A 72,089-nucleotide genomic window follows, 5' to 3' on the forward strand; every position below is an offset into this window, starting at 1 on the left:
ACGGGTTGAGAGGGGTAGAGAGAGAGAGGAGAGGGTGAAAGAGAGAGAGGAATAGGGAGAGAGAGAGAGAGAGAGAGAGAGAGGGAGAGAGAGGGGGAGAGAGAGGGAGGGAGGGAGAGAAAGAGAGGGGCAGGAGAGAGGGGAAGGGAGAGAGAGAGAGAAGAGGAGAGAGAGAAGGGAGTATAGAGAGGGGAGAGCGGGAGATGGGAGAGAGACAGTGGAAGAGAGGGAGGAGAGAGAGAGGGGGGAGAGAGTGAGGGGAGAGATAGAGAGAGGGGGGAGAGGGAGTGAGAGAGAGGGGGGAGAGGGAGACAGAGAGAGAGGGGAGAGAGAGAGGGGGAGGGAAAGAGAGAAAGAGAAAGAGGGGAGGGGGAAAGAGAGGGGGGGAAAGAGAGAGGGAAGGGGGAGAGAGAGGGGGAGAGAGAGGGGGAGAGAGCATGAGATAAAGGGGGAGAAAGAGGGGGAGGAGAAAGAGAGAGAGGGGCGGGAGAGAGGGGAAGGGAGAGAGAGAGGGAGAGAGAGAGAGGGAGAGAGAGGGGGGAGTAGAGAGAGGTGAGGAGGGAGATGGGATGGGGAGAGAGAGAGGGGGGAGAGGGAGGAGAGAGAGAGAGGGGATAGATAGAGAGAGATAGGGAGAGGGGGAGAGAGAGAGAGAAGGAGAGAGAGAGAGAGAGAGGGGAGAGAGGGGGAGAGAGAGAGAAAGAGAAAGAGGGGAGGGGGAGAAAGAGAGAGGGAAGGGGGAGAGAGAGGGGGAGAGAGCATGAGATAAAGGGGGAAGAAAGAGGGGGAGGAGAAAGAGAGAGAGGGGTGGGAGAGAGGGGAAGGGAGATAGAGAGGGAGAGAGAGGGAGAGAGAGGGGGGAGTAGAGAGAGGTGAGGGGGGAGATGGGAAGGGGAGAGAGAGAGGGGGGAGAGGGAGGAGAGAGAGAGGGGATAGATAGAGAGAGATAGGGAGAGGGGGAGAGAGAGAGAGAGAGAGGGGAGAGTGAGGGGGGAGAGAAAGGGAGAGGGGAGGGGGAGAGAGGGGGAGAGGGATTGAGAGAGAAAGAGAGAGAGAAAGGGGGAGGGGTCAAGAGAGAGAGGGGGGAGAGAGTGAGAGAGAAAGGAGGGGAAGAAGGGGAGGAGAGAGAGAGGGGGGAGAGAGAGAGGGGAGAGATAGAGAGAGGGGGGAGAGGGAGTGAGAGAGAGAGGGGAGAGGGAGACAGAGAGAGAGGGGAGAGAGAGGGGGGAGAGAGAGAGAAAGAGGGGAGGGGGAGAAAGAGAGAGGGAAGGGGGAGAGAGAGGGGGAGAGAGCATGAGATAAAGGGGGGAGAAAGATTCCCACTCCCCCCCCCGATCCGCTGCAGCTCTGTGTAGTGGTGGCCCCCTTGTTACCCTTTGGGCGGGTGTCACCCGGGTGCGGTCTACACCCCCACACTCCCATAGCGACACCACTGCTTCTTTGTCCTGTATGCTCAGTGTAGTTCTCAGTATCTGTTCTTATTCTGTATGTATGGACTCTGCACAGTACTACTTCTCTTGTCCTGTATGCCGGGTGTAATTCTCAATATCTGTTCTTATTCTGTATGTATGGACTCTGCACAGTACCACTTCTCTTGTCCTGTATGTCGGGTGTAATTCTCAGTATCTGTTCTTATTCTGTATGTATGGAGATTTTTATTTGTAAAAACCAAACAAGATACATAATAACAAACTAACTGACTTAAAATAACATAAATACAACAATTACTGACATGTTGTTTAGGTCAAAAACTTAGCAGTTAAAAAAGGGCATTAATAGGAAACAAATGTCACAATAAGACTCCTTTCCATAAGTCTATACTTCTCCAACATTTCCTAATTTCCAAACCCTTAATCCATCGTAACTCGGATAACACTAAACCTGCAATTTTACTGGAGATAAACTGTTCATTATGCATGGCAACTTTAGTCCTTGCATGCCATTGATAGTACTTGACTACGGTAATGATGATGTACATTGTCCCTCTATCTACACCGTGTATTGTTGGGGGAACACCATAAAGCCTGTCTGAGCAACTTAGGTTTTCCAACCTTTGGATCCCAACTCCAGCAGCTACTTCCTTCCAGACTTCACGGCTTCCCCAACAATCCACCAAGAAATGCTCCATGGACTCCTCCTGATTACAGCCCAAAGGGCAGATCCTTTCAGATGCGGCCAGACCTTTCATGTTCCCCCTCACATACATCTTCCCATGGAGAGACAGCCAGGCAATGTCATGAAACTTTGAGGGTAATCTGGGGCTATTCAACAACTTTAAGCTTTCCTCCATAACACCTGTAGTGCAGTCTCTGAGTACAAGTGGAGAACAGAAAAAGGTCCTACAGATCCTCCGGTATAACAATTTCCTTGGACTTTTTTCAAGGTAGGATTTCTCAATCCCCCACCTCCTCAGAGACTTCAGAGCTGAGTCCAGATATGGTGGGAGATAACCCTGAGTACATCTCTTCCTTTTGAGAGAACCGCCCCGCATCCAGGACTCTGCACGAGGCAATATCCAGGCCCTAACACTATTTACCCACGGAGGGCCAACATCGGAGTCCAAACACCCAAAATTAACTTTAAGAAACAGAGAATCAAAAAACACCTTAGGATTTATCATATTCAACCCACCCTCTTTGTTCAGCAGGTAAGTAACCCCTCTTTTTATTGGATTCAGTCTATTACCCCAGAAGAGCTGAAAAAACAGACTGAAGAGCCTTACAGAGAAAGATTCTGGCAACGGAAAAACCATAGAGACATATAGAAAGATAGGAATTAAGTACGTCTTCAACATTTTGACCCTTTCTCTGTAGGTCAACTTGCAATTCTTCCATCGCTGAACCCTTGCATTACCAGCATCCAATTTCTCCTCCCAATTTAGCCTGGCATTATCTTCCCTTCCAAACTTAACCCCTAAGATCTTAAGACAACTTGAAGCTTTTGCAAACTGGGGCAGATCAAAATCTGGATCACCCTGCAGTGTCCAGAGAGCTTCAGTCTTCTCAAAGTTGACAAGAGACCCAGAGGCCTCAGAGTAAGTTCCAATGGAAGCTGCTAGCAACTGGGCCTCATGGGAGGTGGACACCACTACAGTGACATCATCCGCATAAGCGAATACGGATAGGGCCGAGGCATGGGGCACAGGTACCCCCCGAAAATCACACTCCTGCAGTGATCTCAAAAAAGGATCAATGGCAAAAACATATAAGAGGGGACTCAAGGGGCAACCCTGCCTCACCCCAGCCTCAACCCCAAAAGTACCGCCCTGCCACCCATTGATAAGTGGAAAACTCTCAGCTTTCCAGTATAAAGTTCTCAGCCAATCAACAAATAACCTTGGGATACCATATTTTAACAAAGTCGCCCACAGATACCCATGGTCAACCCTGTCAAAAGCTTTAGCTTGGTCTATACTCACCATATACTTCCCATGCCTAAGAACCTTACACCTCTCAAAAGCTTCCCTCAGGGAAATGAGAGCACCATAAATATTCCGCCCTTTTACCGTGCCATACTGACAGTCTGTCAATAGTGCTGGAGAAAAACACTTCAACCTAGAAAATAATATTTTTGCCAGAATCTTCCGGTCTACATTTAAAAGGGCTATAGGCCTCCAATTCTTGATGTCATTAGGTTCTCTACCCTTGAACAGCAGAACTAAGGATGATACTCTCATGGATGGAGGCATCAGGCGTTTCTCCAAACAACTTTTAAACACATCCACAAGAATCGGAGCCAGGAGCTCTTTAAATTTCTTATAAAATTCAGCTGTAATGCCATCAGGTCCTGGTGCCTTCTTTTGACGTAATTTATCAATAGCTTCCCTAACTTCCTCCACCGTTATGTCTGCTGTCAAAGGAGAAAAATCCAAATTATCAACAACAGGACCTGGAACCGCCTCCAAGAACTGTGCCATCTTCTTCTTATCCAAACCCTTCTCCCGAAATAAGTCAGCATAGTATGATCTTACCACTCCCAGAATACCCTCCTGAGACTCCTGCAAAATCCCCTGGGAATCCTTCAGGCCCATCATTAACTTCCTAGTCACCTTGTCCCTACAATTTTCAAAGGGATCAGGTGTCCCTGGGGATCCATAATCCCGTTCAAATACCAGGGAGTTGTATCTGCTATATTGATATTGACTTAGCTCAGATTTTACTTGATCAATCTTCCTCCCTGCCTCCAACCCGCCAGAATAAAGCGACTCCAGCTCTTTCCTCAGCCTGAGATAATAGCTATATCTACTTTTCCCCATTTTAGCAGACAACTTCCTCAAGAGAGAAGAGATGTCCTTTTTAACATCCTCCCACCAATCCGCAGTACAGTCATAGAAGTCTAGTCTCTCATCATGGTGTTGCAAGAGGTTCTGTACTTGTTGCTGGACAGATACATCTTCTAAAAGATTAGAGTTTAGCCTCCATAGCCCCCTGCCCATATCAGGATGCTTACAGGTTCCCAGACAAAAGTAAAGGGCCACATGATCTGAGTAAGGTACCAGCTTCTCACTCATATTGGTCACCAATTCTGTAGGACTTACCAGTGCCATATCTAGTCTGCTTTTGATATTACCGCGAAAGAAGGTGAAGCCTGGCTTCCTGCCATTTTGTGCAAAAATATCACTTAAACCGGTTTGCAAAATAATACGATTAAGAACTTTGGAGTCACTACCCACCACCCTACCAGAAGAACGGTCACTTGATGTCCTAGTGACATTAAAGTCTCCTACCATAACCACAGGGACTGATGTAAAAAGATATGATTTCACATCATTAAATAACCCAATTCTTCCTGCTATTGTTTGAGGCCCATATATGTTAATTAATCGGAGTCTCCTGCCGTGAATTGTTACCTCCAATATAAGACATCTTCCCATTGACACCTCAGTGAGTCTATGCACCGTCACATCCTTAGTATTGAAAAGGATGGCAACACCTGCATAAGACTCCACAGCCAAAGACCAAAATGAGGGTCCTGTGTGCCACTCCCTCTCTGCCTCCCGCATTAGTCCAACAGATGTTAGATGTGTCTCTTGTAAAAAATAGACATCAGCATCCAGGTACCTGAGGTGTTCAAAAACGGCATGCCTTGTCCTCCTGTTTTTAATGCTGTTCACATTGCTGGAGACAATGTTTAGAGAAAAACCTGCCATCACAGCAAAGAGGAGAAAAAATAAGACCCCCATTATAAGTCAGAATCGGAGTCACTCTGCTGACTACCAGTTTCCATATCAGATTCTGCGGATCCAGGATCAGGGGGCGGACGCCTTTTAGTGGGCGGGTCATCCTCTGAGCCAGTCGCATACTCTTTTCCCACCCTTTTTAATTCCTGCTCCAGTTCCTGGGCCTCCAGTGAATAGGAACCCACATCCGAATCCGATAACGCTTCATACCTATTGGTGGAAAGTGCCGTACCCACTTCTGGTGCCCCTTTCACTTTTTTAGCTGACTTCTGCACTAATATCCAGTCACTTTCGGGTTTACGGGTAGACTTATCTTTTTTATTCCTCCTCTTCTGACCAGTGATCTTCACAGAGACAGGAACTGGAACAGAAGAAGAGTGTGGGGCCGGCTGCTCCTCAGCCTGCTGAACACTGTCCGCCCGCCCGGGAGTAGTCTCCTGGACCTCCGGGACCACCTCCTCCCTAGTCAATACAGCCCCATTCATTAAAGCTTCCTCCTCTAGTTGTTCTGCTGCAGCCAACAATTCATTGTCTGCAGATTCCCCATCCTTATTATGGAAGGCCTCCGGGCAATCCCTATGGAAATGGCCAAGCCCACCACACAGATTGCACTTAACCTTCTCACAGGTAGAACTGATGTGGCCAACCTCCCCACAAAGATTACACTTCAGGATCGTACAAACATTCGCCACATGGCCAGATTTACCACATTTATAACATAACCTGGGCTGACCTGCATAGAAGCAAACTCCTCTCTCCCGCCCAATGAAAAAAGAGTTTGGCAGGTGATGGGTAACATTGTTACTTTGCCTCAACTTAACAAGAACCCTCCAACCACCCGTCCAGATCCCATCACTGTCTTTAGTTTTTGTCAACTCAGAAACCATTTCACAATGTCTTCTGAGCCAGATGACAACATCCTGGGGGGGCACAGACTCATTCCAGAACATGATGGTAACATTTGCTGTGTCAGGTTTGGAGATGGGAATAAAGATGAAATTCCTCCAACCCTCTTTGTCCCGCAAACCACTGAAACTGGCCCAGAACCTGTCTAAGTCAGACATGAGCTTAAAGCTGACATCATAACCTTATCTGTCAGGGAGATTGATGACTGCCAGTATGTCTGCAGGAGCAAACCCCATCTGATGACACAGCAACTCCCTTACTACAAACCTCCTATCAGGGAGCTCCTCTCTGGAACCCCTATGCTTCAATCTGACCACATTCCTTCTCTTAAAGGCCTGACCAGTATAATTGTTACTGGTGGAAAAAGAAGGGGCCCCACGGCTCCAGGCATTCCGAGGAGGGACATGACCAGATGGACCAGCATTCCCTTGTGGAGCAGGTGGTGGATCTACCAAAGGGGGGAAATCCTGAGAGTTATTCTGAACTGACTCCTCCATCGTTACATTCTCAGAGCCCTCAGACTGCTGATGACCCCATTCAGATATACCAGCATTGATAACATCAGGATTATTCACCACATCAATATTAGTGACATCATCACTGCACCTCATATCATCATTACTAGTTACCCCAGTGTTACTCCCACCATGAACACCAGTCACCCCAGCATGGCTCCCCACATGAACACCAGTCCCCCCAGCATGGCTCCCCCCAGCATGGCTCCCACCATGAACACCAGTCCCCCCAGCATGGCTCCCACCAGGAGTACTAGTGGCAGCAGCACTGTTCTCACAATCCATGTGCTGGGAGTCCACCATGTCACTCCTCTGAGTCTCCTGTACTGTAAATGTCTGCTGGGTTATACTGATGTTCCCACCACCCTCCAGAGCTGGAAGTCCAGCAGGAGGATCTACTCCAAACTCACTGTCCTCCAGAGGCTGCACAGTCTTCCCTTCAGGAGACACGTGTGGTGGCTGCGTGCGTTGGACCGGATCCCCAGAGTCTGACTCTGTAGAAGACTCAATCCTTCCACTCAATCCCGCCTCAAATCGATCACGATTGTGGTACACCTCCGCCACTGGTCCCAGTTCTTCCAGAACAGCATCAATGTCCTTTGACACGCCGGCCAGTTCAATGCCCAGGGAGTTCAGTTTGCTGTCATATAAAATTTCCTTCTTGGGGTTGGCAGCTTTAAGTCTATAAACAGAGTCAATCTGCTTCTGGATCTTAGTCTTGGCTTTCCTCAGGGACTCCATTCTTTTTACCAGGAAAGGAATTTTGTCAGCCAGGTGCAGCGCAGGTTCAGACTTTAACACTTTCTGCTTCGCGGCTGCAGGACGCTTGAAATCCTGATCCACCTTCCCATTACCAGTGCTGGTCTGAGGGTCTCTGCTGGGTGTAGATGGTTTCACTGGGGCAGATTGTGGAAAATTATTACCACCCTCCTCTTTATTCTGCTGCAACTTAGAGCGCGATGAACGTCTCTGGCTGCTGCCCACCATTACACACTGTTGTAAGTTCTCTTTAATGGTTTTCTGTTCTAAGGAGGTTCTGGTGTATTTGCGAGGAGTACTGGGAGAAACCGATGTCTCTGCTCCACTCTGAGCTCTATGAGCTGCACTCTGCTGAGCTTGCTGTGGTTGTAATGGCTGACTGGATTGGATCACACTTCCAGAACTTGGACTGTACTGGGTGGTATTAGTATGTTCCTGGACTGAATGAGCCCCACTCTGCGGGGTTTGCATTGACTGTAATGACTGGCTGGATTGAGTTGCACTTCCAGTGTTTGGATTGTGCTGAGCAATAACAGGTCTCTGAACAGACTGAGCTGCACTGTGCTGGGCTTGCAATGGCTGGCTGGATTGGATCACGCTTCCAGAACTTGGACTGTACTGGGTGGTATTAGTAAGTTGCTGGACTGAATGAGCCCCACTCTGAGGGGTTCTTTGAGTTGCACTTCCAGTGTTTGGACTGTGCTGAGCGATAATAACATGTCTCTGAACAGACTGAGCTGCACTGTGCTGGGCTTGCTGGGCCTGCAATGGCTGGCTGGACTGAGAACTCTTTTGCTGAATAACATCTCCAGACTTCCTTTTATCAGTATTATCGGTACTTTTCATACAAACATTTCCATGTCTACTTACAGTCTCTGCAGATTGCTTCCCATTCCCAGAACTCTGTCCTCCTGCTTCACCACCAACCACAGCTTCACCTGACAGTCCTTGTGTAGGCCGGAAAGCCTGGGACTCTCCTGAGAGAGATCCCCGCCCAGGGGAGCCCAACCCTGGGCTTGTACCAGACATCAGAGGAGCTCAGCACCACACAGACTTCAGCTGCTCCACAAGCAGCCACACCCTCTGCACAGTACTACTTCTCTTGTCCTGTATGTCGGGTGTAATTCTCAGTATCTATTCTTATTCTGTATGTATGGACTCTGCACAGTACCACTTCTCTTGTCCTGTATGTCGGGTGTAATTCTCAATATCTGTTCTTATTCTGTATGTATGGACTCTGCACAGTACCACTTCTCTTGTCCTGTATGTCGGGTGTAATTCTCAGTATCTGTTCTTATTCTGTATGTATGGGCTCTGCACAGTACTACTTCTCTTGTCCTGTATGTCGGGTGTAATTCTCAGTATCTGTTCTTATTCTGTATGTATGGGCTCTGCACAGTACCACTTCTCTTGTCCTGTATGTCGGGTGTAATTCTCAGTATCTGTTCTTATTCTGTATGTATGGACTCTGCACAGTACCACTTCTCTTGTCCTATATACTGGATGTCATTCTCAGTATCTGTTCTTATTCTGTGTGTGAGCACATAGGTGCAATGTGTTAAATTATGTAAAAACCATATTATGGCCACTAGATGGCGCTCCATCTACATAGGTCTTTATAGCAAAAGATAGGATGTAACAATTCTCGAGAAAGTGAAAGGGAATTAGAAATGAAAGTAACCATTTGTTATTGTTCTCTAGAATTGCTGCATTGGAGGTTATTTATGAAAAGCAAATCCACTTTGCACTACATGTGCACTTTCAAGTGCAATCGCTGTAGATCTGAGGGGGACACCCAAGCGGGTGCAGGGGGAGAGAGAAGGGAGCAGGGAGAGAGAAAAAGGGGGCAACCTAAGAGAAGGAGGCAGAGTCTAGTCAGTGCTCACTCACTTGGATGGTTCCCGGGGGCTCACTGGTTTCAATGTGGCTGTTGACTTGTTTCATCTTTCTGCCTCCATATCCCCTTTACAGACGGAGCACACAGACAGGCATCATTGTAACAAGAGATACAATGGGGCTGTGACGGCTGGTTTTTAAAATTTTTGGGGGGACGCAAACAAACTGAAAAAAAAACCATCAAGCGCAGCCACTTTGCCCATCAAACGCAGCCGCTATACTCATATATTGCCACCACTGTGCCATCAAACGCAGCTACTGTACCCATCAATTGCTGCCAGTGTGCTCCATAAATTGCTGCCAGTGTGCCCCATCAATTGCTGCCAGTGTGCCCCATCAATTGCTGCCAGTGTGCCCATCAATTGCAGCCACTGTGCCCATCAATTGCTGTCAGTGTGCCCATCAATTGCCGCTAGTGTGCTCCCCCCCGCCCGGCACTTACCTGTCTCGGCGCTGTCCTCCACGCTCCGAGTCCTCATGTCTTCTCCCATCCTTTTCCCGTCCTCTGCTATGAATCAAATAGTCCAATCACAGTACCTGTCGCTTCAGCCAATCAGGTGACAGGGTAACCAGACCCAAGCATCCTGATCGGCTGGATGGATCAGTGTTAGGGAAGCGATGTATTCACTTCCCTAACACAACACTAAGTAAACAGCGAACGCACAGCATTGCGCCCGCTGTTTACCAATTTGGAAGCCTATTGGAGCCTGTGGCTCTAATCAGGCGCTTCCAAAAAATACGCTGCTGTAATTCAGATGCCGGTGCTCAACAAGGGGCCAGACACCTGAATAGGGGGTGGAACCGGCGACAATAGATAGATTCACGCAATGCATGAATCTATCTATTGGTGATAGACAGGTGCAGGAGAGAGGGGGGCGGCACTCCTGTGCCCTTTATGGACACACCACCACTGCAATGGGGGTTATTTATGAAAGGAAAATCCACTTTGCACTACTAGATCTGAGGGGAAGATCTGAAATGAGGGGAAGCTCTGCTGATTTTATCATCCAATCATGTGCAAGCTCAAATGCTATTTTTTATTTTCCTTGGATGTCCCCCTCAGATCTACAGCGATTGCACTTGAAAGTGCACATGTAGTGCAAAGTGGATTTGCTTTTCATAAATAACCTCCAATGCAGCAATTCTAGAGAACAATAACAAATGGTTACTTTCATTTCTAATTCCCTTTCACTTTCTCGAGAATTGTTACATCCTATCTTTTGCTATAAAGACCTATGTAGATGGAGCGCCATCTAGTGGCCATAATATGGTTTTTACATAATTTAACACATTGCACCTATGTGCTCACACACAGAATAAGAACAGATACTGAGAATGACATCCAGTATATAGGACAAGAGAAGTGGTACTGTGCAGAGCCCATACATACAGAATAAGAACAGATACTGAGAATTACACCCGACATACAGGACAAGAGAAGTAGTACTGTGCAGAGCCCATACATACAGAATAAGAACAGATACTGAGAATTACACCCGACATACAGGACAAGAGAAGTGGTACTGTGCAGAGTCCATACATACAGAATAAGAACAGATATTGAGAATTACACCCGACATACAGGACAAGAGAAGTGGTACTGTGCAGAGTCCATACATACAGAATAAGAATAGATACTGAGAATTACACCCGACATACAGGACAAGAGAAGTGGTACTGTGCAGAGTCCATACATACAGAATAAGAACAGATACTGAGAATTACACCCGACATACAGGACAAGAGAAGTGGTACTGTGCAGAGTCCATACATACAGAATAAGAACAGATATTGAGAATTACACCCGGCATACAGGACAAGAGAAGTAGTACTGTGCAGAGTCCATACATACAGAATAAGAACAGATACTGAGAACTACACTGAGCATACAGGACAAAGAAGCAGTGGTGTCGCTATGGGAGTGTGGGGGTGTAGACCGCACCCGGGTGACACCCGCCCAAAGGGTAACAAGGGGGCCACCACTACACAGAGCTGCAGCGGATCGGGGGGGGGGGAGTGGGAATCCCCCCCCGAGAATGCGGGTGAGTGAGTGGGTGGGCTGCTCCGTGGATGAGAGAGCGGGCGGCTCCGCGGGTGAGAGAGCAGGCGGCTCTGTGGGCGGGCTGGGCTGTCAGGCGGCTCGGTTGGTGAGAGAGTGGGCGAGCAGATGGGCGGCTCGTGGGTGAGCGGACAGCTGGCCAATCAGGGAACCAGTTGGCGAGGGAGCAGAGAGATAACATCATCTCTCACCACCCGGCGCCCACCCTGCATCCTTGCAGTGCAGTTTTGCCCTCACTGACATCATCTCTCTGCTGCCTCACTTGCAAGAGACCACCTTAGCAGGAAAGTGACACAGCAAATGACAATCCGCAATGTGTGGCAGGTGATGTGGAAAATGACAATCTGCAACATGTGGCAGGTGACATGGCAAATGACAATCCGCAATGTGTGGCAGGTGACTTGGCAAGTGACAATCTGCATCTGGGGACAGGCGACGTGGCAAGTGACAATCTGCAACGTGTGGCAGGTGACAATCTGCATCTGGTGACAGGCAACGTGGCAAGTGACAATCCGCATCTGGTGACAGGCGACGTGGCAAGTGACAATTCACAACCTGTGGCAGGTGACATGGCAAGTGACAATCCGCATCTAGTAACAGGCGACGTGGCAAGTGACAATTCGCATCTAGTGACAGGCGACGTGGCAAGTGACAATCCACATCTAGTGACAGGCGACGTGGCAAGTGACAATCCGCATCTGGTGACAGGCGATGTGGCAAGTGACAATTCACAATGTGTGGCAGGTGACATGGCAAGTGACAATCCGCATCTAGTGACAGGCGACGTGGCAAGTGACAATCCACATCTGGTGACAGGCGGCGTGGCAATTGACAATCCACATCTAGTGACAGGCGATGTGGCAAGTGACAATTCGCATCTAGTGACAGGCGACGTGGCAAGTGACAATCCGCATCTGGTGACAGGTGACTTGGCAAGTGATAATCCGCATCTGGTGACAGGTGACGTGGCAAGTGACAATCCGCATCTAGTGACAGGCGACGTGGCAAGTGACAATCCGCATCTGGTGATAGGCGACGTGGCAAGTGACAATCCACATCTGGTGGCAGGTGACGTGGCAAGTGACAATCCGCATCTGGTAACAGGCGACGTGGCAAGTGACAATCCGCATCTGGTGACAGGCAACGTGGCAAGTTACAGGTTCCGGGCTCCCAATGATTCTGCATTATGGTGAGTTGAACTATTTCTTTTTATATAGCAATGTGATAATAGAAATAATGCACTTCAATCACCCTGACACCATACCAATCATGGTGCCGGGATGATTGAAGCGCCAACACCAGCCATTTCCCTGATAAATTGCCCCCCAAAAAATGTATTTTATGGCAGTGCCCCTCCCGAGAGGAGACTCTGTATCCGCCCCTGAGCGGAGCGGTGCGAGTGTGCCCAGTGCGTTTCTGCATCCAGCCAGCACAAGTCTTTCAGTCACTCCCCTGTGAGGTGGAGTGATCTCCGCCTGATAGGAGCTTCCCGGCTGGCATGATGTCATGATTCAGAGGCTGGGAGCACGGGATTGAACAGAAAAAAATAGTGCTGCTCATACGACCTGCGAGTAGCCAGAACCCATGTGCACTGCAAGTGAGTGAGCAGAGCGGCTTATAACTAGGGATGAGCCGAACACCCCCCTGTTCGGTTCGCACCAGAACATGCGAACAGGAAAAAAGTTCGCTCGAACACCGTTAAAGTCTATGGGACACGAACATGAATAATCAAAAGTGCTAATTTTAAAGGCTAATATGCAAGTTATTGTCATAAAAAGTGTTTGGGGACCCGGGTCCTGCCCCAGGGGACATGGATCAATGCAAAAAAAAGTTTTAAAAACGGCCGTTTTTTCAGGAGCAGTGATTTTAATAATGCTTAAAGCCAAACAATAAAAGTGTAATATCCCTTTAAATTTCATACCTGGGGGGTGTCTATAGTATGCCTGTAAAGGGGCGCATGTTTCCTGTGTTTAGAGCAATCTGACAGCAAAATGACATTTCGAAGGAAAAAACATTTAAAACTACCCGCAGCTATTGCATTGCCGACAATACACATAGAAGTTCATTGATAAAAACGGCATGGGAATTCCCCACAGGGAAACCCCAAACCAAAATTTAAAAAAAAAAATGATGTGGGAGTCCCCCTAAATTCCATACAAGGCCCTTTAGGTCTGGTATGGATATTAAGGGGAACCCCGGCCAAAATTAAAAAAAAAAATGACGTTGGTTCCCCATAAATTTCATACCAGACCCTTCAGGTCTGGTATGGATTTTAAGGGGAACCCCACGCCAAAAAAAAAAAAAAAACGGCGTGGGGTCCCCCCAAAAATCCATACCAGACCCTTATCCGAGCACGCAACCTGGCAGGCTGCAGGAAAAGAGGGGGGGACGAGAGTGCGGCCCCCCCCCTCCTGAACCGTACCAGGCCACATGCCCTCAACATTGGGAGGGTGCTTTGGGGTAGCCCCCCAAAACACCTTGTCCCCATGTTGATGAGGACAAGGGCCTCATCCCCACAACCCTGGCCGGTGGTTGTGGGGGTCTGTGGGCAGGGGGCTTATCGGAATCTGGAAGCCACCTTTTACAAGGGGACCCCCAGATCCCAGCCCCCCCCCCGTGTGAAATGGTAAGGGGGTACTTACCCCTACCATTTCACTAAAAAACTGTCAAAAATGTTAAAAATGACAAGAGACAGTTTTTGACAATTCCTTTATTTAAATGCTTCTTCTTTCGTCCTTTATCTTCTTCTGGTTCTTCTGGCTCTTCTGGTTCTTCCTCCGGCGTTCTCGTCCAGCATCTCCTCCGCGGCGTCTTCTATCTTCTTCTCCTCGGGCCGCTCCGCACCCATGGCATGGGGGGGAGGCTCCCGCTCTTCTCTTCATCTTCTTCTTCATCCTCTTCTCTTCTTTCTTCTTCTCTTCTTCATTTTCTTCTCCGGGCCGCTCCGCGTCCATGCTGCCATGGAGGGAGGCTCCCGCTGTGTGACGGCGTCTCTTCGTCTGATGGCTCTTAAATAACGGGGGGCGGGGCCACCCGGTGACCCCGCCCCCTCTGACGCACGGGACATGACGGGACTTCCCTGTGGCATTCCCCGTGACGTCACAGGGAAGTCCCGTCAAGTCACCGTGCGTCAGAGGGGGGCGGGGTCACCGGGTGGCCCCGCCCCCCGTTATTTAAGAGCCGTCAGACGAAGAGACGCCGTCACACAGCGGGAGCCTCCCTCCATGGCAGCATGGACGTGGAGCGGCCCGGAGAAGAAAATGAAGAAGAAAAGAAGAGAAGAGGATGAAGAAGAAGATGAAGAGAAGAGCGGGAGCTTCCCCTCATGCCATGGGTGCGGAGCGGCCCGAGGAGAAGAAGATAGAAGACGCCGCAGAGGAGATGATGGACGAGAACGCCGGAGGAAGAACCAGAAGAACCAGAAGAAGATGAAGGAAGAAAGAAGAAGCATTTAAATAAAGGAATTGTCAAAAACTGTCTCTTGTCATTTTTAACATTTTTGACAGTTTTTTAGTGAAATGGTAGGGGTAAGTACCCCCTTACCATTTCACACAGGGGGGGGGCCGGGATCTGGGGGTCCCCTTGTTAAAGGGGGCTTCCAGATTCCGATAAGCCCCCCGCCCTCAGACCCCCACAACCACCGGCCAGGGTTGTGGGGATGAGGCCCTTGTCCTCATCAACATGGGGACAAGGTGTTTTGGGGGGCTACCCCAAAGCACCCTCCCAATGTTGAGAGCATGTGGCCTGGTACGGTTCAGGAGGGGGGGGCCGCACTCTCGTCCCCCCCTCTTTTCCTGCGGCCTGCCAGGTTGCGTGCTCGGATAAGGGTCTGGTATGGATTTTTGGGGGGACCCCACGCCATTTTTTTTTTTTTTGGCGCGGGATTCCCCTTAAAATCCATACCAGACCTGAAGGGTCTGGTATGGAAATTAGGGGAAACCCCACGTCATTTTTTTTTTAAATTTTGGCCTGGGTTCCCCTTAATATCCATACCAGACCTGAAGGGCCTGGTATGGAATTTAGGGGGTCTCCCACGTCATTTTTTTTTTTTAAATTTTGGTTCGGGGTTGCCCTGTGGGGAATTCCCATGCCGTTTTTATCAATGAACTTCTATGTGTATTGTCGGCAATGCAATAGCCGCGGGTAGTTTTAAATGGCTTTTTTTCCTTCGAAATGTCATTTTGCTGTCAGACTGTTCTAAACACAGGAAACATGCGCCCCTTTACAGGCATACTATAGACACCCCCCAGGTACGAAATTTAAAGGGATATTACACTTTTATTGTTTGACTTTAAGCATTATTATAATCACTGCTCCTGAAAAAACGGCTGTTTTTAAAACTTTTTTTTGCATTGATCCATGTCCCCTGGGGCAGGACCCAGGTCCCCAAACACTTTTTATGACAATAACTTGCATATAAGCCTTTAAAATTAGCACTTTTGATTTCTCCCATAGACTTTTAAAGGGTGTTCCGCGGCATTCGAATTTGCCGCGAACACCCCAAATTGTTCGCTGTTCGGCAAACTTGCGAACAGCCAATGTTCGAGTCGAACATGAGTTCGACTCGAACTCGAAGCTCATCCCTACTTATAACCTTACCTAAGGTTCTGTAATATGCAGCATGGAAGGGGTTGATGTACTGACACTGGTCACTGATGCAATACTGACCAGTGGCAATTCATTAACCCCTTTGTGCTGCATTAATGGCAGTGGCACCATCAGTGTTCATCTTGGCAGCAAATTTCGATTTAGTTTTAGTCTCATTTTAGTCTTCTGCAAATGTTTTAGTTTTAGTCGTATTTAGTCGACTAAATCTCCAGTACATTTTAGTCGACTAAAATCTAATGGGTGTAATTCAATTGTAATGCATTAGTTAACATTTCTCTAGAATTTCCAAACTCATTATATACTGCTGGAGGGAAAAATCGAATATGTTATTATTTATGGTATTGAGATATGAACATGCACTACAGACCAGTGTTAATTTTGAAGTCCAATTTTAATTCAGTTTTAGTCTAAAGCCTTGTACACACGACCGGACTTCAAACAAACTTTTACGTGGATTTCTGTCCAAGGGGCGTTGGACGTGAACTTGGTATGTATACACACGGCAGAACTTTTTCAGCCAACTTTCACCAAATCACGTGGTTTTTCAGCTCTTTACCGCCACCCTTTAGTCAACTTCTGTATTGTTTGATCTTTTGCATTGGTTCTGAGAATGCGTGTTTGTACTTTGGACTAAAGTCCGATGGATTTGTGTACACACACTTGGACTAGCTGACGTAGGACTTTTGTTGCAGGAAAGTTTGTCTGTTCGCACAGCCAACATTTGTCCGATGAAAACCGAAAAAGTTTGTCCGATGGAGCGTACACACGGTCGGATGTTGCCTTAAAACAGGTCATTTGCATGTTTGTTGTCAAAAAGTCCTATCGTGTGTATGGGCCTTAAGTCTTTTGACTAAAATGCCATTTTAGTTTTATTCCCATTTTAGTCTTTTGACTAAAATGCCATTTTAGTTTTAGTCGTATTTTAGACATCTCAATTGTTTTATTAGTTGACTAAAATAGTATTCATTTAGTCGACTAAAATGTTTTAGTCATTTTAGTCGACTACATTAACACTGGGCACCATCAGTGTTAATGAACCCCTTTATGCTGCAGCATGAAGGGGTTTATAAACACTGATAGTGATGGGCTTGATGTTCGAATCGAACATAAGTTCGAGTTGAACATCGGCTGTTCGTTTGTTCATAGAACAAACTAACATATGGGGCACTCGCGGGCGCCGACGAGCGCCCCATAATGCACTGCAAGATTGCAGTGCATTAAAAGCTGCTGATTGGCCAAAGCATGCACCTGACCTGTATGCTTTGGCCAATCACAGCACACTGTGCTGTGAGAGCCATCATTGGCCAAAATCTGGGTGCCTTTGGCCAGTCATGGCTCAGTCAATGCCCCACACTATATAAGGCTGCTTACATGGTGGCCGTGTATAGTGTACATCAAAAGAGAAGTAGGGTTTTTTTGTTTTTTTCCCCCATATATACTTGCCTAGGTAGATGCAGTATGGGTCCGATGCTGCATCTGTCCCACACCGCCTCTGCACTGAGAACCGAGCCATCGAATACCACCGATGCCTCGATTCTCACTCCTCCCCGAGCGGAGAGCGGCTGACTGTCAATCAGCATCCCTCCACTCTGCCCCCCCCCCACTCACTGGAGCACTGAACTGTGGTGGGCGGAGAGCAGCTCACTGAGAGGCTGAAATGGGTGTCAGTCCAGGTACCTGGTGGATCCAAACTTCATTGTCGGGATGACGCGGTGCCTAGACTAATGACAGTGACATTAGCAAAGAGCGGACTTCAGACCGCTCTCTGCTGAAAATGGTCACAGGAGTGCAAAATGAATTGCACTCCTGTGACCAATATGAGAAATCCAGCCAAACAAACTCAGGATGGACTTCTCCTTTAACCACTTCCCATCCAGGCCAATTCTGGCACTTCGCTCCTACATGTAAAAATCCTCATTTTTTTGCTAGAAAATTACATAGAACCCCCAAACATTATGTATGTTTTTTTTAGCAGAGACCCTAGAGAATACAATGGCGGTCGTTGCAACTTTTAATTTGCACGGTTTTTGCGCAGCAATTTTTCGAAAAAAATTTCCAATTTTTTGGGAAAAAAAACTATTTCATGCTTTAAAAAAAAAAAAATTAAAGTTAGCCAATTTTTTTGCATATTGTGAAAGATGAAGTTGCGTGAGTAAATAGATACCTAACATGTTACGCTTCAAAATTGCACATGCTCGTGGAATGACGCCAAACTTCAGCAGTTAAAAATCCTCATGGGCGACGCTTTAAAATTTTTTACTGGTTACATGTTTTGAGTTACAGAGGAGGTCTAGGGCTAGAATTGTTGCTCTCGCTCTAACGTTCTTGGCGATACCTCATATGTGTGGTCTGAACACCGTTTAAATACGTGGGTGGGATTTACGTATGTGTTTGCTTCTGCGTGCGAGCACACAGGGACATGGGCACTTAAAAAAAAAAAAAAAATTATTGTTAATTCTTTTTTTAACTGTAATGTAAACATCCCTTGATGTCAGAGGGGGCGGGGTCACCCGTTACCTAACGGGTGACCCCGCCCCTTCTGAAAACATGGGGAAAACCATAGGGAAGTCCCCGTGAAGTCCCCGTGCGTCAGAGGGGGGCGGGGTCACCGGGTGGCCCCACCCTCAGTTATATAAGAACTGTCAGAAGTGTCACACAGCGGGAACCTCCCATGGATGTGGATCATCTGAAAAACAAAGCGGGGAAGAAGAAGCCGGAGGAAGATGTGGATGAGAATACCGAAAGAAGAAGCAGAGGATCGGAAGAAGAAAAGGAAGAAGCGGGGGAAGAACAAGATGGAGGAAGAAAACCGAATAAAGACCATAAGAAGATGGAAGAAGAAGCGGGGAGAGAAGAAGACATTAATAAAGGAATTGTCAAAAACCGTCTCTTGTCTTTTTTAACATTTTTGACACTTTTTGTGAAATGGTAGGGGTACATTTGTACCCCATTACCATTTCACACGGGGGGGGGGATCTGGGGGTCTCCTTGTTAAAGGGGGCTTCCAGATTTCGATAAGCCTCCCGCCCGCATACCTTGCCCGGGGGTTGTGGGGATGAGGCCCTTGTCCCCATCAACATGGGGATATCCTCCCCATGTTAAGGGCATGTGGCCTGGTACGGTTCAAGAGGGGGGGTGCTCTCTCGTCCCCCCCTCTTTTCCTGCAGCCTGCCAGATTGCGTGCTCAGACAAGGGTCCGGTATGGATTTTTAGGGGGACCCATACGCCATTTTTTTTTTTAATTTTGGCGCGGGGTTCCCCTTAAAATCCTTACCAGACCTGAAGGGTCTGGTATGGATTTTGAGGGGGACCTCCACGCCATTTTTTAAAAAAAAATTTGGCATGGGGTTCCCCTTTATATCCATATCAGATCTGAAGGACCTGGCATGGAATTTGGGGGGACCCCCACACATTTTTTTTTTTTATTTTGGTTCGGGGTTCCCCTTAATATTCATACCAGACCCAAAGGGCCTGGTAATGCACTGTGAACCCAGGGCGTTTTTTTCAATGACTTTTATGAGTATTGCAGAGACCCGACAATTCATTATAGCTGCCGGCGCTACCGCTACTACTTTTAAATGACTTTCTTTTCCTAGAAATGTCATTTTGCTTTCGGACTGTTGAAAAACACGGGAAACATGCGCCTCTTAACAGGCATACTATAGACACCCCCCAGGTACGAAATTTAAAGGAATATTTCACTTTTATTGTTTCACTTTAAGCATTATTAAAATCACTGCTCCCGAAAAAATGTCCGTTTTTAAAACTTTTTTTGCATTGATCCATGTCCCCTGGGGCAGGACCCAGGTCCCCAAACACTTTTTATGACAATAACTTACATATTAACCCTTAAAATGAGCACTTTTGATTTCTCCCATAGACTTTTGAAGGGTGTTCCGCAGCTTTCGAATTTGCAGCGAACACTCCAAATTGTTTGCTATTCGGCGAACGGGCGAACAGCCAATGTTTGAGTCGAACTCATGTTCGACCTAATCGAACAGCCCATCCCTACTCCTCACCCACAGACCCCGACAACCACAGCCCAGGGTTGTCAGGAAGAGGCCCTTGTCCCGAATGCACCCTCCCCATGTTGAGGGCATGTGGCCTGGTATGGTTCAGGAGGGGGAGGCGCTCGCTCGCCCCCCATTTTCCCTGACCTGCCAGGCTACATGCTCGGATAAGGGTCTGGTATGGATTTTGAGGGGGGAACCCCCCATGCAGTTTTTTTTGCATTTTGGGGTAAGGTTCCCCTTAAAATCCATATCAGACCTGAAGGGCCTGGTATGGACCTTTTTTAAATTTTTTTTTAAACCTGTATTGCTGAGAGCCAGCAATACATTACAGCCTCAAGCAAGTTTTCATGACATGTTTTCCTTTAGAAATGTCATTATTGCTGCGGCATGTTCTATGCATTGCACAGATGTGCCACTTTACAGGGGACCCCTACAGGCACAATATTTAAATGAATATTTAATTTTTATTGTTTCACTTTAAGCATCATTAAAATCACTGCTCCTGAAAAAAACTGATTGTTTTAAAAACTTTTTTTTGCATTGATACATGTCCCCCAGGGCAGGACCCAGGTCCCCAAACACTTTTTATGGCAACAACTTGCATAAAAAGCCTTTAAAATTAGGACTTTTGATTTTTCATGTTCATGTACCATAGACTTTAATAGGGTTTGCATGTTCGCTAGAACTTTTTGCTTGGTCGAGATGTTCTGGTGTGAACCGAACTGGGAGGTGTATGCCCCATCCCTAAACACACTGACATTAGTGCCACTAATGCAGCACAAAGGGCAAAAGAAGTGGCACTTTGCAGAGTCCATACATACAAAATAAGAATAGGTACTAAAAATTGATCTTTAGCAGCCTTGGCTGGGTGTTGGAGGTTTTGCAGTAGAGAAGGGTGTAGATCTGTGGTGGGTTTTCTCAGTGGGACTGTCAGATGATTTGTTCCTTATTACACAATGTGAGAAGATGTGACCCCCCCCCCCCCCCAACACTCACATATAACACATCCAGACTCCTCCAGTCCTTCAGTGTCAGTGTGCTCATCACTGAGATCACATCAGAGAACCTCCAGAGGACATCCAGAACCTTCACTCTGGGTAAGTCCTTCTGTCCTCCTATTCACACCTATTAGTGACCATTAGGGATGAGTTTCGGGTTTAGTTCTGCCATGAGTTGAGGTTCAAGGTTTGTTTTCTCGGCAGAGCAATGCTCTAATTCAGCCAATCACATTTCTTGTAACCTAATGCACTGCAAAGGACACAGAACTATGGCTGGTAGGCTCATACGGACCAATAACGGGGGTTCTGTTATGTACCAGCCCCCCACTATAAAAGGGAGCACAGAGCCACCATAGTGTCCTTGTATTGGAAGCTGTTACAGGGAAAGAATAGGCAAAGCTGACAAACTGCATAGGGACAGATTAGGGGCTGTTAGGAAACTGTACTTTAATTCTGATTGCTAGCTCTTTGGGCAACCAACCCCTTTACTGCCCTTTATATCCCATACTATTATAGGCTTTTTGTCATTTATTTTTTATTTTTTATTTTTTGAGGTCAGCGGTTACTATTAGCTGCTGTATCATCCATAGCAATTTTCTTTTAAAATGGTCTTTTGTCTCTGAATGTGGTATTTTTGGTGTTTTATTATTTGATTTTTTAAAAAAAATTGATGTTAGTAGGATCTTTTTTTTTTTAAATTGTTCATTTATGCTGCAAGATTTCCCGTATTAAACAGGCTTTTGTTTCTCGGGTGTCGTTTTGGGGTTTTCATCTCTATTGGGTATTTTTGGATTTTATTGTATGTCATTTTCAAATTTGTATTGTTTTTACACATACCATTACATAAATGATTGCCTGATGATTAGTATTATTGTCATTATTATATCAATGGGGTTGATTTACTAAAACTGGTGCACTCAGAATCTGGTTCTGCTGTGCACGGTAGCCATTTAGCTTGTTCCTGCCACTGACACCAACAATGAGGCATAATTCCTGCCACTGACACCAACAATGGGGCATAATTCCTGCCACCGACACCAACAATGGGGCTTTGATAAACCTTTGATAAACTTGGAAAATTGGCTTTGATAAAAATTGGAAATTGAAAATTGGCTTTGATAAACTTGGAAAAAAGGCTTTGATAAACCTGGAAAATTGGTTAATTTGCAGAGCTGCACCAGATTTTGCACTCTCCAGTTTTATTAAATACCCCCCAGTTTATCATTAATACATCTCTATATTCTCACACATAGACATGACACAAAAGGGTAGACAAACAAGGTATTTCTCATATGGACTTGTGTTTCATATTTTTATAGTGTAAATCCCCCCTTTGTTGTATCTCCAAACTTTCTAAAGAAAGGGCCAGTTTACTGTCCTTCAGACTTTAGACGGACTGGACTGTGACCAGTGGGAGTAAACAATGCCCAATCTTTGGTATTAGGGGGAGAACTTGTTTGTCTCACTGGGTGGAATAGTGCCCTATTTTTGTTGCCAGTGGAAGGAACTATGTCTCATTGTTGGTGTCAGTGGCAAGATTGGTGACCCATTGTTTGTGTCAGTGGCAGGAATTATGCCCAATTGTTGGTGTCAGTGGCAGGAATTATGCCCCATTGTTGGTGTCGGTGTCAGGAATTATGCCCCATTGTTGGCGTCAGCGGCAGGAATTATGCCCCATTGTTGGTGTCGGTGGCGGGAATTATGCCCCATTGTTGGTGTCAATGGCAGGAATTATGCCCTATTGTTGGTGTCAGTGGCAGCAATTATGCCTCATTGTTGGTGTCAGTGGCAGGAATTATGCCCCATTGTTGGTGTCAATGGCAGGAATTATGCCCTATTGTTGGTGTCAGTGGCAGCAATTATGCCTCATTGTTGGTGTCAGTGGCAGGAATTATGCCCCATTGTTGGTGTCAGTGGCAGGAATTATGCCCCATTGTTGGTGTCAGTGGCAGTAATTATGCCCCATTGTTGGTGTCAGTGGCAGGAATTATGCCCCATTGTTGGTGTCAATGGCAGGAATTATGCCCCATTGTTGGTGTCAGTGGCAGGAATTATGCCCCATTGTTGGTGTCAGTGGCAGGAATTATGCCCCATTGTTGGTGTCAATGGCAGGAATTATGCCCCATTGTTGGTGTCAGTGGCAGGAATTATGCCCCATTGTTGGTGTCAGTGGCAGGAATTATGCCCCATTGTTGGTGTCAGTGGCAGGAATTATGCCCAATTGTTGGTGTCGGTGGCAGGAATTATGCCTCATTGTTGGTGTCAGTGGCAGGAATTATGCCCCATTGTTGGTATCGGTGGCAGGAATTATGCCTCATTGTTGGTGTCGGTGGCAGGAATTATGCCCCATTGTTGGTGTCGGTGGCAGGAATTATGCCCCATTGTTGGTGTCGGTGGCAGTAATTATGCCCTATTGTTGGTGTCGGTGGCAGTAATTATGCCCCATTGTTGGTGTCTGTGGCAGGAATTATGCCCCATTGTTGGTTAAGAGATTATTAAGAGATTCCCAGTTATTAAGAGATTTCCAGCATGGAGGTCTGATAAATAAAATAATATTCAAAAATAAAAATCATTGTTGGTACAACAAATGTACCAATCACAACATATTGCAATGTAATAAGCCTCCTTGCTACTGAAAAGTAATAATTACCTAGGACGATTGCACACCAAGGATTGGCAACAACCATATGGTGAGCAGACATAATATTATTTAGAAGGTAAAAAACACCTGGGGGATAATAATAGAACATATTCAAGAGCTTGTTGCATTGAAAAATGAAGAGGACGAAACATGCCAGAAATATCAATTCAAAGCTTTACCCTGTAACAAAATGCCAAAAAGGGCGACTTATATCCATTTATGTGGGAAAGGGCTGATATGAGGTGAAAAAGCCCTTATAGGAGATACAATGTTTAGGGGTATTCCCAAAACCCAGAAGCCATTCTGTTACATTTAATTATTTTACTGAACAAGGCAGTTTTGGTAAGTTCCTCCAGAAATGTTGTAGTTGCCTATATTCCCATGATTCCAAGCTAAACATGCCCCACTTTGCTTTCAGTTCCTGTGAGGAATACATCTCACTGTCCTTTAATATGTCCTTTAATCTCAAATGATTTTCTGTAGTCCATTTAACCCCTACGCGCCTAAGGGTAACACAAATCTAGATGCCTAAGCCCAGTTTTGTGACTTTGGCATGTGTTAGTAAAACCGTACATATCTTCACAACTACTTTGTGCATCCAGGTGGATTATACCACTTTTTTTTTTTTTTTCAGGACACATTGGGCTTTTATTTGGCGGTAAATGGTAATGGATTGTTTTTTTTTATTATTATTTTAAAGTAAATCTGGCCCAAAATAGAAAAAAAATCATTTAATTTAAATTTAGCTGTATATTTCTTGGTACTACCATAACCTACCACGAAAGAACAACCCAAAATAAATTCTTCTGTTCCTGACAATTATAGCGATACCACATATGTGTATCTTAGTTGTTATTTGTACCCGTAGTACAGCCCAGAAACAATAGTGCACATTTTGCTTTTTTATCCTACCTAAAACACACTGACACTAACGGACACTGATATTAATTTAAAAAAAGAATTCTGCCCCCCCCCAAAAAATACTTACCTTTGGCCCTGACCTTGACCCAAACACTAATATTGGCACTGACCTGGATCAAACCTTGAGCCAGGTATTTTTTGTATTTTATTATTATTATTATTATTATTATTATTATTATTATTTAATTCATTTATTTTCCTAACACGTACTTTTTTTTCTGTGCAAGGACAGAGAGAGATACAATCCAATCTGTGTTTGAGTTACTATTGGAAGTACAATGAATGTGCCCTTTATTTTGTATGATATTTTGTATGTTGATTTGTTCGGATGACACAAAAAAAATGCTAAATAATAATGTATAGTAAATCATAAAGAGCATTATCAATAGGGAATCTTAGTTTGGTCTTGTTTTTAACTCTTTTCTGCAGGGTTTAAATTCCACGCAACTGAATATGTGGCTCATCTTGATTTCACTTAGCTTTGCCACTTCTGCCTCCTGCCAAACTCACCCCCCACCCACCTATTCCTGCCGACCTGCCAAGAAACCAGAATGCAATGAACTTGATTTTGTCCCAGGGCACAATCTTCTTGGTCAAGGTTTTGATATTGTGACCATGAAGCAGACCAGGGCTCACCTGCTAAATCTCCAGATGTTTTCTACAGAGGACAAAAACTGCACTGTCTGTCACAACCCATATATGGACATGGCTTGGCAAAAGCTGCCCCTTGCAATGGTGGACTGGAGGCCCCAGACATTGTGCTCTAAAAAGATCAACAGTGAGCTCTCCCAATCTTCTATGTCGCTGGCTGAGGAATCTGCATCTGATGTGAAGAATGACTGGAAAGCTGGTCTAGAGCTCGGCCCTAACGAGGTGACTGCCAACCTGGTAATGGCTGGTTCTCAGTCAGAAGAGGCACAGTTTGGTAAGAGTAAAACCAGCACAGACCGTTACAGCTTCATCAAGCACCATCTGAGTTGTGTCCATTACAGGTACATCTTCAACTGTAATATATTATAGTTAAAAAAACAGAAAAGTCAAAAGTTACTCCATTGACTACTTTGAAAGACCTAGTCACTGGCTGCAAAATTTCTTTGCTTCCAATAAAACAGATTTTGCTAATTTGATCAGTACAGCAATGAGTTACCTAGTCAGTCACTCAACAGTCCCAGTATTACCTATTAAACAGTTTGCCTCTAGAGTACATTTTTTCACTTTTTGCACACATGTAAAAGTCTTAAACTCTCATGCCGCGTGCACACGATTGGAATTTCGGCCAGCAAAAGACCGATGAGAGCTTTTGGTCGGAAAATGCGACTGTGTGTATGCTCCATCGGACTTTTGCCGGCCGAATTCCATCCAGCAAAAGATTGAGAGCAGCTTCTCTATTTTTCAGTCGGAAAAAGTTCCTATCCGAAATCCCGTTCGTCTGTACACATTCCGACGCGCAAAATTCCTACACATTGCTCGGAAACAATTTGACGCATGCTCGGAAGCATCGAACTTCATTTTCTCGGCTTGTCGTAGTGTTGTACATCACCGGGTGCTTGACGGTTGTAAGTTCAGCGAACTTTTGTGTGGCCGTGTGTATGCAAGGCAAGCTTGAGCGGAATCCCGTCGGAAAAACCATCCATGATTTTTCAGACAGAAAACTTGCTCGTGTGTACGCGGCATCAGAACATGATGTATTTTCTGAAAGCAGAGGCCCCATAGAATAAAAACAGATGATAACTACAAATTTTTATGTCACATGATATTTGCGTAATTGTTTATTAAATGCAAATGTTCAGGAAAACTATAATAAAATACATTTTAGTGCAAACACACACAATAGCCATTTTTGGTCAAACAAAAAAAAGATGGTTGTGCCAAGTAAATAGAAACCAAACTTTAAAATGATATGCGCCCGTGATATCGCAAAAAACTACAGTACTTAAAAATCTCTATAGGTGACATTCTAAAAGCCATTACAGCTCATCAGTTTAGAGTTACTCAGGAGCTCTTGTGCTAGAATTTTTGCTCTGACTTTGATGTTCGTGGCGATATGCCACACTTATGGTGCAACTGTGGTTTACATACACGTGCGCACCCTGGTGTGCATTTGCACATGTGTGCGTGATGATTTGGAGTTACTGCAATTGTTTAAAAAAAGTATACATTTGAATTATATATTTTTTAAACTTTTTTGTTTGATTTGATTTATAAATTTTTACTTGAGTGCTATAATAAGGAGTTAAAAAAAAAACCCATGTGATAGCATTGGGCAAGTGACAGGTACTCTTTTTGGAGAAATTAGTGGTCTAATAAACCCCAATGTCTCCCATGCCCTTCACACCATCTAACCCAGCACAGATCGGCTTGGTTAAATGCGTTCCCTGGTTGTACTGATCAGGAAATGGTGGATCTGAACCCGAAAGTGATGAAACCGTTGTGGCTTCCAGTTTCTTTGTTTACATGTGATATCGAGACATCCATATCCTCGGTCTCACACGGCTCTCCACCCTGAAGCTGGCGGTTGTGGTCCCCAGCTCTCGGTAAGAGCGGGAGAGCTCAGGAACCACAGAGGATGGGGGTGCCGCCGCAGGTGGGCGGCACCGCCCCACCTGCTCTGTGAAAATGATTGCCGGCTATACAGCTGCTGTATCACTTTCACTTTGAAGCCGGGAGCTGGCTGAAGAAAACCTGCACAAGCTGATGGCTGCTACTACTAAGCCATTAGATTGTGATTAAAGTGGACGTATGTACTAAGTCCAAAGAACTACTTAAAGCAGATATATATACACATATAGATATATATATATATATATATATATATTAAAGCAGATATATATACAGATATTTGGAATAATCCAAAATGCCATCTCCATAAAAAGCATACTCCTGATATAATTGTTAAAATGATAGGAAAAATTAGTTCATGGTTTTTATTTTTGAAAATCTTTCTAAATGTGTCCCTTTACCAGCTTCCGGCTTTCAAACCTCATTCTACCGATGAGCAAAGATCTAAAACAGGCCTTGGAGTCTCTGCCACCGACTTATGATGCCACCACTAAAGTTCAATACAGACAACTAATTAGCATCTAAGGCACTCATTATATCAACCAAGCAGATGTAGGAGGCCAAGTGGTGGAGGTCAATGCCATCAAGACCTGTCAAGTCACCATAGATGACATACCAATGGAGGAGCTGAAGGATTGTCTTAACATTGAGGCCTCGGTTTCTGTCACTGGAAAAAGTGAAGCAAATGCCACAGCTCGAGCCTGTGAGGAACTAAAACAAAAATCCAACAGGAGAGAGAGTATCCATCAAACGTTCAATGAGAAGAGTTGGGAGGTGAGTTGTACAACAGGAATAAGTTGGTTGGAGATAGATAGATAGATAGATAGACAGACAGACAGACAGACAGATATTTCAATTTACAAAAATCCAAAGTGAGCAAGCGAACAGAAGAAAAAATCTAAATCAAATCAATATTTGATGTGACTACCCTTAGGCTGTAAACCAACATTGGAGCAGCTGGGCACTCTGAGTTTCCTCTTTTACATAAAAGCCCACCGCTTTCACCTGGCAGCTCAGAGTGAAGCTTTGGTTGGTAGTGGGGGGGGGGGGCTCAGGTCAACTTTCCTATTGGGACCCACAAGCTTAAAGCTACACCTCTGGGGCTACCCTGAGCTACCCCCGCTGAATTTAACTTGTTCTTTCAAAAACAGTACAGAGGCCACCAGTCATCCAAGCAACAGTCCATTCACCTTGCCTCTGGGCTTCCCTGGAGGGTAAAGACACCAAAATTTACAATGAACAGGCTCTGATGCCAATGTGCAAGTGATAATAAATAAACTAGTCTGTGCCATGGACAGCTTGACCATGTAAAAGTTGCCTTAACCACTTATGGACCAGGCCTTTTCTGGCAGTTTTTGTTTATACAGACAGTAAGTAAAAATCTGTATTTATTGCTAGAAAATGACTTGGAACCCCCAAACATTTATATTTTTTTAGCAGGGACCCTAGAGAATAAATTGGTGATCATTGTAATTTTGTATGTCACACAGTACTTGCACAGCGTTTTTTCCAATGCGATTTGTTTGGGGAAAAAAACACTTTAATTTCTTATGCAAAAAAAAAACCACAATATAATAAAAGGAAATAGTAGGTATTCTGGACGACCACCCCATCTTATACAGTGGGGCAAAAAAGTATTTAGTCAGCCACCAATTGTGCAAGTTCTCCCACTTAAAAAGATGAGAGAGACCTGTAATTGTCATCATAGGTATACCTCAACTATGAGAGACAAAATGTGGAAACAAATCCAGACAATCACATTGTTTGATTTTTGAAAGAATTTATTTGCAAATGATGGTGGAAAATAAAAGTTTTTGGTCACCTACAAACAAGCAAGATTTCTGGCTCTCACAGACCTGTATCTTCTTCTTTAAGAGGCTTCTCTGTCCTCCACTCATTACCTGTATTAATGGCACCTGTTTGAACTTGTTTTCAGTATAAAAGGCACCTGTCCACAACCTCAAACAGTCACACTCCAAACTCCACTATGGTGAAGACCAAAGAGCTGTCGAAGGACACCAGAAACAAAATTGTAGACCTGCACCAGGCTGGGAAGACTGAATCTGCAATAGGCAAGCAGCTTGGTGTGAAGAAATCAACTGTGGGAGCAATAATTAGAAAATGGAAGACATACAAGACCACTGATAATCTTCCTCGATCTGGGGCTCCACGCAAGATCTCACCCCGTGGGGTCAAAATGATCACAAGAATGGTGAGCAAAAATCCCAATGACCTGCAGAGAGCTTGGACCAACGTAACAAAGGCTACCATCAGTAACACACTACGCCACCAGGGACTCAGATCCTGCAGTACCAGATTTGTCCCCCTGCTTAAGCTAGTACATATAAGGGCCCGTCTGAGGTTTGCTAGAGAGCATTTGGATGATCCAGAAGAGGATTGGGAGAATGTCATATGGTCAGATGAAACCAAAGTAGAACTGTTTGGTAGAAACACAACTCGTTGTGTTTGGAGGAGAGAGAATGCTGAGTTGCAACCAAAGAACACCATACCTACTGTGAAGCATGGGGGTGGCAACATCTTGCTTTGGGGCTGTTTCTCTGCAAAGGGAACAGGACGACTGATCCGTGTACATGAAAGAATGAATGGGGCCATGTATCATGAGATTTTGAATGCAAGCCTTTTCCCATCAGCAAGGGCATTGAAGATGAAACGTGGCTGGGTCTTTCAGCATGACAATGATCCCAAACACACCGCACAGGCAACGAAGGAGAGGCTTCGTAAGAAGCATTTCAAGGTCCTGGAGTGGCCTAGCCAGTCTCCAGATCTCAACCCCATAGAAAACCTTTTGGAGGGAGTTGAAAGTCCGTGTTGCTCAGCGACAGCCCCAAAACATCACTGCTCTAGAGGAGATCTGCATGGAGGAATGGGCCAACATACCAGCAACAGTGTGTGACAACAACAACAACAACAACAAAGGTTTGGTCTGGTTGATTATGCAGCACCCCTAGGTTAGACACCTCATCCCAATGTAGGTAGAAACAACAAAAAGGGGTAAGGGGATTTTTGCGGTGCCAAATGCAAAGAGAAAGGATTTGCTTCCATCAGTTAAAATAGAAAAGAGTTTTATTACATGACATAGTTAAAAAAAAAAGCAAATTTAGAGCAATTTAAAATTACAGGTGTTTGGTGGTCATAAGATAAAGAAATAAATCACAATTCACAATGGAGACACACTAGCCCGACATGTTTCGCTGTTAGCTTCCTCAGGGGATGTGCAAGGCTTAATTGAAACCACTAGACAGATAAGATATAGAGAAGTTATAGCATACATATAAATCATACAGTCAAATTTAACATACAAGAAATTGAGTAGAGTGTGAGCTTGGTTGCCAAAAAAAAAGGGGACATGGGTATAAACACTTACCCAAACAAATGCTAGCACCCACAAACCACCAGGCTGGGCCCCAGACAAGCAACCCAAATGACCCGATCCAAGAGAATCAGTCAGGTGTGACCATAGAGGGCAGATAGGGCGATTCTGGGGGGACAGTGAAGGTTCGTAAGGTTAGGATTGATTTTAGTAACTTAATGAGTTCAAAAATGGTAAAAAAGTGGGGACAATCATCTCTCAGATTAAATATTTACACAAAAAGATATTTGTCTAGTAATCCATGAAGGAGACACACTAGGCAGGGTCTATAGTGGGGCTCTGGAGATTAGGCTGCAGGAAGCAGACTAGAAAAATAAATGAGGAAAATCTCTATAAGATTATGCTTAGGATCTAGAGAGAAAATAGACGAAAATAAGAAATAATGGAGGCAGGCAAAGAAGGTTGTCCAGAAAGGAAACAGCAGGAGAAAGATAGAAACTAGGGGAGCATTGAAATACACGGAGGGGAAATCTCCAATGAGTTCCCCTACATTAAGGGGAGGGAGCGTCAGTAATACGGAGAGATATACATGAGTAAAAAAGGCAATAAATAATTGAATAATTAAAGAAAGGATGGAAGCAAGAACTAAGGAAAGGACTTTCAATTTTATATGGCCCAGTCGGGCTAAGTAGTGACTTACCAGTCTAGACAATCGCCACTAGGTAGAAGGGTCTCCCTCCGGCTCTGGCTGAACTGACAGCCAGATAAGCCGGTTTAAATCTACCCTCCGGCGAGCCAGCGGGTGACGTCATCGGCTCGTGGTGGATGAGAAGACGCCTGTGCGCATGCGCACAGGCGGCCTACACCCTCAAACTACACTCCCCAGGAGGCTGCACGGGGAGGGAGGGGCCAGGTACGTCCAAGGGGAGGACGTATGTGGAGAGACTCCAGCCTTGCCGCAGCGTTCCGGGATGTGCAGAGATGGCAAAGAGGGAATAAGATCTGAGGTGGCAGAAGCCGCCTTGGGATCAATTGGGTCCCCCTGCGCTGCCAGGCGTATGAGTGGGCCTGCTACATGGTGGATAAGGCAAGCCCTGGGCGTCCATATGGCCCACCAAAGACCATTCCCCAGGACCGGAATGAATGGGAAAGAGAGTCAGTGACCAACAATGATGGGCCGGGGAAAGATTTGGGATAAAGGTGGGACAGGGATAGCAGAGCAGGACCACAAAACCGCTCCAGCTAGCCAAGTGTTTATAGAGGCAACCAAGCTCATTTACAGAAGTGTACACATAAAGAATAAAAATTAATGGCTCAAGTCATCAATCAAAAAAGTAAAAACAATTACAAAACAATGAGTATAATACTCATATAAAGTCCCACCCTCTTTTTGTCTTTTCCAAATGAATAGGGATGGAGGTAAATCTCAGTTATTGCCTCATATAAAGTCCCAACCCCAAATTCTTTTTTCATAATACACAAACTTATGAATCAACAAAATATATAACAAGATCAGGTTATAAATGCAGGTAAGGACACTAGCTTAGGGGAAGGGGGATTAAAAAATATTTTTGGGGAGGGGGCAGAATAGGGGAGGAGAGGGGAGGGGGGGAGGGGGGAAGGGGAAAGAGTAGGTCTCCAAGCATGGAGTGCAACCTAGTGGGGGATGGCCCAGTAATTGACATTCATTGGGACTAGGGATGAGCTTCGTGTTCGAGTCGAACCCATGTTCTACTCGAACATCGTCTGTTCGCCCGAATTGCAAACGATATGGGCCATTCGCGCCAAATTCGTGTGGCGCGTCATGGCCCATAATTCACTGCGGCATCGCAGTGCATTGCTGGCTGATGATTGGCCAAGCATGCACTATGACCCGCATGCTTGGCCAATCACAGCGCCGTCTGAACAGAGAGCCATAATTGGCCAAAGCCAAGGAGGCTTTGGCCAATTATGGCTCAGGGGATTTAGTACACGCCCCACACTATATAAGGCCGCCTGCACGGCGGCCCTGTGTAGTGTGTGTTCCGGTGTTCATTGAGAGAGAGAGAGAGAGACAGACAGACAGACAGTGACATTTGATTTGAGTTAGATAGATTAGGCAGAACAGTCAGTCAGTTAGCTGCACTTACAGTGTATTGTGTATATATATGCATCCCAGGTGTTGCATATATATATATATACACTGTATTCAGTTTAGCTAGATCCGTTCCTGTTATCTTCCTACTGACAGGCAGGCTTGTCTTGTTACAGTATTTACAGCTAATTGAAGAAAATTACTGGTGTTCTTTTGATCCTATTAGTACAACAGTCAGGCAGCTAGACTATTTACAGTTAGTGCAGTGCGTCCTGCTCACAGTGTTCAGCTAGATCTGTTCCTGTTATCTTCTTACTGACAGGCAGGCTTGTCTTGTTACAGTATATACAGCTACCTGAAGAAAATTGCTGGTGTTCTTTTGATCCTATTAGTACCACAGTCAGGCAGCTAGACTATTTACAGTTAGTGCAGTGTGTCCTGCTCACAGTGTTCAGCTAAACCTACAAGTTAGTGTGGTGCGTCCTGCTCACAGTGTTCAGCTAAACCTACAAGTTAGTGGGGTGCGTCCTGCTCACAGTGTTCAGCTAAACCTACAAGTTAGTGTGGTGCGTCCACCTCACAGTGTTCAGCTAAAAATACAAGTTAGTGGGGTGCGTCCTGCTCACAGTGTTCAGCTAAACCTACAAGTTAGTGGGGTGCGTCCTGCTCACAGTGTTCAGCTAAACCTACAAGTTAGTGCAGTGCGTCCTGCTCACAGTGTTCAGCTAAACCTACAAGTTAGTGGGGTGCGTCCTGCTCACAGTGTTCAGCTAAACCTACAAGTTAGTGGGGTGCATCCTGCTCACAGTGTTCAGCTAAACCTACAAGTTAGTGTGGTGCGTCCACCTCACAGTGTTCAGCTAAACCTACAAGTTAGTGGGGTGCGTCCTGCTCACAGTGTTCAGCTAGATCCGTTCCTGTTATCTTCTTACTGACAGGCAGGCTTGTCTTGTTACAGTATATACAGCTACCTGAAGAAAATTACTGGTGTTCTTTTGATCCTATTAGTACCACAGTCAGGCAGCTAGACTATTTACAGTTAGTGCAGTGCGTCCTGCTCACAGTGTTCAGCTAAACCTACAAGCTAGTGAAGTGCATCCTGCTCACAGTGTTTAGCTAAACCTACAAGTTAGTGTGGTGCGTCCACCTCACAGTGTTCAGCTAAACCTACAAGTTAGTGGGGTGCGTCCTGCTCAAGGTGTTCAGCTAGATCCGTTCCTGTTGTCTTCTTACTGACAGGCAGGCTTGTCTTGTTACAGTATATACAGCTACCTGAAGAAAATTACTGGTGTTCTTTTGATCCTATTAGTACCACAGTCAGGCAGCTAGAGTATTTACAGTTAGTGCAGTGCGTCCTGCTCACAGTGTTCAGCTAAACCTACAAGTTAGTGGGGTGCGTCCTGCTCACAGTGTTCAGCTAAACCTACAAGTTAGTGGGGTGCGTCCTGCTCCCAGTGTTCAGCTAAACCTACAAGTTAGTGTGGTGCGTCCACCTCATAGTGTTCAGCTAAACCTACAAGTTAGTGGGGTGCGTCCTGCTCACAGTATTCAGCTAAACCTACAAGTTAGTGGGGTGCGTCCACCTCACAGTGTTCAGCTAAACCTATAAGTTAGTGGGGTGCGTCCTGTTCACAGTGTTCAGCTAAACCTACAAGTTAGTGGGGTGCGTCCTGCTCACAGTGTTCAGCTAAACCTACAAGTTAGTGTGGTGCGTCCACCTCACAGTGTTCAGCTAAACCTACAAGTTAGTGCAGTGCGTCCACCTCACAGTGTTCAGCTAAACCTACAAGTTACAAGGAAAAAATCTTGCGAGCCACAATAATCCAGTACCTTAGTAGAGAAACAACTGAATAAATACCCGGCTGCAAACGCAGATCATGTATTCATGACCGTGCGGTGAAATGTAAACAAAGAATGCGTTGCACCTGGGAATATACAGAAATTGGTCTTAGATCCATATTTTCTGTAAACTGCACTTTCCTTTATTTTTATTCACATGATACCACTAAGGTGTATAAACATTAAGATATATTCCCAGGCGCAACGCATTCTTTGTTTACAAACCTACAAGTTAGCGGGGTGCGTCCACCTCACAGTGTTCAGCTAAACCTACAAGTTAGTGGGGTGCGTCCTGCTCACAGTGTTCAGCTAAACCTACAAGTTAGTGGGGTGCGTCCACCTCACAGTGTTCAGCTAAACCTACAAGTTAGTGGGGTGCGTCCACCTCACAGTGTTCAGCTAAACCTACAAGTTAGTGGGGTGCGTCCTGCTCACAGTGTTCAGCTAGATCCGTTCCTGTTATCTTCTTACTGACAGGCAGGCATGTCTTGTTACAGTATCTACAGCTACCTGAAGAAAATTGCTAGTGTTCTTTTGATTCTATTAGTACCACAGTCAGGCAGCTAGACTATTTACAGTTAGTGCAGTGCGTCCTGCTCACAGTGTTCAGCTATACCTACAAGTTAGTGGGGTGCGTCCACCTCACAGTGTTCAGCTAAAGCTACCTGTAGAAGGTTGGTGGTGTTCTCATACTACAGGCAGGCAGTTGATTTTGCTAGCTGCAGTATCAGTACATATATATATATATATATATATATATATATATATATATCCCAGCTTAGTGCAGCTACAGGCCATTAGTATGTCTGGAAGGCCAAGAAGGAGAGGCAGACAGTCACAAGCCAATAAGAGAGGGCAAGCAGGCTCTGTGTCTAGTGCTGGTCGTGGAGACAGTGTGTCCTCATCAGCACGTGGCCGTGGGACACGCTTGGCCTTTTTTTCGGCAGCTGGCCGTGTTGAGCCGCAACATGCGGAAGAGTTGGTCGAGTGGATGACCAAGCCGTCCTCATCCTCCTCATCCTCTCTCACCCATGCCCAGGGTACTTTGTCTGGCAAAGCAGCGGCCTCTTCCCTCGGCTCAATGTCATCAGTGACTCCTTCCCTAGCCCCACCATGTCCTCCTGAGGAGTCCCTCGAACTGTTTGACCACAGTGTTGGGTACATGCTCCAGGAGGATGCCCAACGTTTGGAAGGCTCTAATGATGATACTGAGCTTGATGAAGGCAGTAACATGAGCACGGACAGAGGGGGTGCCCAAGAAGGACAGCAATCTGGCAGTCATGCTCCCCCTGCTGCAGCATACTGCCAGGTTTGCTCCAGTGATGAGGAGGGAGGGGATGATGAGGTCACTGACTCAATGTGGGTGCCTGATAGGAGAGAGGAGGAGGAGGCGGCACATCACCAACGAGGCAGGATGCCCTCCAGGGGCCAGCTTAAGGGCAGCACATTGACTGCATCACACCCCAAAGCTCCACATGTGCAGGGCGCTGCAGTCTCTGCGCGTTATTCAAAAAGTTCTTTGGTGTGGGCCTTTTTTGAGACGAGTGCATCAGATCGCACCGCTGCTATTTGCAACATATGTCTCAAGCGTATCTCGCGTGGCCAAAACATCTCCCGCTTGGGTACCACATGCTTGACCAGACATATGTTGACCTGCCATGCAGTTCGTTGGCAAGCGTATCTAAAAGACCCACACTAAAGAACAAAGAGGACCTCTCCTTGCTCCTCATCAGCTGAGATCTCCAACCCCACTATACCTTCAGTCCTCTCTGAGACCTGCACTGAGAGGAATGAAGGTGTAGAATTAAGTGTGTCACAGCCAAGTACTTGTGGGCAATCTGCTTTCGGTACACCGAAGTCAGATTGTACCAGGCAAATTTCCCTGCCCCAGCTGCTGCACCGCCGAAAGAAGTTTGCTCCCAGCCATCCACATGCCCAGCGGTTGAATGCTGGCTTGGCAAAATTGCTAGCACTTCAACTGCTGCCTTTTCAGTTGGTAGACTCTGCCCCCTTCCGTGAGTTTGTGGAATGTGCGGTTCCTCAGTGGCAGGTACCCAAACGCCACTTTTTCTCACAGAAGGCGATTCTGGCTCTCTACCGGCATGTGGAAGGCAATGTCCATGCCTCGCTGGACAGGGCGGTCAGCGGTAAGGTGCATATTACCGCTGACTCATGGTCCAGTAGGCATGGACAGGGACATTACCTAAGTTTCACGGCGCATTGGGTGACTCTTCTGGCAGCTGGGAAGGATGCAGGACAAGGTGCAGTAGTGTTGGAGGTTGTTCCGCCACCACGCCTCCAAAATGCTAATGATTGTGACACACCTCTCTCCTCCACCCCCTCCTCTTCTTCTTCCTCCATGGCCTCTTCCTGTGCTTTGTCCTCGGAACCAGCGGTGCTCCGTAGCCATTCAAGGGGCTACGCAAGTACGCAGGCCAAAAGATGCCATGCGGTGCTTGAGCTGGTGTCCTTGGGGGACAGGAGCCACACTGGGGCAGAGGTTCTGTCAGCTCTGCAGGGGCAGTTTCAGAGGTGGTTGATGCCACACCAACTTAAGGCAGGAATGGTGGTTTGCGACAATGGCACCAACCTCCTCTCTGCCCTCCGACAGGGACAAATGACCCATGTGCCCTGTTTGGCTCACGTCCTTAACTTGGTGGTGCAGTGGTTCTTGGTCGATAACACCTTGGCAGTAAGCCCGAAAAATGATTGTACAGTACAGTAGGTGACCGCGATATTGTGTCAATCTCGCCGCATTTCTCGGCAAGATTTGACACCTGTGAGCCCCGTCGCGGGAGCCAGCGCCGAGATGGCTCACTCATCAGGAAAGGAAAACTTTTTTTCCTTTCGCGATGAGCGACAGGCAGTGCTGACAGATGTCTGGTATGAATCCTGAGGGGGGAACGCCGCGCCAAATTTTAAATAAAAAAAGGCGTGGGTTCCCCCCCAGGGGTATACCAGGCCCTTAGGTCTGGTATGGATTGTAAGGGGAACCCCCTATGATGAAAAATCGGCTTGGGGTTCCCCCAAAATCCATACCAGACCCTTATCCGAGCACGCAGCCCAGCTGGCCAGGAAAGGGGGTGGGGACAAGCGACCCCCCCACCCCAAAGCACCTTGTCCCCATGTTGATGAGGACAAGGGCCTCTTCCCGACAACCCTGGCCGTTGGTTGTCGGGGTCTGCGGGCAGGGGGCTTATCGGAATCTGGGAGCCCCCCTTTAATAAGGGGGCCCCCAGATCCCGGCCCCCCACCCTATGTGAATGAGTATGGGGTACATGGTACCCCTACCCATTCACCTAGGGAAAAAGTGTCAATAAAAAAAAACACAGTACACAGATTTTAAGAGTAATTTATTAGGCAGCTCTGGGGTCTTCTTCCGACTTTGGGGGGTCTCCTTTCGACTTATCCCGGTGTTCGGCCTCTTCTCCCGGTGTTTCGTCTCTTCTCCCGGGCCCCTCCACTATCTTCTTCCAGCTCTTTTGCCAGTGAGGGGCCCGGTCTGCTGCCGCTGTCTTGTCGCCCCCGACAACCAATGGCCAGGGTTGTCGGGAAGAGGCCCTTGTCCTCATCAACACGTGGACAAGGTGCTTTGGGGTGGGGGGGGCCGCAGGGCGTCCCCCTCCCCCAAGGCACTCACCCCCCATGTTGAGGGCATGCGGCCTGGTATGGCTCAGGAGGGGGGGCGCTCGCTCGTCCCCACCCCCTTTCCTGGCCGGCCGGGCTGCGTGCTCGGGTAAGGGTCTGGTATGGATTTCGGGGGGGACCCCACGGCGTAGGGGGTTCCCCTTACAATCCATACCAGACCTAAGGGCCTGGTATCCCCCTGGGGGGGGCCCACACCATTTTTTTACTTAAAATTTGGCGCGGCGTTCCCCCCTCAGGGGGAATGCACAGTACCCTGTTGCCAAGAACCAGCGTGATGGTATCGCGCTGGAAACACAATCTCGCGGTCAGGTACTGTATTGTGCATCAAAGTTATTAATCACTGTTTTAGAAATGGGGCGATACCAACTACGGTTCTTGAGAATTTTTTGGCACATAGTTACATATTGGGGAATGTTCATAACGACCAGATTTCCGCCCTTGTCAGAGGGCTTGATTATTATGTCAGAGTTCGCTTGCAGAGACTTGACAGCATCAATTTGTTCTAAAGTTAAAAAAAATATTAAAAGCCAGCAGCTACAAATACTGCAGCTGCTGACTTTTAATACATGGCCACTTACCTGTCCCAGGGTCCAGCGATGTCGGCAGGCGACGCCGAGAACCCGCTCGGTTCTCTGCAGCTGCCGCCGCCATCCTAGGTGAGGGAATCAGGAAGTGAAGCATTGCAGCTTCACTTCCCGGTTCCCTACTGCGCATGCGCGAGTCGCGCTGCGCGTCCCAAGTGGTCCCTGCTCTCTCCTGGGAGCTGTGTGTTCCCAGGAGACAGTGCGGTGGGGACGGGAAGAGGCGTAGACTCCCATGGGAGTCTATGCCGGAGGTATCTGCACCCCCCTCCCCCCTGAAAGGTGCCAAATGTGACACCGGAGGGGGGGAGGGTTCCGAAAAGTGGAAGTTCCATTTTTGTGTGGAACTCCGCTTTAAGTTGGGGATCTTGGTAGTAGAGGTTTGTGTGTGACAACCTTGTGAAGACTTACAGAAAAGTTTGACCTCTATCATTGCCAACAAAGGATATATAACAAAGTATTGAGATGAACTTTTGATATTGACCAAATACTTATTTTCCACCATAATTTGCAAAGAAATTCTTTCAAAAATCAGACAATGTGATTGTCTGGATTTGTTTCCACATTTTGTCTCTCATAGTTGAGTTATACCTATTATGACAATTACAGGCCTCTCTAATCTTTTTAAGTGGGAGAACTTGCACAATTGGTGGCTGACTAAATACTTTTTTGCCCCACTGTAGGTACTCCAATAGGGCCAACAGATATCTGGAGACACTGAATGAATGAGACACGAGAGGCAGGTTGTGCATTCACAAGATGTCTGCTTTATTGTAGCTTGTGTCTGACGTGGAGATTTCTCTATACGCTATGCACAATCCATGTCTCCTGCGCTACTAAGCGCCCTTTCAGCCTTTTGGTATAATGCATCTCATTAAACCCGTGTCTCCCACATTTCCCCAAGTAAACAGACATAGTCACCATCCTCACGTACTTAGCGCGATCGCTCGACAACCTGCCCTTACAAGCACAGGCACAGGCCCCAACAGCCAATCGCTTTCTCCATGCAAAATGACTACACAGGAAATGACAACACTAAAGGGGAGGGCATCCACAGGAGTGGGAGGGAGAAGTGCACGTCTCATCCACTTGAGGCATGTAGACTGCCCTCCGCCCAGCCACATGCATGCACATCTACCATCTTGGTCAGCATGGAGCCCACTCAATACTTCTCAGAGTAACCAATATCTAGTAAGATCATTCTACTTGTTCTTACAGGCTTGAGAAGATCTGCGGGGACATTGCTACTGCTGTTGTCAATATACGGAACAAGTATACTGACAAGGCAGATATCAATGTCCTCTTATAAAAGCAGATATGTATCCAAAAGGGATAGCATAGCCACAAGCGAGATATAATATGTTTCTCTCGTTATGCGGACTTCGCTTCTCTAATGTGCATAGACATTTAAAGGCAAGAAGTCCAGCGCATTGCGCTTGATACTTACAAACCGGCAAATGCCCACACACACACACACAGAGAACACGTCTCCAAGCCCATAAGAAGGTTTTCATATTGACGGTTTCACTGCTGGTCCTGATTCAACCCAAGTGCACTCTGCTAGAGCGCTCCTCGATTAAATCCGACACAGGGAGACAGATGACATTCTATAAAACACACATCCTAGAATAAAATGTCCTCATGAGTCCATATAATAAAATTTCCACAACATGTCTAAGATTTTATTCAGTTACAAAACAAAGAAAGACGTGATTTATAAGAAGGCACACGTGTCCTTCTGCTTATTTTATTTAATGTTGCATATTGTGCAAAGTATCATATTTTACACATTAAAATGGAAAAAATGAGGAAGAAAAGGTAACAATTTCAGGAATCGGCTGACCACAGCCAACCAGACTTCCCGCCTATGTGCCCACAGTTTTATAACAAGACAAGATACTGCAAAACAATATATATTTACTTAGTAAAGGAAAATTATAACTTTAACCACTTCAGCCCAGGAAGATTAGGCTGCTCAATGACCAGAGCACTTTTTACAATTTGGCACTGCTCTGCTTTAACTGGTAATTGCGTGGTCATGAAATTTTGTACCCAAAATAAATTTGCTTCCTTTTTCCCACAAATAGAGCTTTTTTTTGATGGTATTTGATTGCCTCTACAATTTTTTTAATTCTTTGCAATATACACGGAAAAAAAAATTATATTTTCTAATTTTTATAATAAGAAAAATCCAATAAACTCAATTTTAGTCATACATTTAGGCCATTGTATTCAGTCACATGTCTTTGGTAAAAATGTCAATAAGCGTATATTGGTTTGCGCAAAAGTTATAGTGTCTACAAACTATGGAACACTTTCTGGAATTTACGCAGCTTTTAGTTTATGACTGCCTATCTCCTTTCTTGAGGTGCTAAAATGACAGGGCAGTACAACCCCCCCCCCCCCAAATGACCCTTTTTTGGAAAGTAGACACCCCAAGGAATTTGCTGAGAGACTTGTTGAGCCCATTGAATATTTTTTTTTAATATTTTTTTTTGTCAGTGATTGAAAAATGACAAAAAAAAAATTACACAAAGTTGTCACTAAATGATATATTGCTCACACATGGCATGGTTATATATGGAATTACACCCCAAAATGTATTCTGCTGCTTCTCCTGAGTATGGAAATACCATGTGTGAGACTTTTTGGGAGCCTAGCCGCGTACAGGACCCTGAAAACCAAGTAACCCCTTCAGGATTTCTAAGGGCGTAAATTTTTGATTTCACTCTTCACTAACTATCACAATTTCGAAGGTCATAAAATGCCAAGATAGCACAAACCCACCCAAATGACCCCATTTTGTAAAGTAGACACCCCCAAAACTATTTGCTGAGAGGTATGTTGAGTCCATGGAATATTTTATATTTTGCCATAAGTTGCGGGAAAATTACAATTATTATTATTTTTATTTTTTTTGCACAAAGTTGTCACTAAATGATATATTGCTCAAACACGCCATGGGCATATGTGGAATTACACCCCAAAATACATTCTGCTGCTTCTCCTGAGTACGGGGATACCACGTGTGAGACTTTTTGGGAGCCTAGCCATGCACGGGGCCCCGAAAACCAAGCACCGCCTTCAGGCTTTCTAAGGGCATAAAAAGGTGATTACTCCTCACTACCTATCACAGTAACTAAGGTCCTGAAAAGTCCAGATAGCACAAAACCCCCCAAAATGACCCAATTTTGGAAAGTAGACACCCCAAGGTATTTGCTAAGAGACATGGTTAGTATTTTGCAGCTATTATTTGTTTTTGAAAATGAAGAAAGAAAAGAAAAATGTGTTTTGCTTTTTTCCAATTTTCAAAACTTTGTGACAAAAAGCAAGATCTACAAAATACTCAGCATGCCTCTCAGCAAATATCTTGGGGTGTCTACTTTCCAAAATGGGATCATTTGGGGGGGGGGGGGGGGTTGTGCTATCTGGGCATTTCATGGCCTCCAAAACTGTGATAGGCAGTGAGAAAGTGAAATCATCATTTTACGCCCTTAGAAAGTCTGAAGGCGGTGCTTGGTACACGGATAGGCTCCCAAAAAGTCTCACATATGTGGTATCCCCGTACTCGGGAGAAGCAACAGAATGTATTTTTGGGTGTAATTTCACATATGCCCATGGCATATTTGCGCAATGTATCATTTAGTGACGACTTTGTGCAAAAAAAAAAATGTTATTTTCCCACATTTTGTGGCAAAATATAAAATATTCCATGGACTCAACATGCCTCTCAGCAAATAGATTGGGATGTTTACTTTCCAAAATGGGGTCATTTGTGGGGGGGGGGGGGTTGAACTGTCCTGGCATTTTATGCAGAACATTTAGAAGCTTATGTCACACACTCTTCTAACCACTTGAAGACAAAGCCCTTTCTGACACTTTTTTGTTTACATAAAAAAATATTTTTTTTGCAAGAAAATTACTTTGAACCCCCAAACATTATATATTTTTTAAAGCAAAGGCCCTACAGATTAAAATGGTGGGCATTGCAAATTTTTTTTTTTCACACAGTATTATTGCGCAGCGATTTTTCAAACGCAATTTGTTTGGAAAAAACACACTTTTTTAATTTTAATACACTAAAACACATTATATTGCCCAAATGTTTGATGCAATAAAAAAGATGATCTTATGCTGAGTACATGGATGCCAAACACGACACGCTTTAAAATTGCACACAAACGTGCAGTGGCGACAAACTACATACATTTTTAAAAGCCTTTATAGGTTACCACTTTAGATTTACAGAGGAGGTCTACTGCTAAAATTACTGCCCTTGATCTGACCTTCGCTGTGATACCTCACATGAATGGTGCAATTGCTGTTTACATATGACACCAGACCGACGCTTGCGTTCGCCTTTGCGCATAAGCACGGGGGGACAGGGGTTCCTTTTTTTTTTATTTTTTTATTATTATTTGTTTTGCTTTTTTATTTTTAAACTGTTCCTTTCTTATTTATTTATTTATTTTTTTAATAATTTTTATTGTTATCTCAGGGAATGTAAATATCCCCTATGATAGCAATTGTTAGCGACAGGTACTCCTTCTTCTCTTTTTTATTTTTATTTTTTTTTTTTGAAAAAATTGGGGTCTATTAGACCCTAGATCTTACCTCTGCCCTCAAAGCATCTGAGCATACCAAGATCGGTGTGATAAAATGCTTTCCCAATGTCGCTGTTTATATCTGGCGAAACCTAAGTCATGAAATGCTCATAGCATCCAGTTTCTTAGGCCATAGAGATGATTGGAGCCATTCTGGTCTCTGATCAGCTCTATGGTCAGCTAGCGGAACCACCGGCTGCATTCTCGGGTTCCCTGTTGGGACAGGAGAGCCCGAGAAAACCATGGGAGACGGCGGGGGGGCATTCCCTACCACTGCTTGTAAAAAAGCCGCTAGGATTGCTTTTACATGAAAGTCGGCAGCTGGCTGAAAAGAATGCTACCAAGATAATACCTAAACCCGCAGGCATCATTCTGGTATAACCACTCAAAGTCCAGCAACATACCAGTACGTTGCTGGTCCTTGGGCATACATTGTAATGTTCTTTTTTCCATGCAGCCTGTGGGCTTAACGAAAAAAAAAGATTGGTGGGTATGCCCACCATTAGAATATTACCCTTCATCCAACCACTTCTAATGATGGGCATACAGTACTTGACCGCGAGATTGTGTTTCCAGCGCGATCCCTTTGCGCTGGTTCCCGGCGACAGGGTACTGTGCATCTCACGCTGGCTCGCTCATCGGAAAAGGAAAACTTTTTTTTTCCTTTCGCGATGATGAGCGACAGGCAGTGCTGACAGCTGTTTGGTATGAATCATGAGGGGGAACGCCGCGCCAAATTTTGAATAAAAAAACGGCGTGGGTTTCCACCCCAGGGGCATACCAGGCCCTTAGGTCCTTAAATTTTAATACTCTTTTTTTGTTTCTCCCCTCGAGTTTCCTCTGGATGTGATCGACCAGAGTGGTTGCCCGGCATGGAAAGCCGCCCAGACATAGTATCTGGCCGGCGTTATGAGAGGCCAGCTGGGCGATCCGACATCTCCGCCCACAACCTCCATCTTACTACTCCGGCGGACATGCGCAGTGCGCCGGTGTGGTACATCGTGTCGGTGGGCCAGGTGTGTGTGACGCCGCACCAACGTGGCCACGTTGGCGCGTGCGCGGTAGGGGCGCGCCGCGCACCCTCAGTTCAGGGGGCAGCGTTCAGGTCTCCTTAGCAACGAACCCCAACACTCAGCTGAGCGCAATTAGTTGCGCCAGCTGATGAGAGTTCACTCTACATAAATACCAGACCCACTCATTCCCAGCTCAAGCGTGGTATATGCTGGATGCTGGGATGCGTGACTGGTCTACTACATATTCGTTTTAAAAAGGTACTTCTTATTTCTATACTGGCTATTTTCTAATATACTCGTTCATCATACAATCTTTTGTCAGTCCTCCTTTTAAATTTCAAATATTACTGACATTTATAACTACAATCAAATCATATTTGATGCTTAAATACCACACGCAGACTGACCGTCACAGCTGCTGACTTAACAGGACACACAGTATTTACCTATACTGGTCATCTTTATGCCTGCAGAAACAGAGAGTGATCTGTTCATATTGCAACTACTGACAGTTGTAACTACAACCTAACTATATCTGATACCTAAATGCTATACACAAACTGACTGTCATAGCTACCAGTCTAACAAGACACATAGTATTTATTTATACTGGCTATCTTTATGCCTATAGAAACAGAGTGGTATGCCCACACTGCAATAATAATTATAGAATAACACAGACGGTACTAAAGATTATATTGTCTATTACTTAAAATATATTATCACTTTTTACTCTCAACTATTTTCGGCAATATAACATTTTACTATTTTATATATTGTTTTGCTTTCAGTTATCAATCTGACTGACAGGCAACGTCTATTATACTCGTCTCAGTCTCCATTTTATACACAGTATTTATATACTATTCCTTATTTGTATTTTTTGTTTTATACTTCACATTTATAATTTTGAGTTTTATTGCTAACCTTTCCTACACCAACTAAAGACCTCCCATTCTCTTAGACTCATTTCAAATCCTTCTTTACTCGTAGGGATTCCTTTTTTTGCCTCAGTATACCACTCTGGCCAATGCGCATCTGTGGAAGGCGGGGGGAGGAGAGCAAAATATTCCTTGAATAAGGTTACCATTAAGTGACACTACCCTGTGACAATTCTGGCGTTAAAGGGACAGCAACCCCACCAGCACCAATGCCCAATGCTATCTTAACTTGAAGTTTTTAAAGCAACTTAACGAAACATACTATGTAAGTGATCTGTTGATTATCTAACTTCAAGTGGATTAATGTATATATCTACATGTTGTGGTAATTCACTCATCATTTTACATTCTAATCACCCTAGATGAATTTCTCTTTTCTTCTACACCCCTGAAGAAGGACTAAAATACTGTATATCCTGAAACGCGTTGGGTGTGAAAAGAGCTTCTGTATAAACCCACCGTATGGTGACAACTATGAATTTTTCTATTATGTGAATGTTTCGTTGAAATCTATGTATACAATGTTTCAATATATTTTGTCTTTAAATAAAAATCTGTTATTTTTAATACGCTGTTATACCTTTTCACTGCTTGCAACTTTTTAAAAGTGCCGTTAAAGTCCGCTTAGGGGAATCCATTTTCATAGGCCCTTAGGTCTGGTATGGATTTTAAGGGGAACCCCCTACACTGAAAAAATCAGCGTGGGGGTCCCCCCAAAATCCATACCAGACCCTTATCTGAGCACGCAGCCCGGCCGGTCAGGAAAGGGGGGGGAACGAGCGAGCGCCCCCCTCCTGAACCGTACCAGGCCGCATGCCCTCAACAAGGGGGGTTGGGTGCTTTGGGGAAGGGGGGCGCCCTGCAGGCCCCCCACCCCAAAGCACCTTGTCCCCATGTTGATGAGGACAAGGGCCTTTTCCTGACAACCCTGGCCGTTGGTTGTCGGGGTCTGCGGGCAGAGGGCTTATCGGAATCCGGGAGCCCCCTTTAATAAGGGGGCCCCCAGATCCCGGCCCCCCACCCTATGTGAATGAGTATGGGGTTGTACCCCTACTCATTCACCTAGAGAAAAAAGTGTCAATAAAAAAACACACTACACAGGTTTTAAAAGTAATTTATTAGGCAGCTCCGGGGGTCTTATTCTGACTTCTCCGTTCTCCAGCCTCTTCTCCCGGTGTCCGGTACTTCTCCCACTCTCCGGCCTCTTCTCCCGGTGTGCGGTTCTTCTGCCGGGCTCCTCCGCTATCTTCTGCTCTTTTACCGCCCTTTTGCTAGTGGTGGCCCGGTCTTTGCCGTCTTGGTTCTTCTTCTCTTGTTCTCTTCTTCTTCTCTTCCTCTCCTCTTCTTCTCTTCTTCTGATGTTGACACGACGCTGTCTCCCGCTGTTATGCTGTGTGAGCGGTGCGCAATCACTTATATAACAGCAGGAGACAGCGTCATGTCAACATCGGAAGAGGAGAAGAAGAAGAGGAAGAGAAGAAGAGAAGAGAAGAAGGAACAAGACGGTGAAGACCGGGCCACCGCTAGCAAAAGAGCGGCAAAAGAGCAGAAGATAGCGGAGGAGCCCGGCAGAAGAACCGGACACCAGGAGAAGAGGCCGGAGAGCGGGAGAAGAACCGGACACCGGGAGAAGAGGCTGGAGAGCGGAGAAGTCAGAAGAAGACCCCCGAAGTCGGAAGAAGACCCCGAAGTCGGAAGAAGACCCCTGGAGCTGCCTAATTACTTTTAAAACCTGTGTAGTGTGTTTTTTTTTTTTTATTGACAGTTTTTTCCCTAGGTGAATGGGTAGCATTCAGCAGAGCCAATTGAAATAAGTATACAGACACTTTTTTGTACCAGCGTCTGGCTGGTACAAAAAACTATTCAACCTAATAGTTGAATGAAAAAAGTGATCAATGCATGGGCTGGCCAAGAGCTAAGACTAAGATAGTTTAACCTCTTAACATCCACGCTATAGCTGAATGATGGCCACAGCGTGGACCTGAATTTCTGGGAGTGCACGTGCCCTGTGCGTGCTGTGATCACTGAGTCACTGAGTCCCGATCCCCTTACAATGTGGTCAGCTGTCAGCCAATGACAGCTGATCACATGATCAAAACAAAAGCTCTGTGATCATTTTTTTTTCTCCTCACGCTGACAGCGCGAGGAAAAAAAAAAGCTGATCACTGGCTCATCTTCAAGGGACATTGGTCCCAAAAAGGAAGAGGTAATTATGCCTCAACTGTGCCACCTGCCATTGCCACCTACCTATGCCCATGAGTGCCACCTATCAATGCCCACAAGTGCCACCTAGCAGTGCTGCCTATCAGTGTAACTGATCAGTGCCGCCTCATCAGCGTACATCAATGAAGGAGAAAAATTACCTGTTTTAAAATTTTATAACAAAATATAATAACATATATATATTTTTTTTAATTCGGTCTTTTTACTTTTTTTTTAACAATAAATAAAAACCACAGAGGTGATCAAATACCATCAAAAGAAAGCTCTATTTGTGGGGAAAAAATGATAAAAATGTCAATTGGGTACAGTATTGTATAATATAATGGGCAGGCTGAATGTACCAAGTTGATCGATCAAATTGGGTACAACCAGCCTGCCGGATTCTTATGATTATCACTATCGGTTGCTATATCTGCTAGTGATAATCACTGTTTGTGGGGACAATACGATTGCTCAGCAGAAGGGATTCCGCTGTCAGCACTGACTGTGCTGACAGAGGAATCATGTAAATTTCTTTCCTGCAATCTGTGGTTACCGGAAAGAAATTTGTACCATCTATTGTCTAACTGAAAGTGCATCCACAGTTTTCTTTGGCGCCAGACGGCCTATTTTAGGGATGCACTAACCCCTGCTCAATGCTGACTGATCTTTAGCTGTTCCCTGATACCCTGAATCCTGCTGTTACCCTGCTTGTTACCCGTTGATGAACTTGGCTTTTCTTGACCATGCTTCTGGACTCTCCTATACTCCTGAATACTGGTTCTTGATCACGGCTTCCCATTGACCTTGCTTCTGCCTAATGCCTTGGTACTCTGCTGCCCGCCTGCTACCGAACCCAGCTATCCTAGTGACCTCGCTTCTGTTTTCTGCTTGGCTCAACACTATCATCCCAGTGTCTGCGACTACGGTCTTGCGACATGCCACAACTTCCTGCCTTCCAAGAGTCACATCCTCTGCTACAAGTTTCCGGGTCTACATCTGCAGGCACTGGTGTTCCTCCTGTCCCTCGGCTCCCTCTGTTCCCACTCTCAGAGGGACCTGGGCTGGAGATACAAGAGAAAAAAAACACAGTGATAAATGGCAGCGCAGGTCACAGTATGAAGAATATAGGACACAATGCAAGTTCATCAAATAGTCCTTTGAGCCAATGAAGCTCCTTGTGAGAATGTACAGTCTATATAGCAGGGCAGCCTTGTGGGGGGAGGTGAAGCCACTCCAATATGCGAGAGAAAAAAGACAGCAACAGGCGCCTCTTAGTAAAACTGTAACATTTAATGGCAAGTTAGCATTAAAACACTCACATGTAAAGACATGATAGTCCAGCGCAGGGGAGTCCAGTATAAGCCATAAGAGATCTCTGCAGTCTGGATGGGAAATAGCTTTGTTCCTTTGTGCTGTCAGCTTGTCGTTCCACAACACACTTCGGGGATTCGGTTGCGATCCACAACGAGGCTTGCAGCGCAGCCAAACAGTCACATGAAGGGCTGGAGTGCAGAGTTCAAGGTATGGGCTGTACTGCCGTAAAGCAACGCATTTCAGAGCATGCGCGGTAAAGCGCGCTCCTTTCTCAAGCTAAAATGAATGGGTCATGTGTGGCCTATTTATGTGCCTCCTCGGCACTGCCACCTAATGGTCAAAGTCAATTTTACAAGCTGTATGGATGCAACAGTGATGTATTTGTGACATCCAAATAGAGTGGAAGAAAAATTACAGTGTGCATACATATTATGCTTCACTATATCTTATCTTGAATTCTAATCACTTTTGTCAGGTACTGAATATGTTGATACAGAAAACAAATACCTGATAAGTTTATAAAGGACATATATACGTATGAAAAACACACATTCGGTATTCTTATAATCAAATATAAATTAAGAAATAGATTAAGAATAGGGATGAGCTTCATGTTCGAGTCGAACTCATTTTTTACTCGAACATCGTCTGTTCACCCGTTCGCCGAATTGTGAACGATATGGGGCGTTCGCGCCAAATTCGTGTGGCGCGTCACAGCCCATAATTCACTGCGGCATCGCAGTGCATTGCTGGCTGATGATTGGCCAAGCATGCACTATGACCCACATGCTTGGCCAATCACAGCGCCATCTGTAGAGAGAGCTGTAATTGGCCAAAGCCAAGGTGGCTTTGGCCAAATATGGCTCAGGGGGTTTAGTACACGCCCCACACTATATAAGGCCGCCTGCATGGTGGCCCTGTGTAGTGTATTCCAGCGTTGAGAGACAGAGACAGAGAGACAGTGTCATTGGATTTAAGTTAGATAGATTAGGCAGGACAGTCAGTCAGTTAGCTGCACTTACAGTGTATTGTGTATATATATATGCATCCCAAGTGTTGTATACATATATATACACTGTATTCAGTTTAGCTAGATCCGTTCCTGTTATTATCTTCCTACTGACAGGCAGGCTTGTGGTGTTACAGTATTTACAGCTACCTGAAGAAAATTGCTGGTGTTCTTCTGATCCTATTAGTACCACAGTCAGGCAGCTAGACTATTTACAGTTAGTGTAGTGCGTCCGTCTCACAGTGTTCAGCTAAAGCTACAAGTTAGTTTAGTGTGACCTCTGCACAGTGTTCAGCTAAAGCTACAAGTTAGTGTAGTGCGACCTCTGCACAGCGTTCAGCTAAAGCTACAAGTTAGTGTAGTGCATCCTCTGAACAGTGTTCAGCTAAAGCTACAAGTTAGTGTAGTGCGTCCTCCTCACAGTGTTCAGCTAAAGCTACAAGCCAGTGTAGTGCGACCTCTGCCTCTCTGCGCAGTGTTCAGCTAAAGCTATGAGTTAGTGTAGTGCGTCCTCCTCACAGTGTTCAGCTAAAGCTACAAGTTAGTGTAGTGCAACCTCTGCACAGTGTTCAGCTAAAGCTACAAGTTAGTGTAGTGTGTCCTCTGAACAGAGTTCAGCTAAAGCTACAAGTTAGTGTAGTGCACAGTGTTCAGCTAAAGCTACAAGTTAGTGTAGTGTTCAGCTAAAGCTACAAGTTAGTGTAGTGTGTCCTCCACACAGTGTTCAGCTAAAGCTACAAGTTAGTGTAATGCATCCTCCTCACAGTGTTCAGCTAAAGGTACAAGTTAGTGTAGTGCGACCTCTGTACAGTGTTCAGCTAAAGCTACAAGTTAATGTAGTGCGTCCTCCTCACAGTGTTCAGGTAAAGCTACAAGTTAGTGTAGTGCACAGTGTTCAGCTAAAGCTACAAGTTAGTGTAGTGCGTCCTCACAGTGTTCAGCTAAAGCTACAAGTTAGTGTAGTGCATCCTCTGAACAGTGTTCAGCTAAAGCTACAAGTTAGTGTAGTGCAACCTCTGCACAGTGTTCAGCTAAAGCTACAAGTTAGTGTAGTGCATCCTTTGAACAGTGTTCAGCTAAAGCTACAAGTTAGTGAAGTGCACAGTGTTCAGCTAAAGCTACAAGTTAGTGTAGTGCGTCCTCCTCACAGTGTTCAGCTAAAGCTACAAGTTAGTGTAGTGCGACCTCTGCACAGTGTTCAGGTAAAGCTACAAGTTAGTGTAGTGCACAGTGTCCAGCTAAAGCTACGAGTTAGTGTAGTGTGTCCTCCTCACAGTGTTCAGCTAAAGCTACAAGTTAGTGTAGTGCATCCTCTGAACAGTGTTAAGCTAAAGCTACAAGTTAGTGTATTGCACAGTGTTCAGCTAAAGCTACAAGTTAGTGTAGTGCGTCCTCTGAACAGTGTTCAGCTAAAGCTACAAGTTAGTGTAGTGCAACCTCTGCACAGTGTTCAGCTAAAGCTACCTGTAGAACGTTGGTGGTGTTTTCCTGATCCTATCACTACCGCAGGCAGCTACATTATTTACATGTTAGTGTAGTGCGACCTCTGCACAGTGTTCAGCTAAAACTACCTGTAGAAGGTTGGTGGTGTTTTCCTGATCTTATCACTACCACAGGCAGCTACATTATTTTAACGGTAGTGTAGTGCGTCCTCTGCACAGTGTTCAGCTAAAGCTACCTGTAGAAGGTTGGTGGTGTTTTCCTGATCTTATCACTACCGCAGGCAGCTACATTATTTTAACGTTAGTGTAGTGCGTCCTCTTCACAGTGTTCAGCTAAAGCTACCTGTAGAAGGTTGGTGGTGTTTTCCTGATCTTATCACTACCGCAGGCAGCTACATTATTTTAATGTTGGCAGGCCTGTACTGGCCATAGGGACTACCGGGAGATTCCCGGTGGGCTGATGGCTCAGTGGGCCAGTCAGGTGCAGTCCTGTCACTCTCTGACAGTGAGTGATCGCAATTTCACTCCTGTCAGGAGGAGAAGCTTCCTTCCATTAGGCGTTATGCTCCCTCCAGCCTGCAGGGGGAGATAGACCAACGGCAGACTTTCCTTCCTCTCTCCCCTATCACTTGTTATCAAATGACTGGAGAGAGGAACGAGAAGCTACCTTCAAAATGGTGAGTAGATGTGGGAGGGGGAGAAGAGGGAGGACACTGATGTGAAGGGCTGCTGATGGGGGCTCTCTGATGGGGACTGTGATGTGAAGTGGGCTGCTGGTGGGGACTGCTATGTGAAGTGAGCTGTTGGTGGGGACTCTGATGTGAAGTGAGCTGCTGGTGGGGACTCTGATGTAAAGTGGGCTGCTGGTGGGGACTCTGATGTGAAGTGAGCTGCTGGTGGGGACTGCTATGTGAAGTGGGCTGCTGGTGGGGACTCTGATGTGAAGGGAGCTGCTGGTGGGGACTCTGATGTGAAGGGAGCTGCTGGTGGGGACTGCTATGTGAAGTGGGCTGCTGGTGGGGACTCTGATGTGAAGGGAGCTGCTGGTGGGGACTCTGATGTGAAGGGAGCTGCTGACTGGGACACTCTGATGTAAGGGGGGCACTGTTTGGGACACTCTGATGTAAGGGGGCGCTGTTGGGGATACTCTGATGTAAGGAGGGTGCTGTTGGGGACACTCTGATGTAAGGGGGGCGCTGTTGGGGACACTCTGATGTAAGGGGGGCGCTGTTGGGGACACTCTGATGTAAGGGGGGCGCTGTTGGGGACACTCTGATGTAAGGGGGGACACTGTTGGGGACACTCTGATGTAAGAGGGGCGCTGTTGGGGACACTCTGATGTAAGGGGGGCGCTGTTCGGGACACTCTGATGTAAGGGGGGCGCTGTTGGGGACACTCTGATGTAAGGGGGGCGCTGTTGGGGACACTCTGATGTAAGGGGGGTGAATACTGGTTCTTGATCACGGCTTCCCATTGACCTTGCTTCTGCCTAATGCCTTGGTACTCTGCTGCCCGCCTGCTACCGAACCCAGCTATCCTAGTGACCTCGCTTCTGTTTTCTGCTTGGCTCAACACTATCATCCCAGTGTCTGCGACTACGGTCTTGCGACATGCCACAACTTCCTGCCTTCCAAGAGTCACATCCTCTGCTACAAGTTTCCGGGTCTACATCTGCAGGCACTGGTGTTCCTCCTGTCCCTCGGCTCCCTCTGTTCCCACTCTCAGAGGGACCTGGGCTGGAGATACAAGAGAAAAAAAACACAGTGATAAATGGCAGCGCAGGTCACAGTATAAAGAATATAGGACACAATGCAAGTTCATCAAATAGTCCTTTGAGCCAATGAAGCTCCTTGTGAGAATGTACAGTCTATATAGCAGGGCAGCCTTGTGGGGGGAGGTGAAGCCACTCCAATATGCGAGAGAAAAAAGACAGCAACAGGCGCCTCTTAGTAAAACTGTAACATTTAATGGCAAGTTAGCATTAAAACACTCACATGTAAAGACATGATAGTCCAGCGCAGGGGAGTCCAGTATAAGCCATAAGAGATCTCTGCAGTCTGGATGGGAAATAGCTTTGTTCCTTTGTGCTGTCAGCTTGTCGTTCCACAACACACTTCGGGGATTCGGTTGCGATCCACAACGAGGCTTGCAGCGCAGCCAAACAGTCACATGAAGGGCTGGAGTGCAGAGTTCAAGGTATGGGCTGTACTGCCGTAAAGCAACGCATTTCAGAGCATGCGCGGTAAAGCGCGCTCCTTTCTCAAGCTAAAATGAATGGGTCATGTGTGGCCTATTTATGTGCCTCCTCGGCACTGCCACCTAATGGTCAAAGTCAATTTTACAAGCTGTATGGATGCAACAGTGATGTATTTGTGACATCCAAATAGAGTGGAAGAAAAATTACAGTGTGCATACATATTATGCTTCACTATATCTTATCTTGAATTCTAATCACTTTTGTCAGGTACTGAATATGTTGATACAGAAAACAAATACCTGATAAGTTTATAAAGGACATATATACGTATGAAAAACACACATTCGGTATTCTTATAATCAAATATAAATTAAGAAATAGATTAAGAATAGGGATGAGCTTCATGTTCGAGTCGAACCCATTTTTTACTCGAACATCGTCTGTTCACCCGTTCGCCGAATTGCGAACGATATGGGGCGTTCGCGCCAAATTCGTGTGGCGCGTCACAGCCCATAATTCACTGCGGCATCGCAGTGCATTGCTGGCTGATGATTGGCCAAGCATGCACTATGACCCGCATGCTTGGCCAATCACAGCACCATCTGTAGAGAGAGCTGTAATTGGCCAAAGCCAAGGTGGCTTTGGCCAAATATGGCTCAGGGGGTTTAGTACACGCTCCACACTTTATGAGGCCGCCTGCATGGTGGCCCTGTGTAGTGTATTCCAGCATTGAGAGACAGAGACAGAGAGACAGTGTCATTGGATTTAAGTTAGATAGATTAGGCAGGACAGTCAGTCAGTTAGCTGCACTTACAGTGTATTGTGTATATATATATGCATCCCAAGTGTTGTATACATATATATACACTGTATTCAGTTTAGCTAGATCCGTTCCTGTTATTATCTTCCTACTGACAGGCAGGCTTGTGGTGTTACAGTATTTACAGCTACCTGAAGAAAATTGCTGGTGTTCTTCTGATCCTATTAGTACCACAGTCAGGCAGCTAGACTATTTACAGTTAGTGTAGTGCGTCCGTCTCACAGTGTTCAGCTAAAGCTACAAGTTAGTTTAGTGTGACCTCTGCACAGTGTTCAGCTAAAGCTACAAGTTAGTGTAGTGCGACCTCTGCACAGCGTTCAGCTAAAGCTACAAGTTAGTGTAGTGCATCCTCTGAACAGTGTTCAGCTAAAGCTACAAGTTAGTGCAGTGCGTCCTCCTCACAGTGTTCAGCTAAAGCTACAAGCCAGTGTAGTGCGACCTCTGCCTCTCTGCGCAGTGTTCAGCTAAAGCTATGAGTTAGTGTAGTGCGTCCTCCTCACAGTGTTCAGCTAAAGCTACAAGTTAGTGTAGTGCAACCTCTGCACAGTGTTCAGCTAAAGCTACAAGTTAGTGTAGTGTGTCCTCTGAACAGAGTTCAGCTAAAGCTACAAGTTAGTGTAGTGCACAGTGTTCAGCTAAAGCTACAAGTTAGTGTAGTGTTCAGCTAAAGCTACAAGTTAGTGTAGTGTGTCCTCCACACAGTGTTCAGCTAAAGCTACAAGTTAGTGTAGTGCATCCTCCTCACAGTGTTCAGCTAAAGGTACAAGTTAGTGTAGTGCGACCTCTGTACAGTGTTCAGCTAAAGCTACAAGTTAATGTAGTGCGTCCTCCTCACAGTGTTCAGGTAAAGCTACAAGTTAGTGTAGTGCACAGTGTTCAGCTAAAGCTACAAGTTAGTGTAGTGCGTCCTCACAGTGTTCAGCTAAAGCTACAAGTTAGTGTAGTGCATCCTCTGAACAGTGTTCAGCTAAAGCTACAAGTTAGTGTAGTGCGACCTCTGCACAGTGTTCAGCTAAAGCTACAAGTTAGTGTAGTGCATCCTTTGAACAGTGTTCAGCTAAAGCTACAAGTTAGTGAAGTGCACAGTGTTCAGCTAAAGCTACAAGTTAGTGTAGTGCGTCCTCCTCACAGTGTTCAGCTAAAGCTACAAGTTAGTGTAGTGCGACCTCTGCACAGTGTTCAGGTAAAGCTACAAGTTAGTGTAGTGCACAGTGTCCAGCTAAAGCTACGAGTTAGTGTAGTGTGTCCTCCTCACAGTGTTCAGCTAAAGCTACAAGTTAGTGTAGTGCATCCTCTGAACAGTGTTAAGCTAAAGCTACAAGTTAGTGTATTGCACAGTGTTCAGCTAAAGCTACAAGTTAGTGTAGTGCGTCCTCTGAACAGTGTTCAGCTAAAGCTACAAGTTAGTGTAGTGCGACCTCTGCACAGTGTTCAGCTAAAGCTACCTGTAGAACGTTGGTGGTGTTTTCCTGATCCTATCACTACCGCAGGCAGCTACATTATTTACATGTTAGTGTAGTGCGACCTCTGCACAGTGTTCAGCTAAAACTACCTGTAGAAGGTTGGTGGTGTTTTCCTGATCTTATCACTACCACAGGCAGCTACATTATTTTAACGTTAGTGTAGTGCGTCCTCTGCACAGTGTTCAGCTAAAGCTACCTGTAGAAGGTTGGTGGTGTTTTCCTGATCTTATCACTACCGCAGGCAGCTACATTATTTTAACGTTAGTGTAGTGCGTCCTCTTCACAGTGTTCAGCTAAAGCTACCTGTAGAAGGTTGGTGGTGTTTTCCTGATCTTATCACTACCGCAGGCAGCTACATTATTTTAATGTTGGCAGGCCTGTACTGGCCATAGGGACTACCGGGAGATTCCCGGTGGGCTGATGGCTCAGTGGGCCAGTCAGGTGCAGTCCTGTCACTCTCTGACAGTGAGTGATCGCAATTTCACTCCTGTCAGGAGGAGAAGCTTCCTTCCATTAGGCGTTATGCTCCCTCCAGCCTGCAGGGGGAGATAGACCAACGGCAGACTTTCCTTCCTCTCTCCCCTATCACTTGTTATCAAATGACTGGAGAGAGGAACGAGAAGCTACCTTCAAAATGGTGAGTAGATGTGGGAGGGGGAGAAGAGGGAGGACACTGATGTGAAGGGCTGCTGATGGGGGCTCTCTGATGGGGACTGTGATGTGAAGTGGGCTGCTGGTGGGGACTGCTATGTGAAGTGAGCTGTTGGTGGGGACTCTGATGTGAAGTGAGCTGCTGGTGGGGACTCTGATGTAAAGTGGGCTGCTGGTGGGGACTCTGATGTGAAGTGAGCTGCTGGTGGGGACTGCTATGTGAAGTGGGCTGCTGGTGGGGACTCTGATGTGAAGGGAGCTGCTGGTGGGGACTCTGATGTGAAGGGAGCTGCTGGTGGGGACTGCTATGTGAAGTGGGCTGCTGGTGGGGACTCTGATGTGAATGGAGCTGCTGGTGGGGACTCTGATGTGAAGGGAGCTGCTGACTGGGACACTCTGATGTAAGGGGGCACTGTTTGGGACACTCTGATGTAAGGGGGCGCTGTTGGGGACACTCTGATGTAAGGAGGGTGCTGTTGGGGACACTCTGATGTAAGGGGGGCGCTGTTGGGGACACTCTGATGTAAGGGGGGCGCTGTTGGGGACACTCTGATGTAAGGGGGGCGCTGTTGGGGACACTCTGATGTAAGGGGGGACACTGTTGGGGACACTCTGATGTAAGAGGGGCGCTGTTGGGGACACTCTGATGTAAGGGGGGCGCTGTTCGGGACACTCTGATGTAAGGGGGGCGCTGTTGGGGACACTCTGATGTAAGGGGGGCGCTGTTGGGGACACTCTGATGTAAGGGGGGTGCTGTTGGGGACACTCTGATGTAAGGGGGCGCTGTTGGGGACACTCTGATGTAAGGGGGGCCCTGTTGGGGACACTATGATGTAAGGGGGATGCTGTTGGGGACACTCTGATGTAAGGGGGACGCTGTTGGGGACACTCTGATGTAAGGGGGACGCTGTTGAGGACACTTTGATGTAAGGGGGATGCTGTTGGGGACACTCTGATGTAAGGGGGACGCTGTTGGGGACACTCTGATGTAAGGGGGACGCTGTTGGGGACACTCTGATGTAATGGGGACGCTGTTGGGGACACTCTGATGTAAGGGGGACGCTGTTGGAGACACTCTGATGTAAGGAGGGCGCTGTTGGGGACACTCTGATGTAAGGGGGCGCTGTTGGGGACACTCTGATGTAAGGGGGACGCTGTTGGGGACACTCTGATGTAAGGGGGATGCTGTTGGGGACACTCTGATGTAAGGGGGTGCTGTTGGGGACACTCTGATGTAAGGGGGGCACTGTTGGGGACACTCTGATGTAAGGGGGCGCTGTTGGGGACACTCTGATGTAAGGGGGGCGCTGTTGGGGACACTCAAAATAAAGTGGGCCAGTCATGAGGAAGTCCAGGGCCAAATTTTTGTCCCAGTCCAGCCCTGAATGTTGGTGTAGTGCGTCCTCTGCACAGTGTTCAACTAAAGCTTCCTGTAGAAGATTGGTGATGTTCTCATACTACATGCAGGCAGTTGATTTTGCTAGCAGCAGTATCAGTATATATATATATATAGGTCAACAAGGAGAGGCAGACAGTCACAAGCCAATAAAAGAGGGCAAGCAAGCTCTGTGTCTAGAGGCAACAGTGCTGGTTGTGGAGACGGTGCATCCTCATCAGCACGTGGCCGTGGGACACGCTTGGCCTTTTTTTCGGCAGCTGGCCACGTTGAGCCGCAACATGTGGAAGACTTGGTTGAATGAATGACCAAGCCGTCCTCATCCTCTTCATCCTCTCTCACCCATGCTCAGGGTACTTTGTCTGGCAAAGCAGCTGCCAACTCTGCCTCTTCCCTCGGGTCAATGGCATCAGTGACTCCTTCCCTAGCCCCACCATGTCCTCCTGAGGAGTCCCTCGAACTGTTTGACCACAGTGTTGGGTACATGCTCTAGGAGGATGCCCAGCGTTTAGAAGGCTCTGATGATGATACTGAGCTAGATGAAGGCAGTAACATGAGCACGGACAGAGGGGGTGCCCAAGAAGGACAGCAATCTGGCAGTCATGCTCCCCCTGCTGCAGCATACTGCCAGGTTTGCTCCAGTGATGAGGAGGGAGGGGGATGATGAGGTCGCTGACTCAATGTGGGTGCCTCATAGGAGAGAGGAGGAGGAGGAGGCACATCACCAACGAGGCAGGATGCCCTCCAGGGGCCAGCCTAAGGGCAGCACACTGACTGCATCACACCGCAAAGCTCCACATGTGCAGGGCACTGCTGTCTCTGAGCGTTATTCCAAAAGTTCTTTGGTGTGGGCCTTTTTTGAGACGAGTGCATCAGATGGCTGCTATTTGCAACATATGTCTCAAGCGTATCTCGCATGGCCAAAACATCTCCCGCTTGGGCACCACATGCTTGACCAGACATATGTTGACCTGCCATGCAGTTCATTGGCAATCGTATCTAAAAGACCCACACCAAAGAACAAAGAGGACCTCTCCTTGCTCCACATCAGCTATGATCTCCAACCCCACTATACCTTCAGTCCTCTCTGAGTCCTGCACTGAGAGGAATGAAGGTGTAGAATTAGGTGTGTCACAGCCAAGTACTTGTGGGCAATCTGCTTTCGGTACACCGACGTCAGATTGTACCAGGCAAATTTCCCTGCCCCAGCTGCTGCACTTCCGAAAGAAGTTCGCTCCCAGCCATCCACATGCCCAGCGGTTGAATGCTAGCTTGGCAAAATTGCTAGCACTTCAACTGCTACCTTTTCAGTTTGTAGACTCTGCCCCCCTCCATGAGTTTGTGGAATGTGTGGTTCCTCAGTGGCGGGTACGCAAACGCCACTTTTTCTCATGGAAGGCGATTCCAGCTCTCTACCGGCATGTGGAAGGCAATGTCCATGCCTCGCTGGACAGGGCGGTCAGCGGTAAGGTGCATATCACCGCTGACTCATGGTCCAGCAGGCATGGACAGGGACATTACCTAAGTTTCACGGCGCATTGGGTGACTCTGCTGGCAGCTGGGAAAGATGCAGGACAAGGTGCAGTAGTGTTGGAAGTTGTTCCGCCACCACGCCTCCAAAATGCCACTACTAATGATTCTGACACACCTCTCTCCTCCACCCCCTCCTCTTCTTCTTCCCCCCTGGCCTCTTCCTGTGCTTTGTCCTCGGAACCAGCGGTGCTCCGTAGGCGTTCAAGGGGCTACCAAGTATGCAGGCCAAAAGATGCCATGTGGTGCTTGAGCTGGTGTGGACAGAGGTTCTGTCAGCTCTGCAGGGGCAGGTTCAGAGGTGGTTGACGCCACGCCAACTTAAGGCAGGAATGGTGGTTTGCGACAATGGCACCAACCTCCTCTCTGCCCTCCGACAGGGACAAATGATCCATGTGCCCTGTTTGGCTCACGTGCTTAACTTGGTGGTGCAACGGTTCTTGGGCAGGTACCCAGGCTTACAGGATGTCCTGAGGCAGGCCAGGAAAGTCTGTGTGCATTTCTGCCGGTCATATAATGCCAGTGCTCAGCTGGCAGACCTCCAAAAGGAATTTAACCTGCCCAAGAACCGCCTAATCTGTGACATGTCCACCAGGTGGAACTCAACATTGGCCATGCTGCAGCGGCTGCACATGCAGCAGAGGGCCATCAATCAGTAGCTGTGTGACTATGGGACAAGGACAGGGTCAGGGGAGCTTGTTTTTTTTCCCCACGCCAGTGGACCATGATCAGGGATGCATGCACTGTCTTGTCACCATTTGAGGAGGCCACGAGGATGGTGAGCAGTGACAGTGCATGCATCAGTGACACTGTCCCCCTTGTCCACTTGTTGGAGCACACGCTGCATGGAATAATGGACAGGGCACTTGAGGCAGAACAGAGGCAGGAAGAGGAGGACTTCCTTAGCTCTCAAGGCCCCCTTTATCCAGACAGTGTTTCTGCATGCCCGCTGATCACACAGGAAGAGGAGAAGGAGGATTGTGTCAGTATGGAGGTGGAGCCTGGCACTCAGCATCAGCAGCAGTGATTAAGGGATAATTTACAGTCCCAAGAAACACATGGACTTGTATGTGGCTGGGGATCATGTCGTCCTTAGTGACCCAGAGGACTCCGGACCGAATGCCTCAGCAAACCTATGCTGCATGGCCTCCCTGATCCTGCAAAGCCTGCAGAAGGATCCTCGTATTCGTGGTATCAAGGAGAAGGAACAATACTGGCTGGAAACCCTCCTTGATCCACGTTACAAGGGTAAGGTTGCAGACCTTATCTTGCCATCACAAAGGGAGCAGAGGATGAAACATCTTCGGGAGGCCTTGCATTAAGGTCCGTGCAACGCGTTCCCAGAGACTGGGAGGTTACAAACTCCTGTTTCTGGACAACGTGTTGCTGAGGCTTCAGTCAGCCAAAGAAGGAGCGGTGGCCGTCTGACCGATGCGTTCAGACAATTTTTTAGTCCGCAGCCCCAAGGTATGATCGGTTCCAGCAACCATCGCCAGCGTCTGTTTTACATGGTGCAGGAATACCTAGGGGCAAGATCTGACTTGGACACCTTTCCCACCGAAAATCCTCTGGGTTACTGGGTCTTGAGGGTGGATCACTGGCCAGAGCTTGCACAGTATGCAATTGAGCTACTGGCCTGTCCTGCATCCAGCGTTATTTCGGAACGCACATTCAGTGCTGCTGGAGGCTTTGTAACCGATCACAGGGTGTGTCTGTCCACCGACTCGGTCAATCGACTGACCTTCATAAAAATGAATAAGTCTTGGATCACCACCAGCTACTAAGCACCTGATGCTGATGTAACTGAATAAATTTTTTTGAAATGTCAGATTCCTTCAAAGACTGCCTATGCTGATGCTGAGTGACTATCCTGTTATACTGAGTAATTATCCTCTTCCTCCTCAATGGTCATGATGTTAGCTTGTAAGAACATTTTTGGTTCTGGGCGCCACCAGTCCCGCCACCAGTGCCTAAGGCCCAATTTTTCAGCCCGTTTAACAGGGGCATGTAATTACAATTTTTCATGCAATTCTTTGCAGCAGGGCTAGTTCCTGCGCTCCAACTAGAGTATCTGTGAGGAGTTGCAGTGTTGTGGCACCAGCACCAGTGCCTAAGACCCAATTTTTCTGCCCCTGTTTAACAGGGGCGTGTAATTATGATTTTTGATGCAATTCTTTGCAGCAGGGCTAGTTCCTGCGCTCCAACTAGGGTATCTGTGAGGGGTTGTAGTGTTGTGGCACCAGCACCAGTGCCTAAGGCCCAATTTTTCAGCACCTGTTTAACAAAGGGCGTGTAATTACAATTTTTGATGCAATTCTTTGCAGCAGGGCTAGTTCCTGCACTCCAACTAGAGTATCTGTGAGGGGTTGCAGTGTTGTGGTACCAGCACCAGTGCCTAAGACCCAATTTTTCAGCCCCTGTTCAACAGGGACATGTAATTAGAATTCTTGATCTAATATTTCACAGCAGCGCCAGTTTCAGCACCAACCAAGAGTATCTGTGAGGACTTACAGTGTTGTGGCACCAGCACCACCACCACCACCAAAGGCCCAATTTTTCTGCCCCTGTTCAACAGGGGCATGTAATTACAATTCTTGATCTAATATTTCACAGCAGGGCCCTGTGAGGGCTTACAGTGTTGTGGCCACAACAACACCTAAGGCCCAAATTTTTGCTGAGTATATAGGGCAGGCCCCTACTTTCAAACATCCAACTTACAAACGACTCCCACTTGCAAACGGAAGGAGACGACAGGAAGTGAGATGAAATCTACCCCTAGGAAGGGAAATTCTCTCCTGTAAGAGCTAATATGGGAAAAACTTTTCTCCTTTCCACTGATGCTTTATCACCAATCCTTGTTTCACAAAAAACCCCAAATTTTCGAAAAACATTTGTCATTGGGACAAAAAGTGAGGTGAAATCTTCTGAAGAGGAGCACAGACAGCAAAACAAATGTCACAGGGGTGATAACCCTTCCCTATGTTTTCCAAAAAGCTTAAAATAGATTTTTTGGTTGGAGCTAAACACGTTAAAAATGTACCCGTTCAAAATTACAAACATACAAACAGATTCTACTGATTCCCCCTGATGATGACACGTGATCCCTGTGTCGAAGACGCGTAGGGGAGGGGCCAGGATGGAGAAACTGACACGGACTTTACACCAGCGCTATCCCAGCATAGCATACCGCACCAAACATCCAGTGATTTTGCATAGAAAGCTGTTATAGCATGGTGCACTGACGCACCAGTGCCATGTGAGTACCCCAGTGTGGGGAGCGTTTTCTCTTAATAAAAGTTTTTGACTATATTACACTATATAGTTTCCTTTCCATTTATATGTATGGAGCCACATTGTTTCCAGCTGGAGGAGTGCAGCAGACACTGAGACTGAGCCCAGGGGTGGCTCCAAAGCGTGTTTGGACTCAGGGCAGCAGCTGAGTCACACGCTCTGAGTTGAGCACATTAGCTTAAGGGGGTCACAAAGGTGCACCGGAGCATGCTTTGTAGCACTCAAGATATCTTCGGCATGATGTTGTATTGATCTCACAGCTGGACACCACCTGCACGCATTGTTTATTATCACTGTTAGACATTACCTGCACGCACTATTTAGAGTGCTAAATAGAATTTTTTCACTATTTATTCATTAATTTATTCATTCAGATAGGCAGGACACTTTATATTGAGCACTAAGCACTTTTTTATCAAGACACTATGTATGGTGTAATAAGCAATAATAAGCACTAATTTATGGTGTAACAAGCACTTGTTTTTTCATACTTTGTTTATTCATAGTATTTGTATTTAATAATATTGCATTAGTATGCACAGAGTTGGTTAATATAAATTTTGTTTTTGGGGTCACCTAAGTGCAGCGCATAGCTTGTAAATAGATTCTACTTAACAACAAACCTACAGTCCCTGTCTTGTTTGCACCACCTGTATACTGATGTTCAGAGTATATAGGACCTAGGGGCCCCACACCTTTCCTTTTTTAATTTGGGTGCGGGGTTCCCCTTAATATCCATACAAGACCCAAAGAGCCTGGTAATGGACTGGGGGGGTAACTATGCAGTTTGCCTCACTGATTTTCATCTATATTGCCAGGACCCGACATTACATTAAAGCCACAAGCAGTTTTAAATGACTTTTTTTCCTTTAAAAATGACATTTTGTGCAGGGACTGTTCTAAGCACGGGAAACACTCACCACTTTACAGGCATACTATAGACACCCCCAGGTACGATATTTAAAGGAATATTTCACTTTTTTTTTTTTACTTTAAGCATCATTAAAATCACTGCTCCTGAAAAAACGTCCGTTTTTAAAAGTTTTTTTTGCATTGATACCTGTCCCCTGGGGCAGGACCTGGGTCCCCAAACCCTTTTTAGGACAATACCATGCAAATACCTTTAAAATGAGCACTTTTGATTTTGAACGTTCGAGTCCCATAGATGTCAATGGGATTCTAACGTTCGTGCAAATTTTCGGTCTGTTCGCAGGTTCTGGTGCGAACCGAACCGGGGGGTGTTCGGCTCATCCCTAATTAAGAACTACTACATTAATATAGTTTAGATTGATATATAAAAAACTGTATCATCTATTCCTGGACCGCTCACTCCGGTAAAACTAAACCCGGCCTTCCCGTTAGGAATGCATAACCATTTCCTAACAGACAACTGGCCACACGAGCATATGAGGGCATACCAGTTCTTTCCCCAGAATGAACTCCTGTCCGTCTCCCAGCTATCCACACAATTGGAAAAACCACCTATTCCCCCTTGGACCCACCTATTGCTGGTCCACTTCCTAAAATTCCTCAATAAAGACCTGCAATGCTCAAGACGGCTCACGCCCTTTGAAAGACTATGTATCCAGAAGATGCCACAATCCCACCTGATCTATGTCACACATGAATTAATTTTCGCTGACATATTAGCCAACGAGAGCCCTGCCTGTAAATGCTGGGAGAAAGACCTAGACATCTCCATCTCGAGTGAGAACTGGGAAAAGATTTTTCTAAACATTCATAAAGGGTCAACAAATGTCACCACTCAAGAAAACGGATTCAAAATCCAGTCCAGATGGTATCGTACTCCTTCCTTTCCTCACAAATTCAACCCCGCTGCACCAGATGTTTGTTGGAGATGCCACCATGAGAAAGGCTCTCTACTCCACATCTGGTGGTCCTGTACTTCCCTACAATTTTTCTGGAAGGAAGTCTGCTGTATCATCTCCCAGGTTACTTCTTATGCCCTAGAATTCTCCCCAGCTCAATTCCTTCTCCACCATTCAACCATACCACACAACGCATACCACAAATCGCTAGCGATGCATATGATCAATGCAGCAAAACAGTGTATTCCCTTATTTTGGAACTCAACCCGAACACCCGCGCTCACAGAATGGTTCCTCAGAATCCGCGAAGTGGCTGAAATTTAGCATAAAATGGGCCTGTTGGTTGCACTACCAGACAACACCTGAATACATTAACATGATGGCTACACTCACTCCAACAACAACCTGAATTGTGATGGGCCTCAGCCACTGTACTCTGTAACCCACTTTTACCTCTCTCCTTTCCTCTTTTGAACATTCCTACCCCTCTTGAGAGCCACTTACCTACACATAGCCACTTACCTACACATACTTATCTTTTTTTTTTTTTTTTTACTGGAGCCCCCCCACCAAACATAATTAGTCACGGGAAGCCAGAGACATTCCTCCTCCCACGTTCCCCCTCCCGTCTTCCATTTCCCTCCTCCAATAACCCCTATCCACCCCCCCTTCCCCACCTTACCACCCCCCCCCCTATTATCACCCTACCCTATCCCTCCCAAATTCCCCACCTACATATTCCCACACTAATACCATTTATCTAAAGTACGCATAGCTAAACCACCCTCTTCATTTACAAGGTCCTGGACCAGTAAATAGCTCTCTCCACCTTATCCCTGATCACCTTCCCAACCACATGCAAGTATGCTACGTAAATACTTCAAGTCTGTCTGACCTCCTCCCCTTGACACAAGACCCTAATAACCAAGCCCCTATAACACCATCTTCAGTCCTTTCCCGTAACTTCTGCTTTCTGCTTCCTTCAACATGCCAGCACTAACAGGAAAGGACACAACCCCAAAACCCTTTCCACGCATGTTACAACTTAGTAGTATACAATGTTTTATACTGTAGTAGTCTTTGACCTTGTAATCCCCAAATGTATACCTACCTGCTGTTCAAGATTCTTGTCACTGCATTTTATATTTGAATAAAATAAATTATTTGGAAAAAAAAAACAGGGAAAAAGAGCGGAGAAAGAGATTATTAGCTATTAGTATTACTTTATGGGATGCTATTGAGATATATATAAATATATATATATCAAATCTATATATATCTATATCTATATATATAGATATAGATATATATATATATATATCAAATCTATATATATCTATATCTATATATATAGATATAGATATATGTATATATGAGATTTTTGGGTATTTTCTCTAGGATCCATACCTCAAGACCTTCTGTAGATTTATTATGATGTTCTGCAAAGTGACGTGGGACACTATATGCTTATCTTTGCCTACCTCTATCTTTCTCTGGTGCTCACCAAACCTTTGTCTTAGTGGACGTATAGTGCGCCCTACATACGTTAGATTGCAAGGACAACTAAGGCCATATACTACAAAGTCAGAACTGCAATTGAAAAATTCTCCCAACACGTAAGTTTTTCCTTTTGTAGAAAATTGCTTCTTGCCATGTTTGACAAAACTACAAGTTTTGCACAATGGCTTTTTGCACCGGGACATGTCCTTTAATGGGATCAAAATGGCTTGCGCTGGTGTTGTTTCCTTTAATGACTTTAATTTGCTGGGTGCAATTTTATTTTTACATTTTTATTTTTTTTTATGTTGGGAGCCAACATACACCTGGATATCCTTTAGATGTCAATTCATTGTATACTTCAATTCCTCATACTTTCGGATTAACAGCACTGAGTCACTTTTTATCTGAAGACTAGGGATGAGCTTCGAGTTAGTGTCGAACTCGAACAACGAACAATTTGGGGTGTTCGCGGCAAATTCGAAAGCCGCGGAACACCCTTTAAAAGTCTATGGGAGAAATCAAAAGAACTCATTTTAAAGGCTTATATGCATGGTATTGTCATAAAAAGTGTTTGGGGACCTGGGTCCTGCCCCCAGGGGACATAGATCAATACAAAAAAAGTTTTAAAAATGGTCGTTTTTTCAGGAGCAGTGATTTTAATAATGCTTAAAGTGAAACAATAAAAGTGTAATATTCCTTTAAATTTCGTACCTGGGGGGTGTCTATAGTATGCCTGTAAAGGGGCGCATGTTTCCCGTGTTTAGAACAGTCTGACAGCAAAATGACATTTCAAAGGAAAAAAAGTAATTTAAAACTACTCGTGGCTATAATGAATTGTCGGTCCGACAATACACATAAAAGTTCATTGATAAGAACAGCATGGGATTTCCCCACAGGGAAACCCCAAACCAAATTTTTTTTAAAAATGGCGTGGGGTCCCCCCAAAATCCATATCAGACCCTTATCTGAGTGCGCAACCTGGCAGGCCGCAGGAAAAGAGGGGGGTACTAGAGAGCGCACCCCCCCTCCTGAACCATACCAGGCCACATGCCCTCAACATTAGGAGGGTTCTTTGAGGTAGCCCCCCAAAGCACCTTGTCCCCATGTTGATGGGGAGAAGGGACTTATCCCTACAACCCTTAGCCGGTGGTTGTGGGGGTCTGCAGGCAGGGGCTTATCGGAATCTGGAAGCCCCCCTTTAACAAGGGGACCCCCAGATCCCGGCCCCCCCTGTGTAAATTGGTAATGGGGTACAAATGTACCCCTACCATTTCACAAAAAAAGTGTCAAAAAGTTTAAAAAACATGAGACGGTTTTTGACAAGTCCTTTATTAATTTCTTCTTCTTTCAGCTTCTTCTTCCATCTTCTTTCTTCTGGTGTTCTTTCAGTGTTCTTCTTCCTCCATCTTCTTCTTCTTCATCTTCTTCATCTTCTTCTTCTCCATCTTCTTCTTCCTCCACTCTTCTCGTCCCGCATCTTCTTCAAGGCTTCTTCTTTGCTCTCATGATCCACCTCAGTGGGAGTCTTCAGCTGTGTGACGCTTGGCTTCTTCTGACATTTCTTATATAACGGAGGGCGGGGCCACCCAGTGACCCCATCCTCCTCTGAGGCACGGGGAATTTGGCTGAAGGCTGAAGACTCCCACTGAGGCGGATCGTGCGGACGGACCGGAGAAGAAGCCTGGAGGAAGATGCGGGACGAGAAGAGCGGAGGAAGAAGAAGGTGGAGAAGAAGAAGAAGAAGATGGAGGAAGAAGAAGAACACCAAAAGAACACCAGAAGATGGAAGAAGAAACCGAAAGAAGAAGAAATTAATAAAGGACTTGTCAAAAACCATCTCTTGTGTTTTTTAAACTTTTTAAAACTTTTTTTGTGAAATGGTAGGGTACATTTGTACCCCATTACCAATTTACACAGGGGGGGGCCGGGATCTGGGGGTCCCCTTGTTAAAGGGGGCTTCCAGATTCCGATAAGCCCCCGCCCACAGACTCCCACAACCACCGGCCAAGGGTTGTGGGGATGAGGCCCTTCTCCCCATCAACATGGGGACAAGGTGCTTTGGGGGGCTACCTCAAAGCACCCTCCCAATATTGAGAGCATGTGGCCTGGTACGGTTCAGGAGGGGGGCGCTCTCTCGTCCCCCCTCTTTTCCTGCGGCCTGCCAGGTTGTGTAAGGGTTTGAATAAGGGTCTGGTATGGATTTTAAGGGGGACCCCCACGCCGTTTTTTTTTTTTTTTAATTTTGGCACCAGGTTCCCCTTAATATCCATACCAGACCTGAAGGGCCTGGTATGGAATTTAGGGGGACCCCCACGCATTTTTTTTTTAATCTTGGGTCGGGGTTCCCCTGTGGGGAAATTCCATGCAGTTTTTATCAATGAACTTTTATGTGTATTGTCATACCGACAATTCAATAATAGCCGCAAGTAGTTTTAAATGACTTTTTTTCCTTTGAAATGTCATTTTTCTGTCAGACTGTTCTAAACATGGGAAACATGCGCCCCTTTACAGGCATACTATAGACACCCCCAAGGTATGAAATTTAAAGGAGTATTACACTTTTATTGTATAGTCTAGCACAAAAAAGGGTGTCAGAGAAAGTTATATTCTGCCACTCAAGGGACATTACTCTACCCGGCACCCTACATGGGAGCACACTGTGCCGGGGCGAGGAACCCCCAGTGGAACTCGAAGATCCGAGCTCTCCCCATGAAAGCTCGTACCTCACTAAGATTACATCTCTGGGAGCCGAAGGGTAAAGTAGAGCCACAGGGGGAAAGGGGATTAAGCAATTCCTTGCTCCACTACTACAGTTGACACTGAAAATTAACAAAACTGAGCAAACAAAGTAACCATGTAACTGAAATAATACCCAGGTCTAGAGGAGACCTGAAGAAGAGAGAGTAGTAGGAAGGAAGAGAGAAAGAAAAGAAGGTTGGGGAGGGGGGGAGGGGTGGAATATCACTCGTGCGTAAAGGGTATGCTTTATGTGGGTCTATTAGGAGGACCTAAGGCTACTCCTACCAATCGAGCCCATGGATTCCAGATACCCTCAAATTTCTTCACAGTGTCCTGGACTATACTAGTGAGTTTTTCCTGTGACATTATCCAGGATATTTTCCTTTTGGCTGCTGGGAGAGATACTCCCGGCTGTTTCCATGGTCTGGAGATTGTGAGCTTAGCCCCCAGCAGCACAAAGTGAACCAGTCTGCGAGAGGATTTCGGGATCCCCGGGATCGGGGCGTTAAAAAGGGCCACCAGAGGAGTTCTGGGAATCTGAGACTCAACCAGTTCTTCCAGTATATTGAATATTCTTTTCCAGAAGGAACGAATTCTGGGGCATTCCCAGCATATGTGAGACATTGTGCCCTTGAATTGACAACCTCTGAAACAGAGAGGGTCAGCCGTTGGATAGATTGAGGCCAGTCTAGTCGGTGTATAGTACCATCTAGAGATCACTTTCAGGCTGGCCTCCACTAAAGTGGTATTGAGGACACCCTGGAAGGATCTGAAACAGGATCTCTGCCAATCTTCCAAATTCCAATTTAAGCGGAGCACGGACTCCCAAGCCTCCTTTAAAGTCATTTTTGAGCCTGGCGTTGTAAGTGACGAATAGATCACCGAGATCCCACCCCTCTGGTCTCTGGCCTGACCACACCACATTTCGTAGTCAGAAAATTTTGTCTTTACATAGTGATTGCAAGAAATGGGAGATTTGGCTGAACCTAAAGGTTTCGGATAAGGGCATGTCTAGCGTTTTGGTGCAGTGTTTTAGAGTGAAGGGGCCTGCGGCTGTGAAGAATTGTCCTATCCTGTACAGGCCTTTATCCACCCACCACTTGAAGGCCATAACATTTTTTCCCGGAGGGAAGTCTGGGTTATTATAAATATGAGTGAGGGGTTTGTATGCCGAGACCAGTGCTTTTGAAGAGCGTAAGGAGTCCCATAGAGCGAAAAATTGGGAAAGGGTCGGGGCCAGTATAGAGAGTCTGTTTCTTGGGGGTATCCAGAGGAGGAAGTCTAGCGTGAAGTTAGGAACTGCCTGTTTTTCTATTGCAACCCACTCAGGTTTTTCGGAACTAAAATAGACTGTGGACATTTGGGCCAGTCTGGCAGCTTGGTAGTACTTGTAAAGGTGGGGCAGACCCAGCCCTCCCTTTTTCCTATGTAGGTGAAGGGTTCTTTGGGGAATTCTGTATCCCGCCTTACCCCAGATGAACTTTAGGAGTTTGCTTTGGAAAGATCTAATATGAACCTTCCGGAGAGGGATGGGTAAGGCGTGGAACAGATATAGCAATCTGGGAAGTAATGTCATTTTAACTGAATTTACCCTCCCCAACCAGGAAATATTATTACGGGACCAGGTGTTAAGGTCTGTTTCAAGCTGACGATACATGGGAGGGTAGTTATGGCCGTATAGAGTTTCAGTTTTAGCTGTTAAGTTAATACCTAAGTATTTGATGGAGGACTCGCTCCATTTGAAGGGAAAGTTTTGTCGTAAGAGATTAACAGTCTCAGGTGTTAGTGAGATGTTGAGAGCTTGTGACTTTGAGTAATTAACTTCTAAACCGGATAGTTTGGCGAAGGCATCTAAGGTTTTGCATAAATTGGGAAGGGATGTTACGGGGGAGGTGAGAAAGAGCAGGACGTCATCCGCGTATAGCCCGCATTTGTGAGTTTGGGAGCCGCAAGTCACTCCCTGGATGTTTGGGTTATGACGAATTGCAATAGCAAGCGTTTCAATGGCCATTGCAAATATGATAGGTGAGAGTGGGCATCCCTGTCTAGTCCCTTTTTTAATTGTGATCGGTTTTGAGTAATATCCTTGCAGGCGAATACTGGCACTGGGGTTGGAGTAAAGTGCCTGTATCAGTCTAAGGAATCTTTGTCCAAAGCCCCATCTCTCCAACATGGCAAAAATATATGGCCAGGAGACAGAGTCGAAGGCCTTTAGTAGGTCCAACAACAGGAGCATTCCAGACTGTTTAAGACCTCCCGCCCAATTAGTTTGAAGGATGGAGACCAGGTCTATGGCCCGCCTGATTTGGTCTGGGCCTTGTCTACCCGGAATGAAACCCACTTGATCCTTATCTATATAAGTATTGATGAAGGAAGCCATGCGATTAGCAAGGATCTTAGTCAAAATTTTGACATCACAGTTAATAAGTGATATGGGGCGATAATTTCCAACATCTTCCGGATTCTTGTCTGATTTAGGGATCACTGCAATGTATGCAGTACTAAGTTGTGGATCAAATGGGTTCCCCTGTGTTTTAGAGTTGAAGAAGTGTGTTAGATGTGTGGCTAAGGTGTTGGAGAAGGTCTTGTAATAGGTGTTGGGCAGACCGTCCGGGCCAGGAGCTGAGCCATTTTTTAGTGATTTTATTACTCCAAGTACCTCTCCCTCCGAGAAAGGGGCTTCAAGGCTGTCTCTATGTTCCGCTGAAAGCGATGGAAGAGAGAGACCGCTCAGGAAGGAATCCAGTGTGGTTTCCTGCGGAGGAGATTTTGACGAGTAAAGGTTGCTATAAAAAACCTGTAAGGCCTCTAAGATTTTGGAGGGATCAGCCATGGAGCCCTGGCCTGGGATCTTTATTTTTGGCATAGTATGTGATTTAATTTGGGGCGTTAATTTGGCGGCCAGCATGGAACCCACCCTATCTCCTTGGGTATAGAATTTGTGTTTGTTCCAGCGAATTTGTTTTTCGGCCTTAGCTGTCAGAGCTAGGCTGAGCTCCAACCTGGCCTTATCTAGCTGGGATATTGAGGAGGGGGAGGGGGAGGGGTTGGATTTGTGAAGTGTCTGAAGTTTGGAGAATTCAGCCTCTAGGATCTTTATGTCAGCCTCTCTTTCCCTCTTAAGTTGGGAAGCTAGTCTGATTAGCTCCCCTCTAATAAAGGGTTTGTGGGCAGCCCACAATGTTTCGGGCGATATGCCCTTGGTTTTGTTTAGGTGGAAATATTATTTTAAAGATTAGTTCAGCATTGTGACATGGATTGGATCTGTGAGAATGGATTTGTTAAGTCTCCATTGTCCCCTGCCTGATCTGCGGTGGTGTGCGCGTATTTCCATGACAACCAAGGAATGATCAGACAATACAGTGTCTTTGATATGGGATTTTATGATCAAAGGGACGGACTGTGTGTTAACGAGGAGGTGATCAATCCTAGCATAGGAGTTATGTGGGTGGGAGAAGTGGGTATAGTCCCTTTTGGTAGGGTTCAATTCCCTCCAGACATCCGCTAACCCATGGGCATGAATGAGTCCAGCTATTTTAAGGCTTTGTTTGGTAGGGCGGGTAAGCCGATTTGCGGGGGGCCTGGATTTATCCAGCCCTTGATCAAAGGCGGTGTTTG

The 72,089-nt window shown here is 46.1% G+C and overlaps 1 pseudogene; it reads left to right on the top strand.

The window, feature by feature from the left end:
* Positions 1-24,948: 24,948 nt before the first annotated feature.
* Positions 24,949-44,947, top strand: LOC141147941 (perforin-1-like; annotated as a pseudogene).
* Positions 44,948-72,089: the final 27,142 nt, after the last annotated feature.

The sequence above is a fragment of the Aquarana catesbeiana genome, linkage group LG06 (assembly GCF_042186555.1).
Source record: "Aquarana catesbeiana isolate 2022-GZ linkage group LG06, ASM4218655v1, whole genome shotgun sequence".
In the NCBI taxonomy this organism is placed as follows: domain Eukaryota; kingdom Metazoa; phylum Chordata; class Amphibia; order Anura; family Ranidae; genus Aquarana; species Aquarana catesbeiana.